The sequence below is a fragment of the Lissotriton vulgaris genome, chromosome 7, assembly GCF_964263255.1.
Source record: "Lissotriton vulgaris chromosome 7, aLisVul1.2, whole genome shotgun sequence".
Taxonomy (NCBI): Eukaryota; Metazoa; Chordata; class Amphibia; order Caudata; family Salamandridae; genus Lissotriton; species Lissotriton vulgaris.
The window spans coordinates 970,267,239-970,339,327 of record NC_141695.1 but is presented as its reverse complement, the minus strand read 5'-3'; positions in this window follow the sequence as shown (position 1 = coordinate 970,339,327).

Here is a 72,089-nt window from a genome sequence, read left to right as displayed (position 1 = left end):
CTCTTTGACCCCAGAATTTCTATGTCTTTTTTCCAAACTCCTTCATTCCTCATTTGTTAATACAAATTCGTAACGACTCAATAGTGCTCATTCTGGTGGTCCCTTTCTAATCAAGGCACTTGTTGTTTTTCATGTGGGAGGCATTATCAACTCATTCAACTTGCACACTCACTCTTCTACCATCCCCATTCCAACTGCAGGACTCTATTGTCTCTAGGAGTCTGGGGCCTTATTTATGAAGGCCTTGCGTCAGTTTTGCGCCGCCGGTGCATCACTTTTTGTGACGCACCAGCGGTGTAAAAAATGTGCCTCGTTGCGCCATATTTAAAAAGTGACGCTTCTAATAGATGCGTCACTTTTTAAACCCCTGCGCCACATTATACCTGAGTCAGGTATAATGTATGCAGAGGGGGCATTCCCCCGCAAAAAGCCTCGTAACAGTGACGCAGTGAAATCTATGAGATTTCACTGCGTCACTTTTAGGACGCTGTTGCGTCAAAATCTTGCGCCTGCCTCACAGCAGGCGTAAGACTGACGCAAGCCCTTTCACATGGAGCTTTCCCCATGTGAAAGGACGCATTGCTGGAGTTGCGTCACTTTTGTGACACACTCCAGCAATGCGTCACTTTTGCGCTTACAGATACGTCAGAAATACTGACGTATCTGTAACTCCTTGCGACATGATGCGTCATACATTAAATATGACGCATCAGGAATGTCGCAAAGAGTGCGCAGTGAAAAGTGACGCATCGCTGTTTTCACGCAACGATGAGTCATTTTTCATAAATGAGACACCTGGTCTTTTTGGTCTAGAGTTTGAGAATGTGGAGTTTCAGTGAACCGTAGGATTCACCTGTTTGCCCAATTTAACCCCTTTCTACTATGATCTGGAAATTCCTCATTATGAAGTTGTCTTTTTGGTTGCTCAACTCATTGGTTAATTGGGTACTCTTTATTGTAGGATGCTGATTCTGTCTATTGTTTTTGAAAAAGTGATACTTCTCGCGGATCTTTCCTTTCTTACAAATGTTTGTGCTAATTGTCACTACTTGTAGAAGATGGTTCTTGTCCTTTCTCGGAGGAAGAGGTTGCTGGGCACTTCACTGATGTACCTAGGCCATTGCTGACCTATTTCGAACCTTCTGAGTCTTTAAAGCAATCTAATCAGTTGTTTTTAACCTTTGGAATGTTGGCGCTTGAGCACAAGACTTCGGCAATTTCGATTAGTAGAGGGATCCTGTGCACCTTTGCTTTGGCTTATTCCATTGTGGATGTTCCTCTTTCGGTGGACATGGTGGCTCAACCAAGATTGTACAGCTGCTTCAAAGGTGAAAGGGAAGGCTTCCCTTTCTAAGATTTGTCTGCTGCCTCTTGAGTGTCACATCACACCTTTATTTACCATTACTATCAGTAGGGTCTGAGGAATTGTTGGGGGGGGGGGGGATTTTGGTGTTGTGGTCCATTAGTTAATGATTTCCTGATTCATTTAAAATTTGAATATTTTTGATTTGCAGTAAAGACGGTGGGCGTTGGCTGATGCGTTATCAGGGTATTTTGGGGGTGTATGTTATTTCCTGCAGTTGCTGGTGGGCTTCTTTGCTTTGAAATTCCTCATAGTGTTTTAAATGGGATGAGGAAGATGGATGTGGAAGTAATGCCTGATTACTTACCAGTAATCTCCATTACTCCTAGCCCTAGTCCTACTCTTCAACATCCCATTGATATACCCCACCCAACCTCCCTGGAATGGATAGCCATTGATGAACTTCAGTAAATTATGATGAATGCTGGGAGTCCTATCCTCCACATGCACCGTGAAGGTGGGTGGGACCAGCACTCACAACAGCCCCTGGAAGTATTGTCATGGAGGAGGGATCTACCTATCATTGCTAACACTGGAACGAGGAAGAATATGAGTTAGAGTAATGACGACTACTGGTAAGTAGCCCAGGCATCAACGTAGCACTCATCATTCACCCCTGCTTAAAACCCATTTGAAAATAAATGCTAATACTTTTGAAGGGATGCAATAAAACCTGAGCCAGATGTGCAGCTCCCTGGCTCCGCGCTAATTCTCATAATGACCCCGGCCATTACCCTAATAGGTCCATTTCTTTATCCTTCAATGTCATTCTCCTTCTTTAGAATTAAACCTGAATGGGTCTCCCCCTGTATCGACTGACATAAAGTGCTCAAATATTTTTGATTTCATCCAATGATATAATACATATTTTGATTCAGTAATGAATGCCATGAGATCTTATGTTATGTTAGTTTATGATAAATATTGCTGTTAAGGGCAGCATTCTCAATAAATGTGGCCTCTTGGAACTGGAAGGCAGAGATCACCAGATTACCAGGAACACCAGGGGGCTGCTGGAAAGAGTAGAGTTCTTATGGTCCTTCTAAAGTTAAGATACTCCTGATACGAACAGGAATTAAAAAGCCTTCAAACTGTGAGCGGAACGTACTGCTAAGGCATCTGTGAAGCATTAATAAGACATTGTTTGCACCAGGAAGGACTGAGGAAGGGTGATTACACTGGTGGATTCTGGGCAACAGAAGTGCTCTTGAACTTTTCCAACAGCACAGTGAAATGAATCCAGACGTTTATTCAAGGAAGGGTAGCGTGAAAAGGTGCAGAGATTTCCACTACCTGGCTGGCAGTGGCACCTACTCTTGCTATAGCTGTTGAGACTTTAACTCAAACAATTGGCCTCTACACAAGTCCTCAAGAAAGGCGGGCAAGTGGTACCTCGTGTAAAATCTTTCTTTGCTGAAGTACATGAATGAGCATCAGGACTTAGATTAAGGAAGCATTGTCATCAACAATACTATTACTGTCAGAATGTGCATCTGATCTGAGGGAAGAGAGCAACCTCCAGGGAAAGCCTTTCTCAGACCTAGCAGAATCGTCCTGACTCTGAGATGTTCATTGCCAGTGACAGCCAGCAGCAAGCACATGAGAGGTTTCACAAGTATAACCAGGCAGATCATTGGTGCACACTGTCGTAAGTAAATCATGGCATCGTTTGCCACACAACTGACCTTTCTCATCCAAAATACAAGACTAAGCAGACCTTTATGAATAAAGTCCTGAGGAAAGTCCACAGAGTAAAGTGAGGAGAAGTGAGGTCAATACCTTGGAAAAGCCAACACAGGCTAGATATACATCTGCTGTTGCTGAATCCAGACAGCACTCTTTAGGAGAAAATCCCCCATTGCCGCAAATGGACCGGGGCACCTGATTTCTACTTGAACATGTGATCTAAATAAAAATTGGGAAGAAACTGCTGGCAAAAGCAAATATTTGCTTACCTGAAATATCAACACACATCAGCTGGTAAACATGGAAACTGTTGCCGAGTACACATGTGTACTAAATTGGAATCAGGGAGTTATCGGAACCCCAAATGAGCATCACTTTCGCTAAAATATTTTCGAAATACCCTAAGATTAGCCACAAACATCAAGTTCTTCTTCACCAATAGATAGTCACATTTTCTTCACAAATTACATTTTTTAACTGTTGGTAAATGGGCAGATATTAAAACCAAATTCTGGAATGTAATTTTCAAAACACAAACGCATTTCTTATCTAAATATCAGATATCCATATTTAGGTTTCGCCTGAGATAGCACATGAGCTGTCAGCGAAATCTTTAGTAAACAAAAAATAAAACCTAAAAACAGACTCGGAGACCACCTATTACTTACCATTGATTGGCTTCGATGTCACTTTTGGTTTTTTTCTTCCTATTGGTCTGCACTGCTTGCTTGCCTCCTGCGTCCTCCTGGGATTTTGAGCATGGAACAAGTACAGCTCACTCTCTGCACCCAGAGTCCTTCCAATAGCCGCGAACTCCTGCTGGTACTTTATTTCCTATTTGTCATACGATCTATAAGAGTGCCTGTGTCTGCAGTCCCTCCCACTTTCACAGCTCTTGCACTTACCTCCCTCCCTCACCTTGTGTGCCCCCCTTTCTCCTCCCGTTGTCTGTTGTGTTGCTGCTCCTTCCCCCCTCCCCTGCACATCCCTTGTGTCACTTGCCCTATCATCCTCCTCCCACTCTATCCATTATGTTGCAGATCCCGCTGCCCGCTCCAACACTCTCGTCCGCCATCAAAAATCTTAAAGAAAAATAGCTCTTGCAGGGGCGGCTGGTGACATTTGAAAGTGGTGAGGCGCAAAGTGATTTGCATACTGCACCGTAGCGGGCGAGCGCAGCGAGCGAGCCCGAACCCCATAAGAGGGATTTGAGGCAGTTACCCCCCCCCCAAGAAAATTTTGAAAAAAAAGAAGCAAAATCGTGCATTTTCAAGCAAATTTGAGAAAGCAGGAAGGTTAATAAAGCAATTGTGAAAGTGCAGTTATTACATTAATAGATGGCATAACATAGGTAGCTGCTTATTCAGTATAACCACAGAGCTTCATACATTCCGTCCTATTACGCTCAGGTGCTGAATTAAGACTATAAGACTTTCATGAAAATATCAGCATGCTGGAATAACTTTGGGGCATATTATCAAGGGGGTTTATCTCTGCTTTTTTGGCTTTAAAAGCCAAGAAAGCGGAGATAAAATGATCTCCCTATTAACACCAGTTAGCGACAGCTAGTAGGAGATAGCGACCATCTTGGGCCCCACTTTGCATGTCAGTGATATTTATCACTAATGACATGCAAAGTGGGCGTGCCAAGATGTTAGCGACTGAAAACAGTCGCTAACATCGCTATCTCCTATTACCAACTTTTGGAGGTATTCGCGCTAAGCGCGAATATCTCCAAAAGCTAACACCTGCCCTGAGCAGTTCTTAGCCATGTTATCCAATGGGAGGTGGATAACATGGCTAAGAGTATTAGCTCGGTAATGCATGAATATCGCTGACTTTTCAATGGTATTCATGCATTGCGGCGATTTTTATCGCATTTGCGATAAACCTTGATAATACCAAGGTTTATTTGCGGTAAAAATCGCCGCAGCTCAGCTGTAAATTTTTGTCTCTAACAAAGCAATAGCGATAATTATCGCTATTGCTTCGTAATATGCCCCTTTATTCTCATTGAATTTGGGCTCAATTTAAAACTCACTTTTAGGCTACTTAGAACCATGCGCACTGAATGTGTGTGAACTTAAAAAAACACACCCATCGAAAGACCGCTCTAAATCAGGTGACTACCGGTTCTCATGGCGAAGAGTGGCATTGTAACATATGCAAATAATGTTGTTTCCTCCTGCAGTTGTACATGCTATCTCATAAAGCCTCCACAATATTCCTAAAAGCCCATAACGAAAACGGACATTGACGCAGAACTTTTGATTGTCAACTCCCGTCTTTAGAACAAATCTCTCCTTTTCCATCCTCTGCATGCCTCGTCTCTCTGAGCACGGCCTATTCTAAGCCACATGTACGTTTTGCCTTTACCCGTACTACTGTATTGGTGCAGATTACCTACACCTCACTTTCAATCCACACCTCTTTTTCAAGATCACAACCTCTCCTTTCGACTTCTGCTTGGTAAATTTCGTTTTTAAAGATGCTACGCTTTGCAACGCCCTTATGACTGCTTCAGAGCACTATAATACATGTGCATAGACTCATTCATAGCCTAACCACTATGGAATATCAGCACAAGACAACAAAGGCGGGCTGCTACGTTAGAAATCTAGACATCCCACAAGAGGCTGATGCCTTTGAAAGGCAGGTGGGGCTGGGTAGAGACACTTGTGTCTGACATGGGGCTGACTCAAACTTTCACCTGCTCAAAATCTCTTTCAATCTGTCTATGCGAGACATTTCCTAAATGTAACGCACGTTAATTTTCAGGAAACCTATTCACAGCACAGCAGCAACATTTACACAGAATCAATGTTACTTGCCCTCAAACTGAAGAAAACCTCACACACACCTCTCAGTGCAGCAGAAAGTTTTACGGCGAGTATAAATACATGTAACAAGGCATTGCTTAACCGTGTTATCAGCTTGTTCTGAAACAATGTACAGGCGTGCATAAAACGCCTACAAGCCAACAGTTTAACTACTCCAGTCACAGGTTGTTAGACCTGTCAGCCTTAGGGTGGTCTCCCCTACATTTTTGCCCTTTTTGCCTCCCATTTTGACCTTACATTTTGTTGGACCTAGGACTCTGGGCGCCTCACCACTACTAAACAGTGCTGGGGTGCGGGTGCTCTCCCCTAAAAACCTTGTGAGGCTGGCATATCTGCCACAAGCCACTGCTACTGCAGTAAGGCTAATCCTCCATAGGCTAATATTGGGAACCTCTCCTTATGGGATAACTTCTGACAGGGACCTAATAAGTCAGTCATGTTTGGTCTTGTTGGACTCGGGGCGGGGAACCCTTTCCAATGATATATAGGGTTTGGGCATTACTACGCTAGGGATCCCACTTTTCTAAAGTAGACCTTTTCCTGCCTACACTTAGATTAGGCTGCAGACTCCCCCCTCCCCTCTGCATACTGATAGCCTGCCTGGGTTGGGAGGTGGGAGTGGTGATTCACACCTTCTTCCCTGGGATGAGCTGTGATGGGCTGCCCACTGTAGCCTTAACGGCCTGTCTCTCGTCACTGTGACAGCTAGGTCAGGGAAGGCAGGGAACATACCAGAACTCCCTGGACTCTTCCAGAAGCCCCTGCCCCCAGACCCTTCCAGAGACTTCTACCACTTTCTAGCCCTTAGACTGAAAGATATATAAGGGAGGGTCCTGGCCTCACTTCTTTGTTACACTGCTGGACCTGGAAGAATCCCTGCTGGAGTGAGGACTGCTGCGCAAGAGGATTGCCACTGGGAAGGAGGCTGACTGCTCCAAGGAACTGCTGCCCCACAACCTGCTGAGCTGCCCTACTGTCTGCTGATCCTGCCCTGCATGGGAGACTGCAACATCACCACCAGAGTGTCTCCACAACATCCCAAAGGAACTACTTTTCTTTGAACCACATTTTAAGGAGTCTTCAACCTTTTAAAGATTGCCTTTTTGGGACTGCACCCTTTTTAAGCTAAAGGAAACTAAGCGTTTTAAAGACTGTCCTTTGGAACATCAACAACACTCTCAAGATTTGCCCTGCAACGCTGTGCCTGCCCTCAGCACTGCTTGCCCCGTGATCCTCCAGAGGGCTCTGTGATTGCCTCTGCTTCTGGCGCAAGCAGACTGAAACTGGCCCTGAGGTCACCGCCACTGGGACCGGAGCGTGCTGTGTGGCGCTGAGAAGCGAAGTGCTGTGTGGCAGGAGGTTCCGTCGTTGCCCCGGACTTGGAGGCACTGTAAGCGCTGGACTAAAGGAGCGCTGTGTGGCCGTGACCCCCACCTGTGCAGCGCCTGCTGAGCCCAAGGCCCCAGGGGGAGAGGAGCCTCGCACCCGCGCACGCAACCACCACCCCAGGTAACGCCTCAGTGCAACCAGGCTGCTGCGAGGGGGCGGGGTGCGGATTGGCCGGGTACCTGGAGTGTGAGCTTTGTGCTTGGCTGGGAACCGTCCTTCACTGACCGGCCTACGGGGGCATAATTACTTGATAATTGACACTGGGGCATTTTTTAGCATTACCAGCAGCGCCTGGGCAGCCGCACTTCATACACTGGGAGCATCATTTCTATGAGAGGCACACTTATTATGCTACAAGGGAACTTTGGCCTAAGAACCTTCCCCCAGTGAATTTTGACCATAAGGACCTACCTCAAGTGAACTTTTGCCATCCAAGGACACTGTGAGAAAGACATCGCCAGCAGGAGCCCTTGGCACACCTGAGCTTTTGGTGATTTGATCAGGCCTGGGAACTGGATTTATTCTTATTGATTATTGATCTTGCTTGGAAACTGGAATCCTTTTTATTATTGATCTTGCCTGGAGCTGGATTTACCTGCTTTTGGTTCTTGCATATCTTTTAGATAAAGAAATTCTTATTCTTATACAAAACTGGTGTGGTGTTCCTTTTGTGAGTGTTTTTACTGTGTCATCGCCGTTGTGTGTTGCACAAATACTTTACACATTGCCTCTGGAGTTACGCCTTTGCTGCTCTGCGCCAAGCTACCAGGTCGGAAGCGGTGGTCCCTACTTGGACTAGGGTGCATACCCCTGCCAACTAGAGACCCCGGTTCTAACATTGGTGATCGAGCGGTGGGATAGGACTTGTGCTTGTGTAACACCACGCAGTGACGCAGTGTACACCACAACCCTACACCTGACTCCACAGAATTTTTGGCTACCCTCTCCAATTGGCATTTTTATTTTTTACTTAAATTCTCCCTGACTGGCTGCTCTTTTTTTTAAAAGTCCTTTGGCCTAAGTCCCATTTGATTTTCTCTACGAACGTCTGAGGTCCTACCTGGCAAGATGGAATTTGAGCTGGTCAACCTGGAAACTTACACGGCAACGCAGCTCAAGGAATTCTGCGAGGAGAAAAGGGTGCCCTTTAAGCGAGGCGCTAAGAAGACAGAGCTTCAGAAAGCCTTGAGGGCATGGGTAACGGCCCACCCAGAAGGAGATGGAGAAGGGGACGGGCAGGGAGCGGAGCAAGGGGCCACAGGAGAACTTGACCTACTGCCCTTGGTGGAAAATGGCAACTTGTTACCAGGTACAAGGGTACCTTCCAGGGCAGGCAGTAGTGTGTCAGTAAGGACCCTGTCCTCAGAGGAATTGGAGGACAGGAGAGAGGAGAGACAGTTTAAATTGGAACTCGCCAAATTGGAAAGGGAGCGGGAGAAAGAAAGGTGGGCCATGGAGGAGAGGAAACTTACCCATGAGTTCAACCTGAAGGAACTGGAAATTCGAGCCCTACAAGCAGGGACGAACAGCATCAAGAGTGGTGGCAGCATACCTACGGAAGCTTCACGTGAGTCCAGGGTCTTTATGCCTAAAGATGTGATGGCCAGTTTTAAGGTGGGGGATAATATTGATAAGTGGTTAGCTGCCTATGAGGTGTCACTAAGAGCCCATGGGGTCCCAGAGAGTCACTGGGGGGGTGGTCAGTACAAGTACATACCTCCGGATGTTAGGGACACACTCCTTAGCCTAGAAAAGGAAGACCAGACCAGCTATTCTGTTATGAAAGAAGCATTGCTTAAGAGGTTCGGTCTTACCCCTGAGAGGTATAGGCAGAGGTTTAGGAATAGCCACAAACTTCCCACACAGAACTGGGTAGATTTCTTGGACTACACTAGTAAAGCTTTAGAGGGCTGGGTGCGGGGCAGCAATGTGCATGACTATGAAGGATTGTATAATTTGTTTTTAAGAGAGCACCTTCTAGAGAAATGTTTTCCAGAGCTGCGCCAATACCTGGTTGACCGCAAGTTGACCAATCCTAGGAAGCTTGCGGAGGAGGCGGACACCTGGGTCAGTACCAGAGTGTCCAACAAGGGTTCTGGGGGGGACTCCCAAAGGGGTGGTCAGGGTTCCCACCAGAAGAAAGAGGGGGGAGACAAAAAGAAAGAGTTCTCCAAAGGCCCCCAAAATAATTCACAAGGGAAAGGGTCTGGGTCCCAGCCCCAATCTGGCCACCAGAAGCCCACTTATCCTGACAAAGGTCAGCAGCCCAGAACTGTCCGGTGCTATGAGTGTGGTGAACTTGGACACTACAAGGGGGATCCCAAGTGTCGCAAGAGAGCACCACAGGCCACTGGAGATAAAAACCCCGGGGTGGCTAGTGTAGCGCTTGGGGAGGAGCTGTCCCTAGATGATGGGAGTGAGGGGGCAGGGCTTGTCCTAGTGTCTCTGGGAGACAGTGAGATGGTCCCTAAGGTCCATGTGCCCTCAAATACTACCAAGTATAGGCAGTGGGTCACCCTCAATGGTCGGGGGGTGGAGGGCCTGAGGGACACAGGTGCCAGCATGACTATGGTAAGGAGTCAGCTGGTGTCCCCTGAGCAAATAATTCCCGAGGCGTTTCACCCAGTTGTGATGGCTGACAACAGGGGGGGTCACTATCCCATAGCGCAGGTTCCATTTGAGTGGGGAGGGGTTTCAGGCCTTTTAAGAGTTGCTGTGAGCCCTGCCATGCCAGTGGACTGTCTGTTAGGGAATGACCTGGAGCATACTGCCTGGAAGAAGGTAGAGCTCAAGGCGCATGTTGAGATGCTGGGGTTACCGGAGTGGATTTGTGCTACCACACGGTCTATGGCTGCCCGGAAAGGGAGTCAACCAGGGCTGGAGCCTGGGAAAATGGCCCAGCCAGCTGCTAAGAAGGGAGGAGCCCGAGGGCGTGGGAAGCCCGCCCCGGGGCAGTCACCCCGTGAGAGGGATGGGGCACCTGAGGAGGTTGCGCCGGAGTCCACGGAGGGAGACGTTGCTCCCTTGGGGACTTACCTACCCCTGCAGAGTGGCAGGTGGAAGGAGGGCCCACCAGCGAGGAGTTTTGTCGGGCACAGAAGGAGTGTCCTACCCTTGAGGGCATGAGGCGACAGGCCGAGGCCCAAGCAGCAGGCAATGCCTCCGCAAAGTATCATATTTACTGGGAGGATGGGCTCCTTTACAGTGAGCCCAAGGCTCCTGTGCATGGGTCATCAAGGGCCTTGGTGGTCCCCCAGTGCTACAGGGCCTTTCTTTTGGGATTGGCCCATGAGATCCCATTGGCAGGACACTTGGGCCAAGACAAGACCTTTGCTAGGCTTGTCCCACATTTTTATTGGCCGCAGATGAGGATCTCCTCAGATACATTCTGCAGGACCTGTATGACCTGCCAAGCTAGTGGGAAAACAGGGGGTAAGCTGAAGGCTCCCCTGGAACCACTACCTGTCGTTAGCACCCCCTTTGAGAGGGTGGGCATCGACATTGTTGGGCCTATGGATCCACCGACTTCTTCTGGTCACAGGTTTATCCTGGTCCTGGTGGACCATGCCACCCGGTACCCGGAGGCTATTCCTCTGAGAACCATCACTGCACCTGCAGTGGCACGGGCCCTGATGGGGATTTTTACCAGAGTGGGTTTCCCCAAAGAGGTGGTGTCCGACAGGGGTACCAATTTTATGTCTGCCTACATGCAAGCCATGTGGAAGGAGTGTGGGGTTACTTATAAGTTCTCCACCCCTTACCACCCACAGACCAATGGTCTCGTGGAGAGATTTAACAAGACCCTAAAGGGCATGATCAGGAGTCTGCCTGAGGAAAAAGTGGGACATCCTCTTGCCCTGTTTGTTGTTTTCCTACAGGGAGGTACCGCAAAAGGGAGTGGGCTTCAGCCCCTTTGAGCTTTTGTACGGTCACCCTGTTAGGGGACCTCTCAGTTTAGTGAAGGATGGGTGGGAGAAGACTCCCAGGAGGCTTCCCCAAGATGTAGTGAGCTACATGCTGGCCTTCCGCAGCCAGATGGCTAAGTTGTGGAAGCAAGCTTCTGACAACTTAGAGGCCAGCCAGGCGGTGATGAAGGAATGGTACGACCAGAATTCTCATCCAGTTGGAGCTAGAACCTGGACAGAAGGTGTGGGTCATGGAGCCTGGAGAGCTTAGTGCCCTCCAGGATCGCTGGACTGGCCCTTATGAGATATTGGAAAAGAAGGGTAAGGCCACCTACCTAGTGGACCTTAAGACCCCCAGGCAGCCCCACAGGGTGCTACACGCCAACCGCCTCAAACCCCACCATGAGAGGTCCGAGCTTACCTTACTGATGGTGACTGATGGGGCCGAGGAAGAGGAAAGTGAACCTCTCCCGGACCTCTTCGCTTCCAAAGAGAAGGATGGATCGGTGGAGGGAGTGGTCCTCTCCCCATCCTTGACTCCTGAGCAACAGAGGGACTGTCGCCAGGTCCTGGGGCAGTTCGCCTCAGTGTTTTCCCTTATCCCTGGGATCACCCACCTGTGTACCCATGACGTGAACACGGGAGACAGCCCCCCTGTCAAGTCCAAGTCTTACAGGCTGTCAGATAAGGTAAAGGCCAGCATCCAGAGTGAGGTCACTAAGATGCTGGAGTTGGGAGTGATAGAGCCCTCCAACAGCCCTTGGTCCAGTCCGGTGGTTCTGGTACCAAAAGCTGCCCCACCGGGCACCACACCAGAACTTAGGTTCTGTGTGGATTACAGGGGTCTGAACTCTGTGACCAAGACTGACGCTCATCCTATCCCGAGGGCGGATGAGCTCATTGACCGGCTGGGGGCTGCCCGATACCTGAGTACCTTTGACCTCACGTCAGGGTACTGGCAGATCGCCCTAACAGATGAAGCTAAAGAAAGGTCCGCCTTTTCCACCCCAGAGGGCCACTACCACTTTAGAGTGATGCCCTTTGGATTGAAAAACGCTCCTGCCACCTTCCAGCGGCTGGTGAACCGGGTCCTCTCCGGTTTAGAGGCCTTCTCTGCTGCCTACCTGGACGACATAGCTGTCTTCAGTAGCAGCTGGGAGGACCATTTGGGTCACCTCCAGGAAGTGCTTCAGGCTCTGCAGCAGGCAGGCCTGACTATCAAAGCTAGCAAATGCCAGATAGGGCAGGGGTCGGTAGTCTACCTAGGACACTTGGTAGGCGGGGGCAAGGTGCAGCCCCTACAGGCCAAGATAGAAACCATCCTGGCCTGGGAGCCTCCCAAAACACAGACTGAGGTCAGGGCATTCCTGGGCCTCACAGGTTACTACCGCAGGTTTGTCAAGGGCTATGGCACCATTGTGGCCCCCTTGACAGAGCTAACCTCTAAGAAACAACCTAGAAAAGTGATCTGGACAGAGGCTTGCCAAAAAGCCTTTGACTTTCTAAAGCAGGCCATGTGCACCGCTCCTGTGCTCAGGGCCCCCGACTTCTCCAAAGAGTTCATTGTCCAAACGGACGCCTCAGAGCATGGCATAGGGGCAGTACTTTCGCAACTCAATGAGGAGGGACGGGACCAACCTGTAGCCTTCATCTCCAGGAGGCTGCTCCCCCGAGAACAGCGGTGGAGCGCGATAGAGAGGGAAGCCTTTGCAGTGGTCTGGGCTGTAAAGAAGCTGAGGCCATATTTGTTTGGCTCCCACTTTCTGATTCAGACTGACCACCGGCCCCTCAGGTGGCTCATGCAAATGAGGGGCGAGAATCCCAAATTGTTGAGGTGGTCCATTTCCCTACAGGGGATGGACTTCAGGGTGGAACACAGACCCGGAGTAGACCACGCCAATGCTGACGGTCTCTCTCGGTTTTTCCGCCTTAGTGATGATAACTCCCTGGAGGTTGGGTAGTTCTCCCCACTTTCAGCTGGGGGGGACACGTGTTAGACCTGTCAGCCTTAGGGTGGTCTCCCCTAAATTTTTGCCCTTTTTGCCTCCCATTTTGACCTTACATTTTGTTGGACCTAGGACTCTGGGCGCCTCACCACTGCTAAACAGTGCTGGGGTGCGGGTGCTCTCCCCTAAAAACCTTGTGAGGCTGGCATATCTGCCACAAGCCACTGCTACTGCAGTAAGGCTAATCCTCCATAGGCTAATATTGGGAACCTCTCCTTATGGGATAACTTCTGACAGGGACCTAATAAGTCAGTCATGTTTGGTCTTGTTGGACTCGGGGCGGGGAACCCTTTCCAATGATATATAGGGTTTGGGCATTACTACGCTAGGGATCCCACTTTTCTAAAGTAGACCTTTTCCTGCCTACACTTAGATTAGGCTGCAGACTCCCCCCTCCCCTCTGCATACTGATAGCCTGCCTGGGTTGGGAGGTGGGAGTGGTGATTCACACCTTCTTCCCTGGGATGAGCTGTGATGGGCTGCCCACTGTAGCCTTAACGGCCTGTCTCTCGTCACTGTGACAGCTAGGTTAGGGAAGGCAGGGAACATACCAGAACTCCCTGGACTCTTCCAGAAGCCCCTGCCCCCAGACCCTTCCAGAGACTTCTACCACTTTCTAGCCCTTAGACTGAAAGATATATAAGGGAGGGTCCTGGCCTCACTTCTTTGTTACACTGCTGGACCTGGAAGAATCCCTGCTGGAGTGAGGACTGATGCGCAAGAGGATTGCCACTGGGAAGGAGGCTGACTGCTCCAAGGAACTGCTGCCCCACAACCTGCTGGGCTGCCCTACTGTCTGCTGATCCTGCCCTGCATGGGAGACCGCAACATCACCACCAGAGTGTCTCCACAACATCCCAAAGGAACTACTTTTCTTTGAACCACATTTTAAGGAGTCTTCAACCTTTTAAAGATTGCCTTTTTGGGACTGCACCCTTTTTAAGCTAAAGGAAACTAAGCGTTTTAAAGACTGTCCTTTGGAACAGCAACAACACTCTCAAGATTTGCCCTGCAACGCTGTGCCTGCCCTCAGCACTGCTTGCCCCGTGATCCTCCCGAGGGCTCTGTGATTGCCTCTGCTTCTGGCGCAAGCAGACTGAAACTGGCCCTGAGGTCACCGCCATTGGGACCGGAGCGCGCTGTGTAGCGCTGAGAAGCGAAGTGCTGTGTGGCAGGAGGTTCCGTCTTGGAGGCACTGTAAGCGCTGGACTAAAGGAGCGCTGTGTGGCCGTGACCCCCACCTGTGCAGCGCCTGCTGAGCCCAAGGCCCCAGGGGGAGAGGAGCCTCGCACCCGCGCACGCAACCACCACCCCAGGTAACGCCTCAGTGCAACCAGGCTGCTGCGAGGGGGCGGGGTGCGGGTTGGCCGGGTACCTGGAGTGTGAGCTTTGTGCTTGGCTGGGAACCGTCCTTCACTGACCGGCCTACGGGGGCATAATTACTTGATAATTGACACTGGGGCATTTTTTAGCATTACCAGCAGCGCCTGGGCAGCCGCACTTCATACACTGGGAGCATCATTTCTATGAGAGGCACACTTATTATGCTACAAGGGAACTTTGGCCTAAGAACCTTCCCCCAGTGAATTTTGACCATAAGGACCTACCTCAAGTGAACTTTTGCCATCCAAGGACACTGTGAGAAAGACATCGCCAGCAGGAGCCCTTGGCACACCTGAGCTTTTGGTGATTTGATCAGGCCTGGGAACTGGATTCATTCTTATTGATTATTGATCTTGCTTGGAAACTGGAATCCTTTTTATTATTGATCTTGCCTGGAGCTGGATTTACCTGCTTTTGGTTCTTGCATATCTTTTAGATAAAGAAATTCTTATTCTTATACAAAACTGGTGTGGTGTTCCTTTTGTGAGTGTTTTTACTGTGTCATCGCCGTTGTGTGTTGCACAAATACTTTACACATTGCCTCTGGAGTTACGCCTTTGCTGCTCTGCGCCAAGCTACCAGGTCGGAAGCGGTGGTCCCTACTTGGACTAGGGTGCATACCCCTGCCAACTAGAGACCCCGGTTCTAACACAGGTGCTTTAATAGGTCAAATTAAAAATGTAAAAACTCATAACTGACAGCAAGAAGTTCAGGCGGCAGTAATCAACGGCTTTGCAGTTAAAATGAAAGTCTGCCACAAAGGTTAGTTTGGACACACTGGCAGACTGAAGGCTCGAGTTGTTTCCCTGGTCATCTGGGCATAGGGTCTGGAAGCCGACCCGCCAGGTATATTTACACTGGTTCTGATTTTTGCTGCAGGTGTCAGATAGAAGCGGGCCAATCTCTGCTAGAGAAGTGAACTGGCAGAGGGGTGATTTTGTAACTGAAAAATAATGGTAATATACAGCTCGGCTCCTCAAACAGTCTAGGCCTCTCTGGCTGTAGCACAAGGCCCAGTGTCGTCGTTCTAAATAAATCGAGATTATTAGATACAACAATTATTACTTATACTCTATATCAAGATACTCACTAAAAAAAGAGACTAGTGTTGAACTTAAGTTGAAGTAGTGGTCACTGTGATGACGACGGGTCGACTCGAGAGAGAACCCAGGGCACAGCACAGGCTGGCTGATGCGCACACACCACGAGTCGAGAGTGACAGAGAGAATATAGACAATATAGAGAACAGGATCCACAACGTCAGCAGCGCCGCGTGCCGCGAAATGGCCAATCACTGCATGACTCAATGAAGTCAGACACAGTGATTGGCCATTATGCAGGGAAGCTGAGCCACCCACGGGCGGCATCCAATAATGGATTGCCCTGCCCTGCTGCGCGGTAACCGGCCAATCCTGACACTGCATGCAGCGCCAGAATTGGCTAGGGAGGCACACTGAGTGCTCGCCCTGTCGCCCTTTCTATCGCCGGGGGCTGTCGCCTGGTTAAACCCAGCACCCCCCTGGCCCACTCGCTATCAGGGGAACTTCAATGCGCATGCTTGGGCTAGTTTCAGCCCCAAGCTTCACTTGCACGCTAGAGCCTTGGTACACCTCTGCTGCTGCAGCTGAGTGAGTGCGTGGACTGTCACTCAACTCAAGCTGCACAGCAGTCCAGACCCCCTGCGCGCAGAGCACTCTCCGACTCCCGGATACGCTGGGTGCTGCCCGGATTCCCGACGGCGTTCAGACATGAGGATTATATTTAACAGTGTGTGATTTGAATGAAAATGACAAATTAATTTCCTTGCAGCCACGGCAGCCACGGGTCCATGGGCTAGTGGGGCTACTCCCCTACTCCCCAATGGACGCACCGCGGCTGAGCTCTTGCAAGAGCTATTAGGATGTGTTCATTTTTTTAGTCCTATTGCTCAGCAGCATTGTGCAACATGGATAAAAGAAAAAAAGATCTTTGACGCGGTCAACGCTGGCTGCGTCATAGTGTATTTTTTCTTTACTTTAAGTCATGTTGCACAGCAGCCCACACTGCTTTGCAACATGTCTCAAACTACATTGACAAAGCCAATAGATTATGAATAGGTGAAACCTATTAACATTGCCAATGCTTGTTGGAAATAAACTCGTTTTGACCCCAGACCACAGTTCTCTGTTTCTCAAACAAAATCTCCTTTTGTCTTCAAATGCAAGTTTTTCATTTTGTTCAGTAATTAAACTCATGATGGTCTCAAGCATTAGGTTAGGTTGTTCTGTGAAATTAACTCCTTTAATATTTTACTTTATTTTGTCATTTTGCATAGTTGGTACAAGGTTCGAGACTCAAGAAATGTGCATATATCATCTCTATCAACAAGATATCAGGAGCAATCATGGGAATAGGGATCATATATACAAATATACTACTATATAGGGAAGTACAAGGGTGGTGGTCTAGTAGTCTAAGATGGAGGTCGCTTAGGTGACGACCTCGGGCCCGGGATTCTCATCCGGCATTTCTCCATGCACTGTATCCCCCTTGTGCATGTATTGGACCCATTTTAAGGCTTATGGAGTGCGGCTGTAGACCTACCGGCGTCCCGGAGCGGACCTTGAGCAATCGGCTGGCGCTGCATAGGCCGGGCCTAAGAGCACCGCTCTGTCCTGGTGATCAAAACTGTGTTGCGGCAGGATGTTCCACTGTGCGCGACCCCAGCCACTGACCTGGTTTGGAGCTGTATGGATGCAGAGTGGGGGTGTCTGGTGGGGTGTTGTTGGCCCCTGGTGGAAGTTAATTGGGCCTCCCCCGCCTGTACCCCTAATGCCAGTGGGGCTCTCCTTCACCGAGGTGCAATGAACTTTGGAAACGAGACGCAGTGAGTGCGCCGACCACTGCTGAGATAGAGCTTCCTACTGACAAGACCTGCGGTGTATAAAGGAAGGGTGGCTCCCTCCGGATCTGGTTTTGACTGGTGGGCTGTTGTCTGGGACGCCCCCCTGCACAAGTCCTACTGTATCAACGGACTCAGGGGAAACAGCGACACGGGCCCCCCTCCCTTCTCTGGTGTAGAGTGAATGAGCAATGCCTGACATCTTGGGCCCCCCAACCCATGGACTGGACAGGACCTTGTGGGGGCGAACCACATCTGAGGAAGGTCAGGCCTAGCGACACCGGCCTTTCCTGGTGCCTTTGGCTGGCGCAGAGATCAGTCATTGAGGTGAGGCATTGAGGCTTGCGGTCTGCTATGAGACTAGTGGACAGTGCCTGTAATGAGTGCTGTGGGGCATTGGTTGGCGTATTGGGGGCAGTTGTGTCTCCTCTTCTCCCCCTCCCCCACTCCTTCTACACTTGCTCCTCTCTGGACCGAAATACTCCACTTGCAGGGGCACCTTGAGTGATATCTAGATGCCGCAGTAAGGGTGCCTATCGACCCTGTGGAGAGAGATCATTCCCGGTAGGCCTCTGGTGCCGGAGGGGGCCGGTGGGGTATCGGAGGCCCAGCTCCTGACTGCTGGACCTAGCGGATGCCGCCTTTTGATTTTTAGCAGTTTTCCAAACTTCCCCCCACCTTCCTAATCAGTTATCCAACTGCAAACTCGAGGCCATGGTGCCTATATTCACGGGGGTACACCTCCTCTGACCCTGGTGAGATCAATTTGCAAAGGTTACTCAATGCAGTTGTGTCCATTACTGGGGCTGCACTGTAGATCACTGGATCCCGCAAGAAGCTGTTTCCAGCACCATACTCTTAGACACGCCCACACTGCTGACAGCGATGGGAAGAAATAAGACGAAAGAGGCAGTGGACTCGGGCCAGGCTCGCTCCCTGGCTTCTGAGGCCTCTTCAATAAAGTCACATCGAACTGATGATGGAACTGCACCTCTTCCTCCCATTGATAAGCTGGATTTGATACTTCAGCAAATCCTTGAATCGCGCTCCGCAATAGAGCAACAAATTAATGGGCACTATATCTAACGAACTGAACCTGCTCAAAGGCGACCATAAAAAGCTGGTGGATAAAGTAAAGGACTGTGACCACTCGCTTTTAACACTTCAACCACAAGTGAAAGAGTATAATGTGCACATTCATCTATTACAGTAACTGGTTGAAGCCTTACAGTCCCGAGCTGATGATGCTGAAGGTAGGGCCCAAGGCAACAACCTTTGTATTGTTGGTCTTCTGGAGGGAGTGGAGGGACATCACCCCACTACCTTTATTGCGGAATGGCTGAGGGCCAAGGTGGCCCTCGCTGGTCTGTTGGCACATTTCATGGTAGACCGGGCCCACCGAGTTCCTATCCAAAAAAAAACAGCGAGACCGTTGTTGGCCAGAATTCTAAACTACAGGGATCGTGACCACATTTTGTAAACATCGCAAGAAACTTGTTCGATTCTCTTAGACAATGCTAAAATCTCTATCTTCCCTGATTATGCATTGACAGTAAAAATCCTAGTTCCTCATTCATGGAGGTCAAGGACCGAGCCCGCGCTGCTGGATTGATATATGCCCTTTTATTCCCTGCCAAACTCAAGATCATGTACAACCAACAGGCCTGTTTCTTTGACACTCCTGAAAGCGCATGGGATTGGCTAGATAGGCACTTTCCTGGCACTGCACAGGCCTGTTTCTTTGACACGCCTGAAAGCTCATGGGTTTGGTTAGATAGCCACTTTCCTGGAACTGGGCATGACATTCGCCCCTCACAACTGCAGCCGAAGCCATGGCGCTCTCTGTGCCGGAGAAGGAGGGGACTCACTACACAGAGCACTGAGTCTAATCCTCAGTCACAGCAATCAGTATTGGAGGGTTGGCGTGTAGCCCTCCATTCAGCCTCAGCTCTATGGACTCCTCGGGCATCTATCAGCACTAGCCCATCAGTGGAGGTCTCATCTGACTCAGACTCTGGGGGCAGTATGGCGTTATTTCCCTCTGTATCCACATAATGAGTAATGTGAATGTATTATGGTCTGGGATATTGGTCTCGCTTTCTCAGATACTTGTCCTTTCCCGAGTGGGAACACTTAATTCTCATTCACACCATATCCCATCTGTTGAATTCTGAAACAAGTGTAGGCTGCTCCGTGGGAGGGTAAAGGGTAAGCTCATAGATTATAGTCCTGTGGCCTGGTCTGGCCTGGGTTATTCCACTACTCATAGTTCATACTTATGTATCTGAAGTAAGCAGCCTACCCTGTGGGCGAGAAGCCCCTTGTGTTATACAGTGTGTTTTGTGTTTTGCTTGCACACAGTTTGGTCCACCTTAGTTTACTTTTTTGACCCAGTACTGGGTTGTTGGTTTTTTGATTAAGCTACTGATCTCTTTCCCGATGTTCCTGGGAGTGTGGGGAGTGGGGTCCAGTGGGGTGGGGGGATTGGAGTACATGCATTAATATCATGTCTGTGACGAAGTCATACACTGTCACCTCCTGGAATATAAGGGGTATGGATTCGATACAGAAGTGGCAACGGATAGTTGCACAGTTGCACCGTCGCCGCGCACAGATAGTGTGTCTTCAAGAAATGCATTTGATATCTCCTGAGCTTACTTAGGTGTAGAGACGATGGAGGGGTCAGTTATATGATACTGTGTACTCTGCTTTTTCCCGAAGAGTAGCAATTTGGCTGCGAGCGGGTGTCCCTTTCTCACTGACTGATAGAGAATTGATGATCAGGCGAGATATGTACTCTTACAGAGGACACTGGATGGTACAAGAGTGGTCTTGGGGTTGATCTATGCACCCAACCCTGACCAAGACACCTTCCTTTCTCACCTTTCACAGGCCCTATCAAACTGGTCACACTGTCCGTGTATACTAGGGGGGATTTTAATGCTGTGTTCGATACTCGCATCGACTGTTCGCACGCTTCTTTGTCCATCGTGGCCGCTACTGTACAAGAGGCCAACTTGGCTAACTGGACAAAGGGCCTGGGTCTGTTGGACGTATGGAGGATGCAACACATTGGTATGCATGAATACTCATTCTATTCCTACCCAGACTCCTTGCAGACATGCCTAGATCACTTCCTTTGTTTCCCAGACTTGTTTCCTATGATTGTGCGCACCACATATTTGGGCAAGTCCATATTTGACTACAATCCCCTGGAGCTGGTGCTTAACTGGGGTCGGACCCCCACACCGTTTCCCACGTGGTGGCTATGACCGCTACAGCTAGAAGACCCGATTTATCGGGATAAATTAGCCACCACCATTGACACATACTTTACAGTTAACGAAGGTTCTGCAACATCTAGGATTGTTGAGTTGGAGGCATTTAAGGTGATAACCCGAGGTGTCTATATGAGGACAATGGTGGGGATTTTGGCACAAATCCATACAGGATCTTATGGACCAAGAGGATTTGTTACAAGCGCTAGAGGTAGCTGCTCAAACCGATGACAGGAAACACCGGACCTCCAGGAAGCCAGGGTTAAATATGCTGAGCTGTTGGAACACTTAAGGGTGATAGACCTACATGCATACACCCTGCGCACTCATTGGATTTAGGATAGTTCACGCACATTACTGGCTAAGCTGTTTAAACCACACACCTCCCCTACGCCTATTCTGGCTATACGTAATAACCACCAAGAGCTGCTCACCACACAGATAGACATTGATAAAACACAATTACTATGCAGCCCTATACACTGCCCCCTCACATGACATGACATTCTTGGGTTTGATAACGTTTCCCACTATCACAGCGTCTCAGGTGGAAAAACTGGTGGAAGACCTGGTGGCCTTCTTGACCGCTCCCGAAATTCGGGGCGCTATAAGAGGACTTGATCGTAACAAGATTCCAGTGTCCGCTGGGCTCCCCATTGAGTTTTATTCTACCTTTGCAACAACCATAGTTCCCAAATTGCTCCAACTGTATAATACTGCCTTGACGGAGGGTACTTTGCCCCCTACGACTAGGGAGGCGATAGTGACCTCCTTGTTGAAACCTGATAAGTCTCCAACAGACCTCACAGTGTATAGCCCCTTATCAATCCTCAATATGGAATACAAAATCCTTCGTAAGCTCTTGGCATCGAGACTGCACCCCTTACTTCACACTTTGATCCATACTGACCAATGCAGCTTTATACCTAATCACAGCACCTTCTTAAATATATGCTGCCTCTATACCATCTTGCACTCTGCCCGAGCTGATTCCCCACGCTCCGTCTGTCTCTCTTTAGATATGCATCAGGCTTTTGATTCTTTAGGTTGGTCATATAGGTATGCAACGTTTACAACGAAGTTTTTACAACGCACTACCACTACAACGCAGGCATTACCACGCATACCATTACAACGCATTGCGCTGGGGGGCGCTCTAGAATAGGGAATAAGTTTAATTTTCTATCCAACACCTTCCCTAGTGTCCACGGGGACTGGAGTTGAAATAGAAAATTATACTTACCACTATCCAGCACCTCTAAGCGCTATGCGTTGTAACGTATTCATTGTGAATACCGCGTTGTAAAGGTATGCGTGGTAAAAGTATGCGTTGTAACGTCATACATCCGTCATATATGCTGGCTGCACTGGTTAAGTATATAACGCTGCATGATCACTGTTAGATCTGGGGGTCTCTAGTTGGCAATGGTATTCACCTTTGTCCAAATAGACAAGTATCCAAGCTTCATATGGTAGCCAATTCGGATCCCGCAAGTCCGGAGAGATTTGGTGGTATTTTCTTTTGCCAGTTAAGAGCCTAGCAGTGGAATTGAGGGTAGCCCTGAGAGGAGCGGTCCTCACTCTAGGCAGGCTGGAAAGCGTTGCGCTACCATAGTCCAGCTTTGAGATTACTAGTGCTTGTACTGCCACCTTTAGGTCATGAGCAGGAAGAAAGGCTTTGAGTTTCCTAAGTAAGCTGAGTTGAAAGTTCGCTCCTTTGGTGAGGGAACTGATGTGCTTCTGCATGTTCAGGCTTTTATCTAGAATGACGCCCAGAGAGGATGCCGAGTCCACGAGGTGTGGTCTACAGTTAAGAGCAGTCAGCCGATTCAACTATTGTTCCATGACGAGGAATTGGTGTGGGGTGAGATCAGTAAGAATTCGGTTTTAAGAGTATTTAGCTTCAGGTGATTACATGTAAACCAGCTTTGAGTTTCCATTAGGACTGAGTTGAGGGACTGAGTGTCTTCGGGGAAGCTATCTTCAGGTATAGTTGGGCATCATCCACATACATATGATAATGAATGCTGGCTGATTTTAGATTTTCTGTCAGAGGCTCCATGAACAAGTTAAAGAGCATGGGGGACAATGCTGAACCTTGGGGGACCCCCAGAGTGACCGGTTCAGGATAGGACACGGATTAGTTCACCTTGAAGCTTTGAGATCTGTTCTGAAGGAACGCAGAGAACCAGTTTAATACAGGCCCAGACAGCCCCATCCTGTGTTACAGGAGATCAATTAGGTGATCATGTTTATAATAATAATCCACATTTGTAAAGCACACAATCACCCGTAAGGGTCTCCAGGCGCTGGGGGCCATCGGGAAGATTAAGCAAGCTATTGCCCAGAGTCACATGGTGCTGGGCTAATCTGCCACCGGTGCTGGGGATCAAACCGTGATCGCCAGATTCCAGAGTCAGTTGCCCTAGCCGCGGCGCCACACCTCATGTTTGACAGTATCAAATGCTGCTGAAAGGTCCAGGAGGATCAATAGGCACGACTCATTGTGATCCAATATTCTCAGCGCATCATCCATAATGTGCGTTAGCGTCAACTCTTTACTATGGCGTGGGCGGAAACCAAATTGGCATTGGTCCAGGAGTTGTAAATGGTCGATGTGATCAAACAGTTGGGCGAGCACACATTTCTGCAAACAAAAAGATTCTATCAATGTGTGATGGTGATATTTTTTATTTTTAATGTATGCAGTGTAATACTAAACTCTCTCTTAGAAGATGAAAAGATGAGAGCACTGTGCGCTTTTTAAAATACCCCTCACACACTAAAAAATCCTTTAGTGTCATGCTTCATCATAGGGGTCTTCCCGTCCCTCTACGGGGCGGGGCGTGCTACGACCTACGCGGGAGCACTAGTTGTTGTGACAAAGGCTATGTGATGGTGCAGTGTAAGTGATATCAGTGAAGTGTAGGGACCTAACTAGTGAGTGTAATAAAAAAGAAAAATTAAAAATTCCCTGGCTAGTAGAAAAAATACATTTTATTCACTTCTCTAGCTGGGAACATTAAGAAGGGGGTTTTGTGGTAGAGCAATTAGCTTGCTACCTGGTCAACATGTTTCGTAAGCAGTTCCCTACTGCTTACTAATCAGGACCTTCTAATGGTCCCTACTACGGAGTGCTCGGTTTGTAAAGTGGTAAGCCTACAGTCCTACAAACTGGCAGCAAAAATCGGCTGCTAGTTTGAGCTACAGGGCATGAGCTGGCCCTAATGAAAACGTGATTGATTTACAAATGGTAGTCAAAAATATTGACCTATTGCTGTCTTAGTTCGACAAATGTTGCATGCCCCATGAGCTGGCAGGCGAAGGGTGTTCTACTCGGTAAAATTTACCGCATGAGTACAATGCCTCGTTCCTACCCGTGTGCCGCTCCGTGGACTCTTCACTGATATCACTTACACTGCACCATCACATAGCCTTTGTCACAACAACTAGTGCTCCCGCGTAGCTCGTAGGTCGTAGCACGCCCCGCCCCGTAGAGGGACGGGAAGACCCCTATGATGAAGCATGACACTAAAGGATTTTTTTAGTGTGTGAGGGGTATGTTAAAAAGCACACAGTGCTCTCATCTTTTGATCTTCTAAGAGAGAGTTTAGTATTACACTGCATACATTAAAAATAAAACATATCACCATCACACATTGATAGAATCTTTTTGTTTGCATAAATCTGTTAGGAGGGTGATTCTATCATTACCTCTACGCTTCCTCTATTGTTTTGGAATTACGAGCACACATTTGTCCAGAAGTTTTGCCAGGGCGGGGATGTTAGTAATTGGGCGAAAGTTATGAAGGTCCAGGGGTCCGCATTTGGTTTCTTTAGGATCGGGGTAGCTTGACCTGATTTAAGGCAATCCGGGATAGCACCTTACGTAAGTGAAGCATTGATGATCATCGTCTAGAGTGTTCGTAAGGAGGATCTCACTTCCGGGAAAAGGTTTGATGGCAGAGGGTCATTGTAGTGATTGGAAGGTTTCAAAGTCAACAGCTTTTTGTGAATAGTCGATTCATCCAAGGTTTGGAACAAACTCCAGGATTCATTGCTTTTGGAGAGGAAAGGCTGTATAGGGGCAGTGATACTCGACTCTGAGGGGCGTAGGGTGTTCAACGGACCGTTTGAGAGGTGATCTCGGGCCGAATATAATTCAGTCTCGATCTTAGTAGTGTTCTCAGTGAAGAAAACAGCAAATGCTTCACAGTTCGGCAGTGTCCTTTGACACAGAGTCCAGAGGTTAGGATGATTGTTAGCTTGGGACTTGAGGAGTTCGAACAGTTTTTAGGACTTTTTTTGCTTGATCAAGTTGATTTCTGAAGAAGGTGGCCATAAAGCCTCTGATGCGTTTATTGCATATGGTTCACAAGGATCTCAAATGGGAAAGATGTTCAAGAAAGGGATACGATCGCCACTTCCTCTTAAATCTTAAGTCTTAAATTTCTTTTTTTGGCATTAAGACTATCATTGAACCACGGGTTGGACAGTTTAGAGGGCACTCTTCTTTTAAGCTGAAGTGGTGCCACTGAGTCAAGTACATTAAGCAGTACTTGTTTATAGTGGGCCGTAATGTCATGGACATCCGACATGTTCATAGGGGAGGATATTATGTTATAACAAAGTGCTGCTAGGTCTTGCGAGTTGATGTCCCGTAAACATCTATTCAACAGTTTTGGGTTCTTAGGTTGGGATCTGCTTGCTCTGACCGATTCAAAGACGAGGAAGGTGATGCAATAGTGGTCTGTCTGGTCCCATGGGAGGATCGACTCCAGGAGGAAAGAGTTGGGCTTACCAATGACAAGATCTAAAGTGGCTTCTTTGATATGCATAGGGCTGCCACATATTTGGATAAGGTTAAGGTCAAGGCTATTAACCACCACATCGTTTACATCATTCCAGTGGAGGTTGAAATCTCCCAGGAAGATCTGATTGCCCTGGAAATCCATGGTGGCCGAAATAATGTCCATGATCTGTTCTGTGAAGGGAAGGTTGTTGTGAAGGGGGGTGGTAAAACGTGTGCAGTTTGCATGAATGATTATTACCCCCAGCCACTTCAATGCATAGGTATTCACAAGACGGCAGGAGGTCGGCCTGAATGACTTTCACTGTTAAATCACTACGATGTAGGCATGCGATGCCTCCCCCTTGACCACTTGTCTGTCCAACCTAATGATATCAAAGTTAGGCGGCATTAAAAGGTGCAGGATGGGACCGGCTGAGTCATTTAAAGAGGTTTCCGTCAACATTACAAGGTCAAGATCCTGGACAAGGAGGAGATCGGCAATATCCGCAGCGTGTTTAACAGCCGATCTGCAGTTAAGGAGCACGCATTTAGTCATTCAAGAGTTGACTGTGCTTGGTGATTCAAATACACATCTAGGAGATTTACCAAAGAAAACATATTTATTTTCTTTTTGTGATCTACTCCCTGATTTTCCATCAAATGTTAAGGGTTTCAACTTATTGAATATCTTCTATGGAACTAGTCATCAACACAGTACTTTTCAACCTCTGGTTCTGGGCCTTTTAGATGATGGGTTCTTAATTAGAAAATGGGTCATCTGAGTCCTAAATGGTGGAAGTAGTATTTAATATACATATGAATACTGAGGTGAGAGAGTTGTCAATTTTACGTAGTGGAGAACTGAAGAAGCGCCACACCTACTGTGCATATAATTTGGCACTGTAGAAGAGGAAAGTTACTGTAGCAGAGTGTGTTTTGCCTGTAAAATTCCATGTGTTTTTGCTTTTGGACTCCGGTGTTTGGGCTGCCTATGTGACGAGAACCCCCCCTAATGGAGTTTCACACATTGCAATGCTGTTGTTAAAATGGTCTTGAGCTTTAACATTCAGGACCCACCTTTTAAAATGCCATCAACTGCTACGTACATCAGCTGTAAAGGACTATATGCGCAAAAAGCACATGACACATGCACACACTTCTGTTGTCTTCCTCAGACTAGTAAGCTGTGTACATGTTCTACACGTTCTTAATCAATAGCTGCATCCGCTCACTCTATATCTATTATGCTGGTCGGATGTATGACATAACAACGCATGCTTTAACATCGCATGCTTTTACATCGCAAGTTTTACAACGCATGCCTTTACAGCGCATAGTGTTGAGGGGTGCTGGATAGTGAATAGTTTAATTTACTATTCCAACTCCAATCCCCGTGGATAGTAGGGAAGGTGTTGGATAGTAAATTAAATCTATTCCCTATCCTAGAGCGCCCCCCAGCGCAATGCGTTGTAATGGTTTGTGTTGTAAAAGTTGCGATGTAAAAGCACTGCGTGGTAAAAGTTGCGTTGTAAAGGATGTTTCCCATGCTGGTCTGATCGGAATTCAGCGCGGGACACTCTGAACTGGAGTAACCATGTGCTTTACAAGCTGCAAAGAATAATAAAAAATAATAATAACAGAAGGGGGACAGTCTAAGTTGTTATGATTTATTTTAAAGCCGAGTGAAACTGTATCATCCTTCTTGGGTAATGTGTAACACTGTGTAATGTTTTACTATGCACTTTGTGTAAATTGTGTTTTTACTTCAGATTGAAACATGATACAAGGTTCACCGTTGCTTTCTTATATGAGTGATCATTGAGGTCATTTTTGACATATTTGGATTTCTTAGAGAGATTTGCCTTACTTTTGATTTGGGCTGTTATCTAAAATGCTCCACAGCACGGGGGCGGGTATTAAGCTGGCTCCTTTTAGCAACAGAAAGTAGTGAGTGGTTGATGTGGCACCTCTAGTTTGGGTGGTTGCCCTACTAATCATAGAAAAATCCACCTACCTTGTTAAGTCTCTGTTCAGGTATAAAAAGTTGAGAGGAAGCCTGGAAGATTAGGAGAAGGTCAGGCAGGAATGTCTTCCTACCTGAAGGGGGCAGCCCACCCCTGAGCTGTCCTCTGAACTGTGTGAGCCTCCTTCAAGGGTTGTGGCACCAGTTTCCTGACTCTCTCTCCCATACGGAATGGAAATTCGACTTGCTGAGGACTCTGAAGGAGGGGGTACCCTAGACTTTTGTTAGACTGGTCCTGCTGTGGTTCTTCAAGAGGGGGGAGCTGTAGGCTCTTGTGGCTGGTGATTGCCATTAAGGAGTAAGTCTTATGCAATGGACCTTGGGGATACTGCTGAAGAACAATCCATGTCTGGTGACCCCCTGGATATGGGCAGGGGGTCATGTCCCCTCTCCTTCAGCTTACTAACGAGAGGAAGCAGCAGTGCATAGTACTATCAAGAGGCTGAACAGATTAATGAACTCAAATTCTGAGGGTGATTAGGCTGCTGTAGGGTGATACTGGTGGCTGGAGCCCAGAACAAGGAACACAATACCACCAGTCTGAAGAAGAATGGTCCAGTCAAAACTCGGATATTTTAATTCTTAGCTGCCATTCAGGTATGATTTTTAAAACCCTACAGCAGGCGCTCTGGGCCTCTTGACACACACCACCTATACAAACCAAGTTAATCACTTGTTTTTTCAAATATGGCTTTTTTCTTGATGTTCTTCTAGAGGATTCTTGTGTGACTTAGCGCCCTTTTTTTAAATATAATGTATCCCACTTTTATAGTTGTGGCTGCTGAAAGACTGCTGCCACCCTGCTCCAGTGGAGCTACCAGATGTCAGAGGTGGGATCCCTGGAATGCCAACAGCATTGTCCACTTCCGTACAGCAGGCTGTGCTTCATCATCCTCTCTCTATGGAACCATCCATAGCCCTCATTTCCTAGTATCCCCATTTGGATAACCTGCTTTCTTACCAAACAAATCTACACCACGCTGTTGCTCTTGATTGCATCCTTTTTATGCATTCTCCATTCCCCTAGAGTACTGTTTGGAGCCGTTTGGACCCATTGCTCTCCACCACCAAAGAGTGTTTTCCACCATTCCACACAGGTACCGTCTGTTACTCTTCTATTCCAAATTGTGTACATACCCTACCGATGTAAAACCACTTCTGTACTCTAAATGCATACCTGCCTGCTCACCATCCACCTCAGAGCAAACCCGTCACAGTGTCATAGGGCTAGATGTAGGTAAATGTAATTTACCGATTCTAAAATACAGAGTCATACCGAATCGGTATTTCAGCATCGGAAAATGAGATGTAGATAAAAAATCGGTAAAAATTACCGATTCAGAATCACTCGGTATCTGAAATCGGAAATTTCCGAATCGGTATATACCGACTCTGTAAAATACGATTCGGTAAAACCCATACATTCCAACAGGCCCATGGCCCATAGGAATGAATGGGTATTACCGAATCGGTAAATACCGAATCGGTAAATACCGATTCGGAAATTTGAAACTGACAAACATGTGAGCCTGTGAACCAATCAGGAACTCCAACCACACCCAATCCCAAAGGCACTGGGGAATCAACCAATCAGAATCAAGCACCCCTCCCCAGTACCTGGGAGTGGCCACGCCCATGCAGGTGCAGAAACCAACAGTCAGGAGAGCAGGAGGACAGACTGAGGAGCAGGCTTCCCTGAGCTAACCAGCACAGCACCATGGAGAGTCAGGATGCACAGAGGTATGCTGCTGAGCGCAAAAGGAAGATGAAGTTTAGCCCTGAAGAACTGCAGGTGCTTGTTGCAGAGGTCGTCAGACATTACAGCAAGATCTTTGGGAAGCAATCACTGCATGTAGCTGAGTCCAGAGGCGCAACTAGAGCCGAATTTCGGGGGGGGGGGCTAAGAAAAAATTTCGGGGGGGCTGAACCTTTAATCAGTAGGCAGAGTGGAGCTGCAGGGGCTCTTAGAAGGGGGCGAAACAACTGCAAGGCCTCATTAACATTCAAATGGCCTTTTAAAGACCTGTGAAACGTTCAGGTGCGGCTTTGTGTGTGCCCGGGATCTGTCTCATCTCGGGCTGCCACACACGACGAAGGGGCTGAAGCCCGGTGAGTCCAATGGGTGTTGCGCGCCTGGCTGAGTCCATCAAGCGCACCACCTGGATTGACATACAAGGCAAGGTAAATGCCATTGGTGTCACCTACCGTGAAATTGACGATTTGAAAAAACGGTGGTATGATATCCGCATCATCACCAAGAAGAAACTAGCTGCCCACCGCAAGGAATGTGCTGCAACAAGGAGAGGAAGAAACCGAGCCCCACGACTCACCGACATAGAGGAGCTGGTGGAATCCACCCTTGAATCTGAATCCATCCACGGCATCGGTGACGCTGACAGCTCTGCAAGAGCTGCAAAGAAACAAGGTAAGATACAAGTACATTGTCATTAACCCATTTACCTATTCCCCTCACACACTCTGTGTGCCTACATCATACTCCAGAACAGGTTTTACCAATGTCCTGCAATGCATCATGGGAAATGTAGTCATGGGTAGATACCTCTAAGCAGTCAGCATGCCATGCAGCAAGGGAAGCAACAGACTACTAGCATAGGCAAATGAGAGACAGGAAAATGTGCTATAGTAGTGTGTTTAATCAGGAGACACAGGTTAACCACTCCACTGACACAATTTTTGGCTCTAACCAAGCAATAGCGATAAATATCGCTATTGCTTGGTAATATGCCCCCTTGAACCTTGTGAAGTTTTGGTGGGCAAATGATGGGGCATATTACCAAGCAATATCGATAATTATCGCTATTGCTTGGTTAGAGACAAAAATTTACCGCTGAGCTGCGGCGATTTTTATCACAGATAAACCTTGGTATTACCAAGGTTTATCGCAAATGCGATAAAAATCGTCCCAATGCATGAATATCGCTGAAAAGTCAGCGATATTCATGCATTGCCGAGCTAATGCTCTTAGCCATGTTATCCACCTCCCATTGGATAACATGGCTAAGAACTGCTCAGGGCAGGTGTTAGCTTTTGGAGATATTTGCGCTTAGCGCGAATATCTCCAAAAGTTGGCAATAGGAGATAGTGATGTTAGCGACTGTTTCGAGTTGCTAACATCTCGGCACGCCCACTTTGCATGTCATTAGTGATAAATATCATTGACATGCAAAGTGGGGCCCAAGATGGTCGCTATCTCCTACTAGCTGTCACTAACTGATGTTAGCGACAGCTAGGTAATAGGGAGATAATTTTATCTCCGCGTTCTTGGTTTTTAAAGCCAAAAAAGCGGAGATAAACCCCCTTGATAATATGCCCCATGATTTTTATAGATACGAATCATTGTTTTTCCAAAGAACAGCACAGATTCCATACTCGGAGTCTTTCGTTCAATCCTTTTTGCAGTGCTTAATTTGTAAAAGAAAAAGGGAAAACTATGCCGGTGTTATCGAATGTCGGGGTGCTGAATACCAAGGCAGCATAGTCCAGATTCCACCTCATGCCTCTCATCCACCAATACACAGTCTACTTCTCTATCGTAATCTTTCATGTTCATTTTCATCCCTGCTGTCTTTCTTTCTTTGTCGTTTTCCAGTCATTATTGTCCCCCTTCTTCCCTCCTTTTGCTTTTGTGCCTCTCTTGCTGTGGGTTAAAATCTGATGAGGAAAGAAAAGTGCTGGTCCCCCAAAAAAGAGTGCTGGTGGGTCCCACCTGCAACCACCAGCTCAGATTAAGCACTGCCTCTTCATCAATAGTCCCATTCAAGTGTTGCTTCCACCCACCACAGCATACATGTGGTACTGGCTCAGAGTAATTCAGCAACTGGGCCTGTCTCTTCACCGTGAGTGTGGGTCTTTTGCTTGTGCACATTTGCTAATGTTCCTGCAAGTAGCCTAATTCAGAGGAATGTCAAACCCTGCTTTCATTTACTGGGGTATTTACTTATTTTTCTTGCAATCATGTGCACCTCATTTTTAGGTCTCGTGACCTACAATGCACGCAAGTGCATTGAGGGAGCGAGAATTCAAGTAGCCAAAATCCTCGTCAAACCAAGGGCTTTCTGCTGCGGTTTTCTTGAAGTTCACGTGAATCACGTGAGCAAACAAGCACGCGCATTCACGGCCTACTTTCAGTTTCCCAGCAAGGGCTTCTCCTCCCCTAATTATTCATGGCCGGCCACAGGCCGGCCGTACTTTCAGTTTCCCAGCACATCAAAGGGCTTCGCCCAGCGTGCGCTCTGCGGCTTCTCCTCCCTTATGCATTTTCTTTCACACACAGCCTCCTCTCGCCCCCTGCAACGCTCCTGCCTCCCCCCTCACCCACTGTCTTCCTAGTGACCCTTTGTAAAAGCGAACGCTTTCTCTGCCGCTGACTTCTTGTTAAAACTTGAGGCATGCTTCAGGATAGAGTATGGCGGCTGCGCATTTCTTTTGTAATGCCTGGTTCACCGAAATCTATCAAAGCATGTGAACAATGGAGCCCGTTGGTTGCAGCCCCTCATCCCTATCCCACCCCGAGCGCCACGCTTTACACTTGAGCACGGTGCCCGCTTTCAGATTAACAACAGTGGTGCCGCTTTCAGATTAAGAACACGGGCGCCCGCTTTCAAAATTAACAACACCACCAGGCCGTGTTCCCTCCCACCTTTCCTCCTTCGCAAACTTGATTAACAGGAGGCCATGCTAATCACTGCCTTCTCCCAATGACCTGCAGTTTCCACCCCCTCCCCAATCACCCACAGCAATGCCTATATGCTCGGCTAGTTGGTGACTCTGCTTTCATGTTTAGCGAGCGTCATGTGAAGATCCTGACTATGCAGTTGCCGAACATTTCCTGTTCTTCTAAACAGCGTTAGACTGCGGTTAGACAACAGAGCCGCTTCAGAGTCCATCCTTGTTTAGGTTTAGCAGAGTGATGCGTGTTACATTTCGGTTACGCCACTGGCACATAACGCATCTCATTCAGCATAGCGCCGATCGCGGTTTGAACACCACTTCGATGCGCTACAACTAATACAACAGGAAGAAGCACTGTATACTGAAGAGCAGATACTATTAAGATTATTCAGTTTTTTGAAAGGCAGCGAGTGAGGCAGGGTCGAGTCGATTCGCCGTAGATGAACCACCTGCTGTTACAATTAGCATTTTGCAACAGGCGCTGAACCTAAGGAGCTATACTAAGTAACTGACTTGGTGCGTGCTGAGTGTTGGAGATCCAGCGGGGGCTCTGCACCTTTGCTGCCTCAGCTCCTGCACCGACCCTGGACCAGAAGTGCCCCCTGCACCCTCGCTACGAGGATGAGGGTCCACAGGCACTCGGCCAGCGTCTGCCTCATCAGCCGCCCTGGGCCAGAGGCGCCCCCTGCACACTCACCCCGAGGATGAGGGTCCCCAGGCACTCGGCCAGCGCCTGCCTCATCAGCCGCCCTGGGCCAGAGGCGCCCCCTGCACCACCACCACTGCATCCACCACCACCACCATATCCACCATCACCACATCCACCGCATCCACCACCACCACATCCACCGCATCCACCACCACATCCACCACCACCTCCAAATTCACCTCCGCATGCACTGCCACATCCACCGCCACATCCACCACCACATCCACAGCCACATCCACCACCACATCCACCACACCCACCACCACCACATCCACCACCATCACCACCACATCCACCACCACATCCACCACCACCATATCCCCCAGATCAACCACCACCACATCTATATGTGTGTGTGTGTGTGTGTGTGACCACACCCACCACCACTACATCCATCACCCCATCCACCACCACCACCCCATCCACCACCAGCACCCCATCCACCACCACATCCACCATCACCACCACATCCACCATCACCTCCACATCCACCACATCCACATCCACCGCATCTACCACCGCCAATAGGTCTCGCAGTAGGAAAGTTGGAGCTATTGATTTTGTAAATGACAAAGCCCTTTATGTATTTAAAATGAAAACAAAAATAAAAGGCATTGTTATTTGCAATTGTAATAGCTCCAACTTTCCTACTGCGAGACCTATTGGCAACGCCAGTGCTTGTTAGTCTTAGTATTTTCACTTATTATTAGTATTAAAATGCGAATTATTATTGTATTATTTGTTATGGGTTTAAAGCTGTAGAGTAATTAATATAAGTAGCAGCTGCTTAGAATCGAAAGGGATTCACAAGGGCCATGTTCAAGGCAGTTTGGGAATTCACCACAGTTTCATTGGTCTACGGCAAGCAGAGTGGAGAGGGAAAGAAGATTTACTTGTAACCCCTTGTTTTACATTTTGTGTACACATTCGTCTCCCACCCCATGCCCACTTGGCATCTCTTCCTCACTTCCCCACTGAAGTTTGCTTTTTGGCACTGATGATGCCAGCCTGATCAGTTTTTCTACCTCCACATGGGGATGAGGAGTGGAGGAGGCAGTACATCACTTGTCCTTCCAGGTCAAGTAGCAGCTAGTAGTGGTAGAGGTGCTCACGCGTAACATGCGACTAAAAACATCACTGGCCTGTAGCCTGGCATGCTTCTGTTATTAAGCCGGTGGGTCCACGGATGCTAACAACTCTCACTTTCCAGCCTCGACCACCCCCGGCAGCCCACTGACATCCTTCCGCCACACACTGGGATATTCACACTTCCTATTATTGTATCATTTATGTAATCTTTGTTGACGTTTTATATCGCAAGAACCTGGCTCAAAAAGACAATAGAACGCTTTGCATGAGCACCTGATCACACTAAGCATTTTAGGGCGAGGGAAGACTTGGTGATTTGCCCAGATTGCAGGGTGTTGAGCCCAGAGGCAGGGACTCGAACCTGGGCGACAACTCTGGCCGTTAGGCTCCCAACTCAACTTCCTTCCTTTTAGCTGACTATGGGAGGGCGGGTTGGACTACTACGAATTGTATTCAGGCGCGCAGGCTACATGCAGCTCTCAGCAGCAACCCCTTCTCCGTCTAGACGCTCGTCTATTGTGCTGTGCTAAGTCTAACCCGTCTTCAGCAGTGAGTGCGCGGACAAAGTCATTTCTACTTAGGCGAAGAATACTACAGGCTTTTGTCAAACTTGTAATTGACACGCAAGTTCTTCCATGAGGCAGTATCGGTGTCAGCCCTGCGGATCCGGTGCGAGGTGCTCAACCGCTGTCCGCCTCTGTCCCTTGGGGACCTTAGTGTCTTTCTACCCCGCCCTGGGCTCACAGCTTCCTACATCACCCTTGCGCCATCGTGAGACGGCATGGAGGGCATCGAGCATCCCTAATCCAGCCAGCGCTCAATCAAACATCTATAGCCCCAAGGAAGACCGAATGTGATCTAATTGCCAGTAATTACCAGCCTCTTAGCCTAAATTATTTACAGTGCCAAGGGCAGCCACGTGCGCGACACGTATATTTCTGTCCTCAACCGTGGCTGCAATAGAATTATCTAATTGTGCTCAACAGCAGCGGAATCGTCATTAAATATTTACAAGCCAGCGCGTGCGCGTTGAAGACTGCTGGGACTGTGAGCGGCCAGCTGCGCGCGCGTCCGTCGCGCTTGGGCCTCCGGCTCCATAGATGCCAATTGGCACATTGCTTGGATTCACGAGTATTGATTACCACCCAATTAAACGAGTAATCAAAATCAGTGCAGGAGCAAAGGGCTTTCGAAAACCCAGTAACAAAGATATTTGGAGTAAAAACATAATATCTTGTTTCTTCTGCTGAGGAAAAGATCCCGTGTGGTGCTGAATGGGTAGGTTAAATATTTGTTCTATAAGGAGTTTACGGATTTTGGCATGGGATGGGCTGAATCAAATTGCTAAGATTGATAATGTCTTCGATAATAAAAGTGATGGTTGAAATTGTTCCATATGAAGATAGCCGAGGTTGTAAAACTCTCTGGTGTTAAATGAAGGGCGGTAATGGGCGCCATCAAGGTGTGGTATAGGCTTGGAAAGGAAAATGCATTGGTTACTGTGGACCACAGGTATTTCAGACATAGAAACTAATAAGGAAACCATATATTAGTAATGGAAGAAAAAGAAAGAGACAAAAGGAATGATGGCAGGATGGTACGAAATAATGAAGGACTAAGAGGAATCGACAACGTTAAGAAATGCATGACGATTAAAAAGATGATATGAAGTAAGGGAAGGAGGGAGAAAGGATAGAAACAGAGAAAGAGGCATGTAAGGAGGGCATATGGAGAAGAAGAGGAAAATAAGGAAGGAAAAGACATGAAGAAGAAAGGGGGAGAAAAAAGCAAGAAACAAAGAAGAAAGATGTAACAAAGGAAGAACGATAGATTCATCATTGCTGTTCTTCGCCAAGCTGAAATACTATGGGGCTTATTTACAAGCCTCTTGCGCCAATTTTGCGTCATTTTTAACATGGGAAAAGTACGGTGGGACAAGAGGCTTGTAAATAAGCCCCTGTATTGGTAGATGTGTTCCACACTCGCATTGTCTATAGAGTTTAACTATTGCTTCTTTACCTGTGATAGAGCTCCGACTACTCTACTATTTCCATAATGATCCATTCCCACATATCATACTCTGTCCCTCCTAATACCAAGAGCCTGTTTGGTTTATTATAGGAAACCTCTCATTATAAAACCTCTACTGCTCAAGACAATCCTTCTCCTGTGCGCCCTTGTAGCGTGGAGCTGCCTCCCTGCAGGCCTCAGAACTTTAACTCCAGTCACTATATTCCAGAAACAACTCAGGGCCCGCTTCCCTAGACAATACTTGCTCGGACTGTATTGCATTGTGTAGTGACGTGGAAGTCAGCAGTCTAGTGCCCCAGTGGTTGTAATACACCATACACCCACCCACCACATACGTCACTGGTCAGGTGACGCTATTCTAATAAAAGTGGCCGAGCGCACGTGCTCTGGGCCAGTTCACCCACTATCAATCCAGTGTCCGTGTCACACTCCTTCCGCTATGCGGGCCTAGCGCCCATCAACACCACATGGGCGACGAGGGCGGATGCTAGCCACGCGTGCCGCAGCTGAAAAACCCAGGAAAAGAAGGAGGGAACTGCCCATGCGAAGGGCACCCCCGGGGAAGCGGCGCCGGCCGCCGAGAGGCCTGCGGGGCGTGTGCCGTGCACCAGGCCTAAACATCCATGAAGAGGTGACCGGGAGCCTACCCCGCACCTCGCGTGCCAGCGGCGAACTGCCTGGTGTGAAGAGGACCTCCACCGTGAATGCGGACCGACCGGAGCCCACCTGTGTCGGCCGTGACTGTGCCCCACAGTGAAGAGCCAATCCGGATCCCACCCGCGTGGCAAAAGAGGCCCGTAGGCCGGAGGTGAGCCCGGGCACTGAAGAATGCCTGGGGGGCCGCGCAAGCCAGAAGCGATCCCCCGTCTAACTATAGAGCAAGCGGAGCCCACCCGCATTGTCAGGTGCCCCGCCGGGCGAGATGCAGCCGGAAAAAACGTTATGGAAGCAAAGCCAGCGGAGCCCACTTGGGCCTGCTAGTAGCAACTCCTGCCCGCCGAGCAGCGTGTGACCGTGGCTGCTGCGGCGTCAGAGTAAATGAACCCGCAGCGTGGGGAGAGCTGCCGGGTACTGGCTGCAGGAATGCTGAGCCACCCACATGATCAGGGCGCCCTGACGACCATAAACATTATAAAGTGGAACAAGGCCAGCGGAGCCCACCCGCAGCTTGCCTGCAGCTTCCCTGTCCCCCGCCGCGCAGCGTGTGTGAGGCGAGGCTGCGGCGGCGGGGTGAGAGAACTTCAGAAGGGACCGCCCGCAGCATGTGAAGAGCTGCCGGGCACCATGAAGTAAAGCAGAGCCCACCCGCTGTAGACGTTGCCCCGCCTGTACCAGCGAGCACTGGTGCCAGCTACTACCCCCTCCAATAAAGCAAAGCAGATGCGGAGCCCACCCGCGGCTGTCTGCACAGCCCCAACACTGTCCCCAAGGCGGGTGCCTACCCCGCACGTCGGAACATGGCCCCCAGTCCCCCCCCCCCCCCCCTGCCAGCACGCGAAGGGAATGAGACTGCAACGGGCATGGAGTGGGAAAAGAAAGAAGAAATGCAGCGGAATTATTAAGGAGCCAGCGGGTGCCTACCCCGCATGAGTAAATATGGCCCATAGCCCCCCCTGCCCGTGCAAGGACTATGTGAGGCTGGCGGGCAGAGAGGGCGAAGTAAGTGCAGAAAATTGCCGCCGCCAGCGAAAAGCAAAATGCCCTCACCTCAGGGTCCCCAGCAGAAGTACGAAATGCCTGCCAGCGCCTGAGAAAAGAAACTGAGGGAAAATTGACAATGCAGGGATGCAAGCTGCCTCAATGCGCCCAGCAGGAACCCTGAAGTGTCCCGGACACGCTGCAAGAGACCAGAGTCTTTTTTTCCCCTTTGCGCCATGGACACTGAAAGGCTCCACCCTCCATCGGCCAGCTTGTCTGTGCCCTACTGCCCCAAGTTTCAAAAGAAAAAAAAGATGACTTACCTGAAGGTGACGTCCTGCTCATGATGTCTGGGGTCAGCAGTGGCTCCAGCCCCCTTCATGCACACTCCATGGAAAGCTGGTCCTACAAGCTGCAACAACAAGAGAAACAACACGAAAGAAAGTCAAGCTGAAAAGGAGGCTGCTGCTGAAAGAAAACCCAATCCTACACTGCCATCTAGTGGACACTGGGTGGTGCTGCACCAAAAGAACCAAACAAGCCCAAGACAAGCCAAGGAGAGGATTAATAGAGGAAAGCAAGCCTGCAGCGACGCAGACAGAGACTGCGACCCACACTCACTTTGGAAGAGAAGTGTGGTGACGCCTGGTGGCCACAGGTGCTCACCGCAACCGCAGTGACGACAACAGGACCACGCTGGACAGCAGTAGTATTTCAAGACCGTCCACCGCAAGCAGCAAGGTTCAAGGGCAACCGATGGAAGCGCGCAAAGGCGTACCCCAGACAGCGCTGAGAGCGAGGAAGTCGCATCCAAGGAACCAGAAGCGTAAGTGCGAAGAGTTGCACGCCACGTGGCGACAAGGCGCCACCGCAACAAGAGAAAGGAAAAGGAAGCAACTCACAGAGTCAATGACAGACATGTGCCATCGCAAGCAGACAGAGAAGGCGCGCAAACAGGTGACATTGCGCCGAAGATATACCACGCATGGTACCGACCGGAGCAGAGAATCAGAACCCTGCAAGAATGAATGCCAAGGTAGTTGCATGACGCGACTTACCCAATCCAACTGACCTGCGCAAAGGTTGCGGAGAAGCCGGCTCAGCAGAGAGCCGCAAAGAAGATGACTTGCCCGGAGGTCGCGTAGAAGCCGACCAGCCAGATGGTCGCCCACAGAAGTAGAAGCCGACCAGCCAGAGGTCGCACGTACCCAGACGGTCACTGGAAGTGACGCATCCCTGAAGCCGATCAACACAAAGGTCGCGTAGAAGCCATCCCGACAGAGAGCCGCGAAGAAGATGACCTGCCAAGAGGTTGACCCGCAGACAGTTGCAGACAAGAAGCCAATTCGCCAGAGAATTGCAGAACAACTGAAGAAGGAACTCTAGAGTCAAAGGAACCCGACAAAGAAGGAGAGTCATGACGAGAATTACCAAGGAAGGGTTTTCCTGATTAAAAGCAAAAGGAGTGATCAAGTAAAAGGAAGATACGACGACAGGTCTAGTCACCAAATCAAGTGAAGACAGTGTCCCACCGCATGGACAAGACCAGGGGGAAACATGTAGAGGGCCCGCTACATGGAGAAGCCTGGTTAGAGTGAGCAACGAAGAGAGACGACTGGACCGCGTTGAGAGAGAGCACGAAGAGAAAGGAGTAACACAACATCACTCCACAAAGGAACGAAGAGAAAGAAGGAGTAACACAACATCACTCCACAAATGAAGCTAAAGAACCACGTTCAGCATACAGGAACATCGATGATGTCAGAGGAGCTTTGCATCAACCGTGTGGATCCCAGCAATCCAGACAACCTGCATTTGAGGAGGCTGACCACCGAAGAACTGTCTGGGTGACCCGTGAACCTGAAGCATGCCGAAGCAGAGCATACCCGAGCACTAGACAATCCACCCTTGGGGACTACACAAGACTCGACTGTGGCCCTGTCCGAAGTTCCACAGCGACCCGCACAGCCCACACGGTCACGTGGCAGTCCAGGGGACAAGGGCCTCGGCGGAATTCCTGCGAAAGAGGAATCCGTATGGGAGAGGTGCAGCAGTGGCAGCTCCACGACAAGCAACAGGAAGCACAAAGGCCCCAGGTGAACAACTGCCACCGAGAAACGGTCTGAAGAAAGCATGGAACGTAAGTCCTAATGGCGAGACCATCCAGGCTGATAACTCCAAACCCCCCTCCCGGGGCAACATAAGCGACTAGGCGGTGAGTCTGTTGGCAGTTCCTCAGCGACACCTCTGAGCGGCTCATGCGAAGCCCGCACGGTCCACCCGGTCCCATCATGTCCAGCAAGAGGGTCCTCATAGAGAATCCAGTGAGAGAGGAGTTCACACAGGAGAGGCCAGTCTTCGAGGCTCCAGTGAGAAAGGAGTCAGGCAAGAAAGGCAAGTCGGAAGGTACTTGGCCGGCAGGAGTCTTGGAAGCATCAATTACAAGGAAAGACCTCTCGTGCCGCAGTCGTCTCCAACAACCAACAAGCGTTGTCATCCACCGGACTCAGAACACCAGGGAGACCCTTCAACAAAAACTCCTACTCTGCTCCTGATACGCCGAATGCTGAACATTGTACATAAAGCCAACACACGCAGCGAGACCAGGATGATCTGAACTACACCGCTGAGGTGAATCTCATGACTGACCTTGCGGTCCCGAACTCTAACATCTCCCAGCCGTCGCCTGAAGAGACTCCGTTGGGGTTGTAAAGTTTGGGTTGTTGTTTCTTTTGCAGGTTGGACATTTGTTTTCCTTTATTAAATTTTGGGAGGGATGTAGTGACGTGGAAGTCAGTAGTCTCGTGCCCCAGTGCATGTAATACACTATACACCCACCCACCACAGACGTCACTGGTCAGGTGACGCTGTTCTAATAAAAGTCGCCGAGCGCACGTGCTCTGGGCCAGTTCACCCACTATCAATCCAGTGTCCGTGTCACACTCCTTCCGCTATGCGGGCCTAGCGCCCATCAACACCACACATTGCTCTGACAAATTCTATCTTCAATGCTTGGCCTTCAATGCTCAGTGTATTTGTTAGTGGTGATAAAGTTCTGCCTCCTCCCACGTGAGTGAATGTTACTTTAAAATCTTTCATTGGAAAGCACCCTAACATCAACGAGGGCCAGGTGCGCTAAATACATTCTAAATTAAAAGAAAGCACCTCGGCCTGTCCAAATGCTGGTCCCTTTGTACAATGTAATTCCCATTCTCCCACACTGAATCTTTCATATCCATATTCCTTACAATTCCCCTCTGGAAGCCAATGTTTCACTTTGAGACCTGACCAGTTTGAATTAGAGGGGGTTGAAATTGTTCATCAGACTGACACTTACTGTATTAGGCTACTAACCTTTAATGGCCCCAGTAGCAGCGGATTCTCTTTGGGTGCAGCTTGGCTAACTTTAATACTCCACACATGTAGACAGTCTACGATAGTGGCTTATATTGTTTAATACATGCCACCACAAGTTGAAAACAAGCAGTGGCAATGCCAATTGGCCTGGCTTATTGCTCAAAGTGCCTCTTTAGTCACTGATGACTTTAGGCACTCATAAGTCATCGCACTCTGTTACTCATCCTTGCACTCATTTATCCATTCGCCCACTGACCCATTCTCCCATTCACCCACCCTTCCACAATAAACACATGCACAGTCTCAACAAGCATATGGAGGATAAATTAAAAGACTCAAAGTAGATAAAAGAAAACATGTTGCCACCTCAACGTGGCTAGCAGTGGCGGCTGGTGACATTTGAAAGTGGAGGGGCGTAAAATGCTAGCCATACTGCTACCTAGAGGGGGATTCTGGGAGTTCTCCCCCGAGAAAATTTTGAAAAAAAGAGTGGCCAAATGATGCATTTTCAAGCAAATGTAAGAAAGCAGGAAGGGTAATAAAGCAATTGTGAAAGTGTTTTGCTTTATACTTTTATAATCTACTGCACTTTACATGCATTTTAACAAGACCACACATTATCACATTTTATAACCAGAGCCCCTTATTAATGCTGCAGAGGAGTGATTAGCATTTTGAGGCAAACAAAGTGGGACATGACCCCGCTGTCATTAAATTATATCCATGATTAATGAACTTCTGTAGCACCAAGCTAAAACTTTGAGTGATAATGAATAGATTGTAAACTAGATGGATACAAAATGATGAGAAGCACAGCTGGTGCTCAAAGTTTATTTTAAATTACAGCACGCATCTCTGCCATGGAGCTATCAGGGAGGTTTTGTACTCAACCAGACTTCAGAGAATAGAGCACGAAATTTCTCGCTCTTAAAGCAACAGTACAAACGAGGACATCCCTATATTCAAAAACACGCAGACACAACATGTTTTCATGTCAGAGTTGACGCTGTTTGTGGCGAACATTAAAGGTGGTAACATTTCTCGGTGTGTTTGAGCGCCCGATGTTGGCCATCTGCTTGTAATCTGCACCAGTGGGCTGGTAGGCCTGGCAGGGCTGTCATCCCGACCTTTATCCTACAATTCCCAGCTGGCACGCGCAGCAACAATGCACTCCAGACATACAGCGAGATGATATGCACGCCTACAGTGACTCATTCATGCCGCCATAGCATAGATAGCCCTCCACAAAGACACTGAACTTAAGACAACACCGACTCTGTGGGGAACCCGCTTTCTACAGTGACTCATGCCAACATAGGCCTTTTGCACGATTAGGCCCACCAAGACACTGAAGTCAATCTTACACACCGACTCTCGGGGAATCTTTCTACTGGCTGCCATAATTTCTCAAGGTTGAAATGGTTATGCAAATGTTTACTGAAGGCGCCATTCATGTCACCCCCGCACCGTAGATTTTGGAGGCCCGGCGGCGGCACAGATTTTTATCCTGCAAAGGCAGAGGGCATGCCCAGGGGAGCCCTCACCTGCCAACCAGCCAGCCAGCCACCAAGATGCGCTTGTTGTTAATCGTGTGTCTTTTCTGTTTATTATCTCGACGCAGTAACACCGTAGCGGCATAATTTCACAAGCATCCTGGCGAGGGCACAACGCCTGATTTATGCTTTTATGGTGAACGTCTGAGGAATAAAATAAGTAAGTAACACATCCAGAGAACGTCTGAGGAATAAAATAACACATCCAGTAGAACGTGCGCAGCGAAATGTGGGCTGTGACAGCAAGCGTGACATTTAGAAACTAAAGGAGGGAATTAAGAAGACCAGGATGTGAAAACAAGACTGAGAAAAAAGTGAAAAGAAAAACAGCCTGTAGAAAACCTGCGAGTGGACAAAAAAAATGAGGCGAGAAGAGAAGTGAAAGCTGAGGAATCAGGAGGGCACAGGAAAGCTCTCCAGGGAAGGGAGACTGGTATACAAACGAAGGGAAAGACACCGTGACGTCGACGATAATAAATAATAAAATATTATAAAACTTACCTTGGCTTCAGTTCCCGCTTTTCTCCCGAGACTGCAGACTCCTGAATCCCGCGTCCTGGATTTTGAAAACGTCAGGGCTCTCGTCAACAGGAAGGCTGCAGGCAGCCTCCCTCCCCTCCACAGCAGCCAGCGCTGTGATTGGATCGGCCGGCTGCCCTACATACGTCATTTCTCTCTGTATGCTGCAGCATACAGAGAGCAGGGAGAGTGGGAGGGGTTACTCGAGGGCAGGGGGGAGCGGCTTGCCCATTGTTCTTAATACTGTCTGTTTGGCAGCCTCTCAGGCTTCCCAAACAGACAGTATTATCAACAGTGGGCAAGCCACTCCCATCTGCCCTCGAGTAACACCGCCCACTCTAACTTCTGCTTTCTCGCCGTGCGAGAAGGCAGAAACATATGGTAGTTATTACGGTAATAACTACCATGTGTTTCTGCCTTCTTGCACGGAGAGAAAGCAGTGGGGCGGCGCCCAAACGCCCCCATGGACCAGCCGCCACTGGTGGCTAGGAATTTGTTTGACTAACAATTTAAAAATAAAATGAACAGAGCATCAGGCAGCCATCTTGCAATGACATTGTACATAGTCTATTTTAAAGTTCTAGCATGGCTACCACATTTAGAAGCAATGTGATGGCCACCTTTTGGCCTGTTAAAATAATGATACTTTATGCACAATTCCATTGCAAATTGACTGTACGTTAAACATTACAAAGGGTCCCATCTTCTAATGCTAAATTATGTCGTTTACCAATGGTGTACTGGTCCACGGTGGCCAACATAATTCGGATAAACATGGTTGCCATCTTGGAACAGAAACAATGATAGCCTAAGGGCAAAACACATGCCAGAATTTCTGCACAGTTTAGAACGTGTTGCTGTACAGGTAGCAGCAAACATGTAGATGAATTGAGCACTGTCTAGGGAGCTGCAGGACACTCCAAAGAGCACAATAGGAAATAAAATGAAAGGTGACCTATCAAAGGGAAAAATGGAAAAGTAGCCACCAATCTAGAGCCTGAAGTGCACTGATTTTCAGAGAAGTCTGCACGTGATCAGGCAAAATGCTGCTACCCCACAGGGCAGAAATTGGTTAACCCTTTGCTCTAAGCAGAGTGCTATAATACAGAGAAACAGGATACGAACAACTCTGTAACATTCAACACCCTCTCTGATGTATCCGTATGTTGAGTTTTTTATTTTTTAAATTTTCACAAAGACCTAACAGTCACCTACACCTAGGAGACCATCCCAAGAGGCCCAGTAAGGATTCTCGAAGTGCAAATCACCTAGCCACAGGGTTTGTCAAAGGAGGTAGCCAACACCTGTCTCTTTGCTCACTTCAGTTGCTTATGCAATTTATGCAACAATTTACCTGTCTACAGACATTAACACAGTGCAATGAGAACCCACGCTTACAGGCCTATTGGTTTTGAAATATGCTTTTCAAGATAAATAAGCCAGGCACTCTATATTTTACCAGTTCATGCCACTATATTGAGCATGAGCTTTCAGTCAAGACAGCCACCAGGCAAAGTCAGCAACATTACGAATACAGTATAACATTAACTGTTGGCAAAACAATATACAATCACTCTTAAGAATGTCTAACGAGGATTATCACAGTTCAAATTTTCTACCTCAAAATATTATCTGAGGTGGTAATCAAAAACATGTTTACAAGCTTTACTAGCTTTATCTACAAGATTCAATGTAATGAAATACCAGGCTGCAGCTTTCAAAACAGGGTAATAGCAAACAACCCTCAAAAACCTACTGACTTTAATAAATGTGGTTCACAATAAGTAAGTCTGGCCTACTACCTTTGAGCTACATTTTTGATTGATTGATTGAAAAGCTTTATTCGAGTTGTACACTCATAAAAGCACACACATATAAATTACATACATTTCTTAAAAACATCAAACAATCTATAACAGTTAGTTTATAGTTAAAAATACATAATACACAGACATAAAAGATTATTTGTCAATTGGGATTAATATAAGCTTTTTCATACAAAGCAGAAACTACATGCATGTTACAGTATAGAAACCTCCGCGTTACGGACCATTCCCGGATTTATACAATAAAACTCATAGCATACATGTTATCCGCATTTTAAATTTAAAATTCATATATATCTCCCAGTTGCTATCTACAAATCAAAACCGTACACAGGAAATTGGGAGGATGTAGAATTCAGAAGGTACTGGTAGCTAGAGCCCTCCTCCTTAAGGACCACGCCCACCCCAAATATTTGGCAGTTCCGACTACAATGAACATTTCAGTGGAAGAACAAATAATTCTTAGCCCCTCAACACCACTTAGGACACCGAGATTCCTACAAACTGGGGCCAGCCAAGATTTCCTTGGATTTACATAAGCCACACATGAGAATAGAAAATGTGCGATGCTTTCATTGGGGGCCCCGCATGACGGGCAACACGCACTACCTCCAGTCTTCCAACTGGACGTCATACACCTCAAGGGGAGAGAGCCTGCCCTTAACTGGAAAAATAATTTCCTGTCTGTTGGGAGAGTTATAGTATCCCAATATTTTTCTAAGGATGGCTGATGTTTAATTTCCATGAATCTACCCCCCAAGGATTCCGAGGTTACGCTTCTCCAAAGTTTTTGATCAATGTGGTTCCAATATAGTTCTTTAATACTGGATTTACTGGGGAATACTTCCCCTAAGGGGTTTTCCCACAGTTTGGAGAGCCCAAGCTCAAAAAGTGCATCTCTTAACGTTTTTAGCCATGCGATTTTATGAAAAACATCAAGTTTGGCTAATGCTAAGAACCCCTCGGCGTAGTGTCTTATTTCCACGGTTGACCATAAACGTCTCCAATAAAGGATAGGCCTCAATCGGGCACGGTCAGTAAGCGATCTTCTACCTAAGTCTAAACCAAGCGGTATAAGTGGGGTGCTTTGAGGGAGACTAGTTATCCCTCTCAGGAACCTGTTCTCAGATCTCTGAAGGGTGGTGAGACTCTCAAAGCCCCAGACTTCAGCCCCATAAAGGGCTGCGCCCAGGGCCTTTGCGTCATAAACCATGAGAACAGGTTTTATGGGCCTGGTTTTAGATTTTATTTGCTCAACCCTGAGTACACCAGAAATCTGCTGATGTTTCAACACCGCCTTCTCTATGTGTCGTGACCAACCCGGTTTACTTGATATCTCTACCCCGAGATACGTGAAAACATCTACCGACTCAAGCTTGATATTGTTCAAAGAAACATTGGGTCGAGAATGGCACTTTTGCCCAAAGGCCATCAACTTCGTCTTATTTACATTAACCTCTAGGCCCCGTTCCTTGCAAAATGAGTCGAAAATGTTCAAAGCTCTCTGGAGGCCCGACGGGGTTTTAGACACGATCAGGGTGTCGTCAGCGAACATCAGAATGGGGACTCTGATGCCCGCTAACGAAGGTGCATCGACCATTGCGTCCAAAATCCTGTCCACAATGCCATTAATGAACAGGGAGAACAGCAGGGGTGCCATAGCACATCCCTGCCGGACCCCCCGCTCAACTGGGAAGTTAGCAGTGGATTCCCCATTCCTCCCCCACTGGACCTTTGCGTAGTTACTTTCATGCAGACGCATTATCAGCGTGAGCAAATCAGGTGGGACCCCTAATTTAAACAAAACCTCCCACAGCGTGCGCCTGGGCACCAGATCAAAGGCGGCCCTGAGATCTACAAATGCTACATAGAGCCTTCCTTTGCCCAGGAGTACAGTCCCCCACCGCAACATGGTGAAGCGAAAAATTTGGTCGACCGTACTGGTTGCACGTCTGAATCCTGCCTGAAAGGGGGATAACGCATTATTATCATCTACCCAGGCCATAAGTTTGTCGACCAGCATCTTCCCCACCACTTTTTGCATGGTGGCCAACAAACTTATTGGTCTATAATTTGCTGGTAGTGACCGATCGCCTTTCTTAAAGATCGGTATTATTATTGCCCCCTTCCATATATTTGGGATTTTAGCCCCTTTCGCTAGGCCATTTCCCAACAAGGTCGCGTATTTTGCCCACTGGGCCTTGTCGTGTTTAAAGATATCTGAGGGGATTCCATCCAGCCCAGGGGCTTTCCCCCCCTGCAAACTTGCTATTACGTGTTCCGCATCCTTGCATGAAAATAAATCACCCTTACAGAATATCATGGGGATTGGTTCTATGGCCATTAGATCCCTGCTCTCAGCATACTGGGGTTTAAAATACTCGACCCACAATGCCTCATCGACATTGTTGTCGGGTTGATTAGAGACGCCCCCTCTTCCCCATTTCACGGTTTTCCAGAAAAGCCTGGAATCCTTCTGCCCTGAAGCAGCGAGTAACTCCTCCCAATACTCCTCATCCCACAACTTCTTGGCCAGGCGGATACTATCATTATAATGTTTCCTACTGGCGCTAATCGTAGCCCTAACCCTGCTTTTAAGTGCTCTGCCCAACTCCAGTCTGGCTACCCTGCACTGCTTGTTGAACCAGGACGCCATAGTGATTGGCGCTTTTCTGTTATACTTTGCTGGCTTGGTAAAGTGCGGTTTTATCACAGAAAAGAAGGTGTCATGTATATCAGTTAATTCAACCGAGTCTGGTATTACAGGGTCTGCTTTTGTCATGGCAGCAATAGCATTGACTGTCTCCAATTTAATGGACTCCAAAGTGGACAAATTGGCCAGGACATACGGCCATCTCACCCGTCTTAAGTCATTAGTCATGACAGGTACATTCCCATTACCTGAAACTAAATTAGTTCGTGCGGACCTCCACCATGAGTGGGAGACACAAAGGGGGTTATGATCACTTTCAACTCTCCCCACAATTTCCATGTCACCCACACCACACCATAACTCAAAACTACAGATGACGTAGTCGATCCTACTTTTGTTATACCCATTATCGAATGTGCAATTGCCACCTTGGTCGCTTTTTGTCCTGCCATTAAGAGCCCTCAAACCATACTCTAGACATAGCGCGTTCAACAAAAGAATGTCTTTTGACCACCGCTTCACAGGTACGAGGTTTAGATTTGGGACGCCCCAGAGGGCATCCTCCTCCATTCCTATTGGGTGTGCAGTATTTTCTAAAGGCTCAAATGTCCTATTCAAATCACCAGCCAAAATTACTCTGTTTCCAAGTGACTGGGAATCTAGGGAGGCGGATAAGACCTCTAAGGTGGCAGAATTCCCAAGACTCGTGCCCCTGGCATATATATTGTAAATATCTATCACGCCACCCTTTCCTACAGATAACCTTAATAATTGTATGTCCTTGCACCCTAGATCAATCACTTTTATTTTAACCTTTGAATTTTGCTTGATCCAAATTGCGAGGCCACCCATGGGTCTGCCCCTGGGGCCTCTCGTGGCTGGTATACAAAAATTTAAGTAACCTGGGAAATATATTGGGTCACAAGCCCACGTCTCTTGGAATAGGCACATTTCGAATCCACTTACAAAGTCGATCCATTGCTGTGACAATAATCTAGCCCCCAGCCCCGCTATGTTCCACGACAAAAAGTTCTCCAGGGTGTTTTCTATACAAGTCCCCTTTTCAATAGATACCATGGGCAACAAATCAACTCGCGTCCTACAATCACAATTCTCTCCCACGATAATATCTGTACAATTAGCAACTATTCCCTCCTTGATGCTAATAGAAGTTGGGATAGCTAGTTCACCCACATAGCCCACAGGACTTGCAATATTACTCCCATCACACATATTCTCTATTTCCGAGGTTAAACTCGTTTCATCTTCATTATTTGACATTTTTCCGCCAGTGTTACTTCCCCCAACCCATTCCCCCACCGGAGGCGATTGGGCATCTGGGCTCTGTCAATATCCCCACCTCATCTGTCCCTGCCCATTCTGTGGGATACATGCCGGTAAATAATACATGTTTGTACTTGCGGTGGGCACAGCCATGGGACCAGCCTCTACCCCAATCGGAATAACAGATCTCGGGTACTCCCAACAACCCCCTGACTGGGTGACAGGTCTCGGGTAGAAGAAAGTTAGGTCCACAACCCCAATCCCTCCAATACTAATATTCCATCCTGGTCCCGTTATCAGCCCCACAACCCTAGGATCCTGAAAATTAATTATGATACACTCACCCCCCTGCTTTTTTAGGGTGTTCCCTATCCAGTTGACTCTTCTTGCCCCAATTATCAGGCCGTCCACTCCCCCTGGCAGAGGTCTATTGACACGAAGCCAGTGCATGGCTTTGTTTTTTAGCATGTCAAAGGTTTCTTTTTGACCCTCCATTAGGGGTGGGACATTAGTGAGTATGGCCACATATGGGTAGGAGTCCGGGGTGAGCTGTACTGGAGGAGTCTTAGCCAGGAATTTAGTTATATGGGGTTTTATGGGTGCTTGCTCCGGGGGAACACGGCAATGTATAAGGGTGTTTTCCACTGCCGCAACAGTATTGGTCCTATTCCCAATGCTAGGGGCCTCCCTCATGGGACCACTACCCACTCCTGTAATAGTCGTAGGCCCCACCTTATTCCCAGTGCCATTACTGGAGGGCGATTTACCATTTCCTGGCCTTTTGGCCATGGTTTTCCCCTGCCCAATCGGCAAAGACGTGGTATTTTTTCTAGTAGTGGTGGGTGGGGTTTTTACAGCAACATTACAACTCCCATTAACCTTGTTAGAGGATTTAGTGTTCCCACTGTTAGTGCTAATTTTAGAGGGAATTGTATTGGATACAGTCTTACTGTTCACCCCTTTGGTTTCCTGGACAGGGGTGACACTTACAGGCGGGGATTGCAAGTCCACCAACACCACTTCCTGGTCTTTGATAGCTAACTGTGAGGGTTTCCCATTCTCCCGCAATCTATTTCCAGACTTGATTAAAGATTTAATGGAAAAGAAATTATCCAAGCTAGCTTGCTCTAGATGGTCAAGTTGGTCGGCTAGCTTTTGGAGTCTAAGCTCAACAGGGTGTAAAAGGGAACGCATTATTTTCCCCACATCTACCAGGAAATCATGATTAGGAGAGGGTAACCCCGGGGGTTCTGAAAAAATTGGATCATTGGCTGGGGCTGCCAAATTTGCAGGAGGCACCAAAATTATTGAGTCCACTTCTAGTTGGACTGCTATTTCCTCCCCCCTCGGCATTACTACTTCATTCTTTGCAGGGGCATGGCTAAAGGATGATTTAGAACCCAGCTTCCTATGCTTTCTCACAGGTTTTTGTGCTTGTGCTTTTTTGACAGTAACTCCCCATTTCCTTTTAACACCAGGCTTGGGTTTAAGCATATCCACATGCAAACAAGATTTTTCTAGAACTACATTTTCTTTCGATGAATGACTGGGTGCATCAAAGTGCTCAACAGACAAACCAGTTCCTGCAGTGACTGCTGGAAGGGTATCAACTAGCTCAATCAGGGGGGGTATGTCAAATAGTAAGTCCTGGGTGACTGGTAAAACAATAGATGACAATGGTGTAACCAGGGCAGGAAAGTTTAAACCTTGGTTTTTTTCAGGCGGGTTTTTCAAAAGCTCTATCGAGAGCCTACGCCCAGCTCGTCTTTCCGCCAGGGCAATCTCTTTGTCAATATCCTGTGGCAAGCGTTTGAAATAAGAGTCAAGCGGGCCCATAGCAGCCGGTTCTAAGTCTGACTTTGATAGCAATAATGTGGAAGTACTTGTTGTGCCAGCCATAGTATAAAGAGCTCCCCTGCAAAAGTATCTCCAAGTCACGTATCGACTAGTATATCAAACGGTGAAACAATACCTTGGAATCTAGATGTTATAGGGGTGGCCCAGCCCGTCCTCCTGCGGCCCCGGACGGCCACAGACGGTCCCGCCCTTGTCCCGGGCTTCTCCCGGCGCGCTCCCGTGCGCTCCCGCGCAGCGGGGACAATAGTTCAAGGTATAGTCTATGGGCACTTACTGGTTGGTTGGCGTACAGGGGGGTGTGGCCAGCGGGGAGAGCAGCCCAGGTGTGTCAAATGGGCGCGCAGGGGCTCCTGGTCATCGGAGTCCCTGCCTGCGTGCTCGCAGCCCCGCCGGCTAGCTCACCTGCCCGCGCCTCCTGTCCTCAGCTGGTTACAGTTCCAGGGTCTGCTGGCTCCTATGCGCAAGGCGCTGCGGGACCCGCGAAGTGAGGAGTAACGAGGGGGAGAAAGAAAGTCTCAGGAATCCTCTGCTGTCACGAAGTGCAGGCTCTCCCTTCCTGCCAGTATCCACGGGCGGGCAGCAACAAAGTTAGAGTTCCCTTTACATTTTTATGATAAACAGATCCGACCAATGGCATTTGACATAACATGTCCCAACGAAGCAATCAAGCATGTAGCCTTTATCATTGACTTTTGCAAAAATTAACTAGAGCTGCCAGTACTAAACACAAACTGACAGCCATCAGGTGTGATGTCATAAAATAAAAAATATATGCAAACTTACAGTTCACAAAGCAATGTACAACCCCTCTTGAAAGGTCACAGATTATCACATTGCAAATCTTCAACTACTCTTGCTTGACAGAGGGGGTAACCAATACCAGTAGCCTTGCCTTCTTCTCCAACCTGTGAGATTTCATGTAATAAAAAATCTATCTATAGGCTTTAACACATTGTAATGGAAATCCTGCCTTAAAGTTCTAGTGGATTTACCAAAAGCCTTTCACAGTAGAGTTACAGCTTTTATCAAAGATTTTAATAATAAACAAATCAAATCTCTGGCATATGATACACATTTTCCCAAAGAACCAATCAGGCTGCAGCCTTTTACCATAAGCTTCTCACCATAAACAACTAATTTCAGCTGAATTCTGCATAAACTTTCCTACGAGGCAGCCCTTAGTCATAGATTCAGATACTTATGAATATACACAAAATTACAATTGGCAAAATAATTGTCAATGCCTTCTATAAGGGTCCTCAAAATTGAAATCTTCTACCCACAGGGTTTGTTAGAAGATAAAACTACAGGGGAGAAACTAACATCAAAACCCTTGCCTACTTCACTAATCTGTAAGAATCCATGTAACACAAAATGTGCCTACAGGCTTTAACACAGTGTAATACTCTTAAAAACATACTGGCTTTAACATATGCTTTCTACAATAAATAAGTCATCTCTACTATGTATGTTGTAAATTTTCAGAAATGAGATGAAATCTATGACTTCCGACAGAACTTTTTTCTAGTGTACCTATCAAGCTCACGTAAAACATGTGCAATGGGACCCCCTCAAGGAAGTAATTTATGGCCCTGGAACCGAGGGGAGCAAGAAAACACAAAACTAGAAGAGTGTTCCTACAGTGGCCGTATAATTCAATAACGTGTATACATCTCTAAGTAATCATATGAGGCAGTGACAGAGGTTAGAGTGCAAACAAAGTTCATTTAGAAAAATATTTATTTATTCTTTTTTTCCAAAAAAGTTTTTTTCTTTAGGTATAAATTCATATAAATATTATTATTCAACAGAAGAAACCTTTTTTAAATTAATAGGTAATACATAGATTAATTGAGAGATTTCATAAAGAGCACAAGACATTCATAAAAACAACAACAAATTTAACAGGTCCCCTGAAAAGCAATCATGCACCACACCTCACTCACGTGCTAACAATCATTCTACATTCATACCACATACAAGAATGGAGAAGGAACTGGATTCCAAATAGCAAGATGACTGTGCTACTGTGGTCCAAGGGCACCAAGGTGTAATTGTTGGCCCTTGTAGCGGGTCTACGCGCGTTTCGGTGGGCAAGCCACCTTCATCAGGACCTTCTTGACCAAAAGGTGAAAATATCAGGGGATCAAACAAGAGGGGTTTTAGCCTAAAAAAGAAGAGATAAATACACATATATAAATCTCTGTCACTAGCACATACACCAAAAAAAACTATGTACAAAAGAACATTAATTCACTGTTGGGTTATAACCCAGGGCTCATCACTGTGGTTAGAGAATACATCTACGATATGGAACAGCAAGTAAAAGAGCCAAGTCATACATGTGCAAGAAATGCTGACACTGGATAACTAATAAATACGGGAAATATGGAAGGTTCCCATATTATATAAGTTGTTATTACATTTAAAGGAATGTCCAGTCAGATAACAGTACTTACGAGTGAAAGAGATCAGCTATCACAAGATCGAGTTTTCTTTTAAAAGTTAGAGGTTAAGGTCACATAAGTTGCATCATTTCTGTGGGGGAGTCAAGGTAGGAAGTTAGGGTAGATGGTAGTAGGAAAGAGAGACTGGTTTGCATGTGTGCGTAGTCCTTGTTTCATAGGCTTACCCATAATGTCAGGTCCGACGTGCTAGGTGACCCTCAAAACTTCATCTTAATGTTATGGAAACCAAGTACTGGTTTGAAGGCTACAAGAGAAATATGTAATAGCCCATGTCATAGTCATTCTAGGTGAGGTAAACCTAAATAATGTGGGACGGCTAGGTCCCTGATAAAAATTGTTTAGTAGAACATACCGAAATGGACAAGATGTTGACGTATCGGTGGGGATTCTAGGAGGATACTCTTATCTCATAAAAACAAGGAGAGGGTTCCAGTTCACGCAGAGGGTAAACTTATTGCGTAGATTCAAACTCTGATAACAGGAAAAAGGATATCAGTACAACTGTAAAAGAGGGTCCTCAACATTGTCGATATATTAGAGAAGTGGAGGGACCAGAAGGGTTACATAGCTATCAAGCTCACGGCCTTTATCACTGGCTTTTAACCATGACCAACTCAGGCCTATGCCACATAATCTTTCACACAAGGCTACAATGAGTATATAGTAATAAAATACCAAACATGTACAAAATTCCAGCTGGCGAAACAATATACAACCCTTCCTAAAAAGGCAGAACAAGTATTCTCAGTCTGCAAACATTCTACCTCGAGGGGTTTGTCACAGAGGACAACCGCCATCAAAACCCTTCCCTACATTTGTAGTCTAAGAGAGCCTGGAACAAAATACCTGTCTACAAGCTCTAACACAGCATAATGAAAATCCACACTTAAAGGCCTATTGACTTTCAAATATGTTTTTCACAATAAATAAGTGACGTCTTAAAACTTTGTCATGCATTTTTATAATAAACAAATCAGGCCTGTAGCCCTGTTCAATGGCTTGTCACCATAACCAAATTTACTGAGCTGTATTGAGCATTAGCTTTTCCATAAGCCAAAAAGTGCAATCCTTGAACAATTTTTCATCGAAAGCATACAACTTCTATCCAATCAGAATCTGTGCACAAAGGAAGCAACTTCTTGGCACATCACTGTGTCGTGTAGTTCGTATATAACGTATACAGAATCTGCGCATTTTGGAAAACATAAACTGTGGGAATGGTGGCAGACTGATTCCGTTCACCCCCACCAGATATGTTAGCCTGTCTGTATCAGCTAGCTCCAAGTGCCACTATAATCACCTCTTACCAAGCAGAGAATAGATTCTGGCAACCTCAGAACATGGCAACCCTGATCCCTCAGAATAGTGGAAACAATATACTACTTTTCGCTTAGTCACTCGTGCTTACTTAGTTTGTCTCAGAGATACACAGAATAAACAGGCTGGGCGTTTTCAATAAGAATTTATTGAACAGTTGTTTTTCTAGTGTAGAACAGATGAGCTGCAACAACCGTTAGACAGTAGCAGAGATATATGATTAGGAGTACTAATGAAAGTAAAAGGATGATACAGTTCTACCATCTTGCAGTAATCATGAATATATACAAGTACACAAAATACATGATAAAAAGTGCATACTCCTACAATGCCTCCCTAACTAGATGTACCTAAGTGTAGCTGGCATCTGTGTAGGTGTTATGCCAAGAAACTCTCTAAGGTCTAGTCAACCCTATTACCTGAGAATGAGAGAATATGGGACCCCGTCCTGGTCTTGAGTTGGATACCCCATGAAGGATGTTAGACCACTGCAAGCTGGAGCGTCTGCATGCAGGAACCTCAGCGTCTCTGGTCAGTGTGTCATCTGGGAAGTCTTGGTCTCCTCTCCCCTTCTAAGCAAGATGTGATGCATATATACCCATAGGTCTCCCCAGGGGTCTTACCTTGCTGTGTTACTGTGTTGGCCTAAAGGATGATGTCGGGCCTGAACTTTATAGAGAGATATTATACAAGAGATGGTAGTCCTGCTGTGCTTCCAAGAAACCTCATGCATATTGTAGGAGATTCGAACTAGGGAAAAACCTGCGTTCTGAATGCAGTGTCGTATCTAGGTAAGAGGTCAGTCCCTAAGAACCGTTATGTATGTAATGTAGGGAAGAATATAGGAGAAAGGTTTCAATGTTACCTGCCCCTATATTGGGTACCTATATGAAATATAACAACTGCTCCTCTCTTCAATAGAGCTTTTAAAGCTCTTTTTCTATGAATCACATTTGGTATGGCAACAAGTATGTTGTCAAGCCAGAACTTTAAACAAAGAACCTCATTCATAAAGCTTTTCCATGTTTAAGTTTATTTAACCCCTTCACTGCTGGCAGGTTTCCGCCCCTGTGCGGTAAACAAATGAACAGGGGCGGGCCATGACGAACCCCAGCCGTCATCAGCACACAAGCACTTTAGTGCATGACGGCTGGGGTTCGTCACCAGCATGGAAGGGGTTAAGCCCAGAAAAGCAAAACCGTATGCATGTGTAATGGTCTTCACAATGCCATTCACAAAGATACATTACACACATGAAGGTGTTATCTATGTATACATTATGTATTGCAGAAGATAAATATATTTTGCACTTGTACGTTTCACAAGAATATGTGAATCCAGGAAACTTAAGAAATGTAAGTATATGGCTTATTTCATAATAAGCCCCTAATCCACCAATGACTTAATCATTGTTCAATGCAGATCTCGAAGGATCACACACAGAAAGTTCCATATGACGTGTATCACACTCTAAATTCTATTACATAACATCAGTGACTTAGGGTCATATGTATGAGGCATTATTGCATTCGCAAACGCCGAAATTCACCGAATTTCGACGTTTGCGAATGCAATTTGGCAAAAAGGTATGTATCAAGGCAAAATAAGGAATCGCAAAATTTGCCATTCCTTATTTTGCGATTGCACTTAAGGAATCGCAAATTTAGCGATTCCTTAAATGCAATGTATCAAATAAAAAAGAATGCTAAAATGCCCCTAAGGAATCGCAAATTACCACCAACTTCTAGTTGGTGGTAAGTTGCGAATTCTTTTGAAAAAGCAATTTATTTAAAATCCAAAGGTGGCATATGACGCTCATACATGCCCTTAGGGCATGTATGTGCGCCATATGCCCACACATGTCATTTTCAGGGGTGCAGCAGGGTGTTCTTGTGACACCCCTGCACCCTTGAAAATATTCCTAAATTGCGATTAGCAAATTGCTAATCGCAAATTTACCCTTCATTCCTATGGGCCTCCTGGCCCATAGAAATTAATGGGAAATTTGCGATTAGCAAATTGCTAATCGCAATTTAGGAATGTTAAGGAATCGCTAAAAAGAAGCGATTTCCTACATACATACCATTTTGCGATTTCTAAATAGCAAATTCTTAAAATATCGCTATTTAGAAATCGCGAATTGGCATGATGATACAAATGGCCCTTAGTCACCACACACCTACCTCTTTATAGAAACAAAAAACATCAATGAGAACTACCAAAAATATTTTCAAACTATTTACATTACAATCCCCTAAATGTAAAAGATACTACATGCGTAGCTTACTAAAATACCATAAAAGTTTAAAAAATTGTGTTTTTTTACATATACTCTTTCATTGTCTCTTTCGCTCACGCCTCCATCATTTCTTCTTGTCTTTTCTTGTGCCACCCTCTTCTCTTATTCTTTGATGCATCTCTCTTCTTTTCTATTGCTGTGCCGTGCTTCACTCTGACACTACTCTTACTACTTTTACTGAGAACTAAAATGTAGTTACCTTACATTTTGAGAATGATTGATTAATATTTTTTAATAGCTGTCACTGGTCCAATAGATCACTGCCTATTGAGAAGAGGGGGTGCTGTACAGACACTGACCACTTTTGTTTGTGAAAAAGGCAGCTTTATTGAAACAGGTGCTCATCACCACAATTCCTGACCAACCGCTTTACAAAACGAAACCTCGCTATATACCCAGTAAGCTAGCCCCTATCCTACCCCCTCCACTATGATCCCCCAAACATACCCGCCCTGCAGCTTACTCATTAACTGTATTGCATTTCAACATTTCCAACTTTCAATTCCCCCTACATCCTATGAGTACCTATATGCACCTGTAAGTAACCAAGGGGCATATTTACAAGAACATAACACCGCCGTAGCTTACATTTTTGGGTGCTACAGTGGCTTTTTTTTATTGCTGTATTTACAAGTTGCCGCAAACTGCAGTTAGCAGCACTTTTCCATCATGAACGGGAATTTTCGTGATTGCCTCTTCTGTTAGCGGGACTTAACGAAAATGAGATGCAAGGTAGGCGTTCCCGTGATCAAACTGCCGCTAACCACACTTCATGATATTTACAATGAAATTCCTGTAGGTTGATAACCACCCAAAACCGCAGCTAAGTACAGTTAGAGGTAGTATTTTAAGACAAAGAAATAGCTGATCTTAAAATTGGTGCAAACACTTGGGTCCAAATATTAGATGTTTGGGTGCTGGACAGCGCTGCGAGGAATATTGCTCTGCTGCCTTACGCCAGAACAAAAGGTCAGGGATGTGCCTAATCAATAAGATAGGGCACGTTCTTGGACCATATTCATGAAAAGTGTTGCAATGCTGCAACAAAACAGTGGTGCAACTTTCACTGCGCCCTTCTTGCGACATCATGGATGTACCGTATTCAATGTACAGGGCTCCATGTCCCAATCAATGACAGATATGTCTGGAATTCTGACGTATCTGTCAGTAATAAAGTCACGCATTGCTGCAGTTGTGTCGCAAGCATGATGCACCTCCAGCAATGCATGGGGCCAGCCTATCCCTATGGCACTGCATCACTCTTACGCCTGCCATGAAGCAGGCTTTTGGTTTTGACACAGTGGCATCCTAGAATTGTTGTAGGCTTTGTTGCATGGAAACGCCCACCCTGCATACATCATACCTGATGCAGGTATAATGTGACACAGGGCTTCACAAGGTCACACATATGCCTAGATGCGTCACTTTGTAAATACAGAGCAACGTGGTGCAAGATTCATGCTACAAGTACGTCAACAAAAATGATGCACTGTCAGACTTAAACTGTCAGAAAGGGCTCAGGAATTGGCCCCCCCTGTCTTTTTCCCCTACGATGGCACACAATGACTGCCATGCGCCAACCCAGGCAAGTTGCGCCATTTTGCAAGGGTGACTGGGTTGCAGAGTTGATTGATCATGTGGCTCCTTCTCTTCTCAAGACGTCTGCAGGTGCGTCTGGACTAGTGGAGGGCGGGAGTGAACCAGTTGGCCTTCTTGGAGTGGTGTTTGCCCGGTTTTTCCTTGAGGGGTACCAGGGTGTCGGTGCAGTTAGAGATCCATCGTTGGAGGTTGCGCCTGCGGTGTTGGTGTTGGTAAGCGTTGGTGGAGTGGTGGTGCTGAGGGAGTTGATGAGAAGTTCTTCTGTGGCCTTGATTGATCTGTGACGGGGATGGGGCAAAAATAGCGGTGGTGTACGGTTGGTCCCGGAGAGTTTGGTGGTGTGGCTGTAGTTGAATTTTCCCGCTTGGGGAGAAGACGGGGTCGAGTGTGTGGCTGGCTATGTGGGTAGCTGCTTGAGTTCGATATTTGTGAGGTTCTCAAGGAGGGTGGTGGTGTTCTGGTCACTGGGGATGTCCAGGTAGAAGTTAAGATCTACGAATAGGATGCAGACCGTGGTTTGGGAGAGCCTGGGGTGTGATGAGATCTACAATGGCTTCGGTAAATAGGTGGCCTGTATACCAGTTTGGCTGGTGAGGGTGTTATTGGGCTTGGTCCTGATCTGGAAGTGGATGTGTTACATTGTCGCTGTTGGGTAAATAGAGTGCGTGGTCAGTTGGTGTGTGCTTTTGTAGACAAAGGCAATGTCTCCTTCTGGGCAGTTGGCGTGGTCCTTTACATGGATGTTGTAGCCATCGGAGATGGCGATGTCAGGTCTGGAGCATATGTTGGTGCAGGTTTACATGAAGAAGGGGAAATCTGAAGAGTTGGCATCGAGGAGGCCCCAGTTTTCTGTGGTGTGTTTGTGTAAGGACCACACGTTGAGGAGGATGCAGTTATGACTGTCGGGTGCACTGTTGCCGGGCTGGGCGGTAAGAGGCGCTGGTGTTTTGGTGTGGTAGAAGGAGTGTTTTTCAGTTTTGGCAGACGAACGGTGCAAGGTTATCCTTTGGTGATGCTAGATGGCAGGCAGAGTGGCATATAAGGTTCTGGGTGAGGAGGGTGCTGGCGTCATAGCTGTGGAGTGTCCAGGAGGCAGGGTCCCTTGCACTGGACTCGGTCCATGGACAGACAACACAGACAAACTTGCCTTTGGCTTGCATTCGGCACACCAGTGGCACATCCACTGTGCATGGCCCACAGTAGTGCTGAGGGGGAGCTGGACAGCAGGAAGGTGGGAAATGCCAGAAAGGACACTGGAGGGGGTAGGGCTGTGGGGGGTGGCAGCGCCAACAAGGAAGAGGACAAGGAAGAAGGTGCTGTACAAAAGAACAGGAAAGACAAAACTAAACAAAGCAAAGACAAATTACAAAGTCAAAGGTACAAAGCAATGGAGAAGAGCAGAAAGAGGTACAGGAGGGCAGTCGAGCAGCAGAGCAGTGACACTCTACCACTGGTTCACCAATGATGAGGCTCAGGCTGGAACCTGCGGGTGAGGAGGGCCTCAAACACCTGACCTCCTGGTCAGAGGAACCAGCAGCAGCAAATGGGGACAGAAGCAGCAGATACCTGACTGGGCTGCACTGTGGAAAAAGCAAGTCGACCAAGGGATATTCCCCACAAACACCCAAGAGCACACTACCAGGGGGCGAGGAAAGACAGCACCACCAGGTTGCCTCCTCCGATCTAACAGTGGTGACCAGATTCTGTGTTCCCCGTTCCTTAGTGAGGAACTGCAGATCAAGCTACATACCCAAGGGCCTGGGCCCAAACTGGCCCCGTGCCCCTGGCACCTGCTGACAACAATGGCGATCTCAGCAACTTGAACCAGCGAGTGAAGTCCCCCACCACTCTTGTGCCTCGGCAATGTGAAGGCAGGACCCGGATTGGTCAGGGAACAGTGTGCACCACCTACCAGTGCTAGGCCTAGGCCCAACACGTCCCAGCTTCTCCTCACCTGGACATTGACAGGGGGGCTCTATCTGCCGCCCTCTCTCCAAATCAGTGACTCAGCCTACAGGAGCCTCAGCAAGGTGGGATTTCACAAGCCTGGGAACAGCAATCTTTGCCAAGTCCGCTGGAGAACCTCCCAATGCAGGTGATGCAACAGGGCCCTCTTAGGTGTGAGGGTGCAGTGCTTCCACCACACAAGTTTCGCACAGCTCAGGGGCCTCACATCCACAGTGTCTGGGTAGCGCCTCATCCTCTGGCCTGTGGTGCAGAGGGGCTTGTCCCACCATTGGCAATCTCCTCCGTGCACCCCGGTGTAGTGGTGGTGCACATTATGTGATTCAGACCTCCCTACGTTGGTGCACAGGAGTACGTCTACCGATCACAGCTCCAAGGGGTGCTAGGCGGGCTTCTCACACAGGTCAGCAAAGTGGCTCCATACAACCTGCCATACTTCACCACCAGGTAAGGGTGATCACTGATGCCTCAATGTCCATCGCCCGATGCAGCCTGCTTCCACAGTCAGGCGGCAGCAACACCACAGCACCTCCGCCCCCCACTCCGGGTCTCAGGCGCAGGCCCAGTGAGGCCTCCGGGCCCCGAAGACTGTCCATGCTTACAGGCTTCAGCTGGAATGGTGTCTCAAGGGAAGCGCTATGAAAAGTGCTGCATCACTGGTTTTCCCCAGCGATGCGCTTCTTTACATATATGGAGCCCTGAACCTGCATTTCCTCTCCCCCCCCCCCCCCGGACTCTGGCTGGTCATCCTGGCAGTTGGGGGTTTTGGGGGGGGGGGTTGTTTTCCTGTACTGAACTTAGCCCTGGCTGCTCCATTCTTTATTCCATTGTTTTTATTTTATTTTTATAATTGGTGGTGTACTTATAGGCTATTTTTGCCATTAGAGGCAAAAAAGTGAACTTGGGCTTACCAACGTGAGTTTTTTGCCTCTAATTGGCCTTAGGTCACTTTTCTTTCGCTAGCAGCAAAGTTTTTATCGCTTTGACGCTAGTGTTATCGGAAACATTCCCCACTGTGAGCAGATCCTATCGCCATGTAGCGACGTATTGAAAATACGTCGGTACCAAGGCAATGGTTTTCAGCGACAAGCAGCGGTAAGAAAATTGCTGCTAATGCTAGTTAGTGGCAATTCGTGTAAATATACCCCAAAATGTCCTAAACTGAACCTTTAGCTGCCTGCCTACCCTGCCCTTGCACTTATTACCCAATTGGCAACACCAAGCACATTCTGAAAACTCCAGTCAAACTTTTCACGCACCTGTCCCAACAACAGCCTAACTAATAACCCCTAACATTTTTCACCCCCCACCCCTTTCCCCAAAGCCCTAATTAAAGAGATAGGAGGGACAACAAAGATTACCGCTAAGGTCAAACTACCAAACCACCAGGTCACCTGAACCTAAAATGGTGGATGGTAAGCCCAAAATAACCCCCTAAATATACGCTGGGCTACCTTTGGGCTATCAAAAAGGTAGTCATTGGACTGCACCACTCTCCCAATCTGCCCCAGGGGCAGGTTTCCCTTTGGTCAGCTAGCTACCAAACCCTTCCTCCTCTTAAAAATGAAAAGAAAACTTTTTATTTTTTGATTGAAATGCATCCCCTTTTCCAATTTAAAAAGGAATAATAATAGTAATAATAATTCTTTTTGTATAGTTAATAAAAACCCTTACAAAATATAAAATACCACAATGTTTAAAAAGCAGGGAGTTAACATTGCTATATGAAAAATAAAGTTTATAAAATGAAGATATCATTCGAACTTCAGGATAAACTTGTCAAGGACCATGTCTCAGCCACATAGATAAAGAGTTCATGTTGCAGGTTCAAGTCTTTGCCAATAGCCCTCGCTTTTAATCAAAACTGGCAATAAATTTGACTGCTCTGCAGATGAATTGAGGATCCGCTGAGCATAGGATTTGCATGATCGCAGACTGACAGGTGTGAATTCCATGTTCCTTGAACTTGGCCTTTAGTCAACTCTGACGTTCCTGATTCAGAACAGGACAAATGCAAATCAGATGGATGAGGTCTTGTCTTCCTGCGCCACATAAATCGCATTCCTTACTTTCTTGGGGCCTCCATTTCGGTTGATCAGCATTTATTGGGAGGTTGCCCAGCCTTAGATTTAGGTATTTACGTTTAATAAAAGGCGAGAAAGCGAGGTCTAGATAGGCTGCCGGTACAGGCTTTTTATATGATTAAATTGTCATCCATTTAAAAAGGAAATATTGATTTATTTAAAGCTATCACAGAAATGGGAGTCTGCTGATCCCAGCTGGTCACCGTCCCATTATTTTTTCAATTCTCAATGGGTTAATATTAATGAGGTAGGCCTATTTGTGACCTACTTGGAATCGCAAAAAGTGTAAAACAATATTTAGTACATTAGTGTTTGCAATACTGTTAGAAACGGGATCCTTGGCTGGCCAAGGCTCGCACCAAAGTCAGTCAGAGATCACCAATCCCAAGTCAGGGCAAGGGAGTTACACACCAAGATAACCCTTGCTCACCCTCTAGGTAACGTGACGCGAGCAGCAAGGCTAATCTCGGAGGCGATGTGTAAAGCGTTTGCGCGCGCACCCAGCAACAACACCCAAGGCCCACCACAAAGGAAACCGAACACAAGGTTATATAAAAAATAGCCTTTGTATTATAGCAAAAACACATTAGATAAACACACACTTTACAATGTGCCAACAGGCACGGGCAGAATTTACAGGGGATTATGTACAGGACAGGGCCACATGGACCACTGTCAGGGTTATGCACTTTTTAGAATTAGCACTTGTTGTAATTAGCACTTTGTAGGAGTAATACTTGTAGGTATAACACTTAGCACATAGACATATAATGACGGTAGCACCAAAATAGAAAATGTAGCACACAACCAGTAATCACAGGTAAAGGGTAAATACCTCCTACGCAACCCTAACCACCTTAGGAAAATCACGCAGGAAACTAGGACCTTATTATCAGGACCTATAGAAGGCAAAACAATCACCTAAGCAGGTCACATTTAGCAAAGGGAAAGAAGCATAAAACAATCACCTAAGCAGGTCACATTTAGCAAAGGGAAAGAACATAAAACAATCACCTAAGCAGGTCACATTTAGCAAAGGTAATAACAATTGCGCAAGGTGCACATAGGCACAACACTAGAACTGTCCCCCAGGCCAACTGGCCTCGCAAGGGCTGAAATGCCCTGAGTCCAAAATGTCACGGCGGGCCGCGCAGGCAGCCAAGAACAAAACATAAAAGTGGCAACCGCCCACTAAGTGCTGGGCAGCTGTAAAGCAATGATGGGCCAACGTTGGAGCCTCATGGGCTCAAGAACACAATGGTGAGGGGGCCAAACACAGCGTGGGAGCCTCGGGGCTCTGACCGACTAACTGGTGTCCCCCAAGAGCCTTACAGGCTCTACAAAGCAATGGCACCTCGAGCTTCTCTGGGCTCGTAAAACAAACATGGGCTGTGAGGCTCTCTGGCTCGGAAAACAAGGAAATGCCCCAGAGCCTATCGTGGCTCTAACCAAAGAAATGCAGCCTCACTGGGCGGTGGAGCCTCTCAGGGCTCTAAATCAACTGTGGGCTGGAGCCTCTCAGGGATCAAAGAACAACTGGGGCCCAAGAGCCTCTCAGGGCTCGAAGAACAATGAGGCCGGGTCTGAGCCTCGCAGGCTCATGAATCAAGTAGGTTGCCTGAGCCTCTGCGGCTCGTCATCTCGGAGGCGATGTGTAAAGTGTTTGCGCGCGCACCCAGCAACAACACCCAAGGCCCACCACAAAGGAAACTCCACACAAGGTTATATCAAAAAATAGCCTTTGTATTATAGCAAAAACACATTAGATAAACACACACTTTACAATGTGCCAACAGGCACGGGCAGAATTTACAGGGGATTATGTACAGGACAGGGCCACATGGACCACTGTCAGGGGTATGCACTTTTTAGAATTAGCACTTGTTGTAATTAGCACTTTGTAGGAGTAATACTTGCAGGTATAACACTTAGCACATAGACATATAATGACTGTAGCACCAAAATAGTAAATGTAGCACACAACCAGTAATCACTGGTAAAGGGAAAATACCTCCTACGCAACCCTAACATCCTTAGGAAAATCAAGCAGGGAACTAGGACCTTATTATCAGGACCTATAGAAGGCAAAAAATCACCTAAGCAGGTCACATTTAGCAAAGGGAAAGAAGCATAAAACAATCACCTAAGCAGGTCAAATTTAGCAAAGGGAAAGAAGCATAAAACAATCACCTAAGCAGGTCACATTTAGCAAAGGGAAAGAAGCATAAAAAATTCGCCTAAGCAGGTCCCATTTAGCAAAGGTAATAACAATTGCGCAATGTGCACATAGGCACAACACTAGAACTGTCCCCCAGGCCAACTGGCCTCGCAAGGGCTGAAATGCCCTGAGTCCAAAATGTCAGGGCAGGCCGCGCAGGCAGCCAAGAACAAAACCTAAACGTGGCAACTGCCCAAAACATCTCTGACCCAGCTGTCTAATCCAGCTGTCTTAAGACCGCTGGTTTAGAGCAAGTGCAGGCCTCCAGAGGGCTGTGGAGCACCGAGTGAGACCGCTCCCTCCAATCAGGGCGCTGCTCTCATGCTGCATGACAGCAGTGCCAGTATTGGTCAAGGGGGTTTCTACATCCAGTTGCTGTGAAAAGAAGAAGACCAGAGGACCTCATGTTCGGTAAGTTCTATGTATTTTAATCTTATTTTGCGCGCGCACCTGGCCCTCCCCGCAGATGCCAGCCGACACTGTAAATCATACACAATGTAAAGAGTTAGGAAAATAGGTATGAATCACCCATTTTCGTGAACACCATGCAATATACACTCAGATAAAGACATGCTTAACATACGCATTTGTCTAAAGGAAACCTGGGGTAATTTTTATGACCCGGTTTGCAACGCATTTGCACGACGCAAGGTGGTACAAGAGCAATGCAATCCTATAATCACATTTTTGAAGCCATGCCAAGCCACTTTGCCTGCTTTGATTGAATTCAGAAATATGGAGTAATGCAACGCAGCGCAAAACACTGCATTGCATTACACTGTGCAAGGGAGGCCCTGTGTGGGTGTCCCCACACAACTATCATGGTTTTTGACACATTTCCAGATTTCACAAACCTGTTAAACCTGGAAATGCACCACAAAGATACGCCTCCCCAAGTGAGGCATAACAGGCAGAAATACCCTTATTTCTCTTAGTTTTTTCCTATTTCTATGTGTGGAAAACGCATCTCAAGATTGTTTTGTGCAGGATGTGTCCCTTGGTGCAAGAGTGCCTCCTTTGGCAGTTCGGGCTGGACTGTTCCCATGAGGCACAGGGTCAGACTGATTTGCATATGGCCATGTCTGAACTGGGGTGGCAGAGTGGGCTAAAGAACGGTGATAGATTAAACCCAGATCTGTTGACTGGGTGTGAGTGTTTGATTGGTTCAGATGCTCCATCCATCGCCACCCCCTTTTGTACCGCTTTGTTCGCCATAAGTTGGCAGGGCATACTCAGACGTGAGTCCCTTGCTCACTTTGCCACTGGATTCAAGCAAGCCTGGCTGAGGACGGCTGAAATGCCAGAAACCGGTCCTAGGAAGCTTGTTTCCGGTCCCGGGAAGGCATGGCCTGGCAGTTCGGGCTGGACTGTTCCCATGAGGCACAGGGTCAGACTGATTTGCATATGGCCATGTCTGAACTGGGGTGGCAGAGTGGGATAAAGAACGGTGATGGATTAAACCCACATCTGTTGACTGGGTGTGAGTGTTTGATTGGTTCAGATGCTCCGTCCATCACCACCCCCTTTTGTACCGCTTTGTTCACCATAAGCTGGCAGGGTATGCTCAGACATGAGTCCCTTGCTCACTTTGCCACTGGATTCAAGCAAGCCTGGCTGAGGACGGCTGAAATGCCAGAAACCGGTCCTAGGAAGTAACCGTGGGCGGAAAATCCGTTTCGCTCGCGGATTTTGCGGATTTTCGGGAAATTTGCAATCCGCGAGATTCGCGAATCTCCCGCAAAATCCGCAAATCCGCGAGCAGCGGATTTTGCTCGCACTGCTCGCACTGTTCGCGTGAGTTCGCGGCTTCCCAGTACAACTTCGCGCCCCGCGAATAAGTGCTAAATTGCAGAAATACGATCTTAGCAAAACTGAAACTACTTACCAGGTTCAAAAGTTCAGGCTCATCATTAGTAGCCATTTCCTGTAGTGCTTCCTGAGGGGCCCCTCCAGAGTTCAGTTGCCAGTTGCAACTATTATGTGACCCTGCTCTGAACCTCAGAATAGTTACACATATGCCACAAAGGTCCTGAATTACAGCTAAGGGAGACAAGCAGGAGCCAGGCTGGAAGTTAAAATCCATTAATCAGCCCCTAATTCATTATTGTCAGTTGGGGCAGGGCAGGTGTTGTAACTAATTTTGCAACAATGAAAGCACTTAGCAAGTGCAAAAGATCACTAATCAGGGCGCACTAAGGAAGCAGGTGCCAGCTAAAAAAATATTCTGTGACACATTAATCAGCCCCAAATTAATTCAGGTCACTTGAGGCAGGGAAGGTGTGCTTTGCTTTGCCGAAAATAATGTACACTGGACAACCAGAGGGTGTGGTGATGAAACAGAGGGTGGCATGGGTGGGCCAGAGGGTGGCATGAGTAGTCAGAGAGTGGCAGTGGTGACAGAGAGTGGCAGTGATGAAGAAGAGTGTCCCAAACAGGCTGGACACGTAGAAACAACAAGTTCGCAAAACTTGCGACCCGACAGGTAAGTTCGCAAATTGCGAAATTGTAAAAACCCTCGCGAACTGGCAGAAACACGGGCGAACACAAAAAAAAAATCTGCAAATTCGCGGGAATTCGCGGATTTTGCGGATTGCGAGTTCGCAAATCCGCAAAATTCGCGAACGCGAGATCCGCAAAATTCGCCCATGCTTACTAGGAAGCTTGTTTCTGGTCCAGGGAAGGCATGCTTGGCAGTTCGGGCTGGACTGTTCCCATGAGGCACAGGGTCAGACTGATTTGCATATGGCCATGTCTGAACTGGGGTGGCAGAGTGGGCTAAAGAACGGTGATGGATTAAACCCAGATCTGTTGACTGGGTGTGAGTGCTTGATTTGGTTCAGATGCTCCGTCCTTCACCACCCCCTTTTGTACCGCTTTGTTTGCCATAAGTTGACAGGGTATGCTCAGACGTGAGTCCCTAACTCACTTTGCCACTGGATTCAAGCAAGCCTGGCTGAGAACGGCTGAAATGCCAGAAACGGGTCCTAGGAAGCTTGTTTCCGGTCCAGGGAAGGCATGGCTTGGCAGTTGGGGCTGGACTGTTCCCATGAGGCACAGGATCAGACTGATTTGCATATGGCCCTGTCTGAACTTGAGTGGCAGAGTGGGCTAAAGAACGGTGATGGATTAAACCCAGATCTGTTGACTGTGTGTGATAGTTTGATTGGTTCAGATGCTCCGTCCATCACCACACCCTTTTGTACCGCTTTGTTCGCCATAAGTTGGCAGGGTATGCTCAGACGTGAGTCCCTTGCTCACTTTGCCACTGGATTCAAGCAAGCCTGGCTGAGGACAGCTTAAATGCCAGAAATCGGTCCTAGGAAGCTTGTTTCTGGTCCGGGAAAGGCATGGCTTGGCAGTTCGGGCTGGACTGTTCCCATGAGGAACAGGGTCAGACTGATTTGCATATGACCATGTCTGAACTGGGGTGGCAGAGTGGGCTAAAGAACGGTGATGGATTAAACCCAGATCTTTTGACTGGGTGTGAGTGTTAGGTTGGTTCAGATGCTCCGTCCATCACCACCCCCTTTTGTACCGCTTTGTTTGCCATAAGTTGGCAGTGTATGCTCAGACGCGAGTCCCTTGCTCACTTTGCCACTGGATTCAAGCAAGCCTGGCTGAGGACGGCGAAATGCCAGAAACCAGTCCTAGGAAGCTTGTTTCTGGTCCAGGGAAGGCATGGCTTGGCAGTTCGGGCTGGACTGTTCCCATGAGGCACAGGGTCAGACTGATTTGCATATGACCATGTCTGAACTAGGGTGGCAGAGTGGGCTAAAGAACGGTGATGGATTAAACCCAGATCTGTTGACTGGGTGTGAGTGTTTGACTGGTTCAGATGCTCCGTCCATCACCACCCCCTTTTGTACCGCTTTGTTTGACATAAGTTGGCAGGGTATGCTCAGACGTGAGTCCCTTGCTCACTTTGCCACTGGATTCAAGCAAGCCTGGCTGAGGACAGCTGAAATGCCAGAAACCGGTCCTAGGAAGCTTGTTTCTGGTCCAGGGAAGGCATGGCTTGGCAGTTCGGGCTGGACTGTTCCCATGAGGAACAGGGTCAGACTGATTTGCATATGGCCATGTCTGAACTGGGGTGGCAGAGTGGGCTAAAGAACGGTGATGGATTAAACCCAGATCTGTTGACTGGGTGTGAGTGTTTGATTGGTTCTGATGCTCCGTCCATCACCACCTTCTTTCGTACCGTTTTGTTCGCCATACGTTTGCAGGGTATGCTCAGACGTGAGTCCCTTGCTCACTTTGCCACTGGGTACAAGCAAGCCTGGCTGAGGACGGCTGAAATGCCAGAAACCGGTCCTAGGAAGCTTGTTCCGTCCATCACCACCCCCTTTTGTACTGCGTTGGCACTAGGTTAACAAAAATCACAGCAGTTCAAGGGGAAAGGACAGGAATGTGCCATATTGGATAAATGCGGCACATTTCTCCCTTTCCCTATAACACAGGGCAGCGCAGCAAGGCGACCTTCTGCATTGCCATGCGCCAAAAGGGTCATACCTATGACCCTCATTTTTATGACCCTTGTACTTGAAGTGTGTGCATATGTGCGCACTACTATTATTTCATATCTATTACAATAGATATACAATAAAATTATTCATAGTGTCATTGTAGAAAGGCTTTTAAACCCTGGCATTGAATGCAGAACGCCCTGAAACAAAAAAACTAAAACAATGAGGGGCTAAAAGGTTAGAAATAAATAATGAAACATTAGAAATTGACCTATATAGTAAGTCTATATAATCCAGTCCATAGATCCCTTACAACAAATCAATTCCGGAGGAAATAAAGTGTATGTCATGAGATAATATAAATCAGTTCAGAAAACGTATCTAACTTGTGGTCAAATGCCAAAAAAAGTCAGTGAAAAATACTATATAATTCTTGGGGGTTAGGAGAACCAATTGAAAGGGAAATGCAAAACAATTGATGGAAAAAGCACTTCAAGTTGAAATATTTTCACGATTTTGAAGTTATAAAAACATGTTCCATGTGAATATGAGTTAAGGGGAATATGAACCCAAGGCGTGACGCAGTGTAAGCCAATGTTGGCCGAAATAATAAAGATATTTCAAACAAATTAATGGATAAAATGTAATCCAATTGATTCGCTGATATAATTCACTTCATTTGGTGATCTATAACTCCAGCAGCAGTGTAATCCTTTTCACATTTTACATCAAAAATATAAACCAAATCATTGGAAAAAAAATGGGTGGGTTGTATGCACTGCAACCCGAGCTGGATTTAGAATGTCGAAGGTAATATGAAATCCAGGATAAAGCAAGTGCACAGACCTATTCCTTACAGTTACTGGCGCTACAGTTAATCCACAAAAACAACATGTACAGAAAATAATTGTAAAAGTTAATTTTACAGATACATTCATACAATAAGCAAATTCCTAACATGATAGGCTCACTCAATAGGGCATTAGGGCATCACAGTACTTCCTATTTCCCTGTCACTCTGAGGGCCTGGAGGTGCAACATTACCTCTGAGGTGCAACATTTCCTTTGTAGCACAAATTTAGACCCTCCACAGCGCCAGGTGGTAGACCACAAAATGTGCATGTCTGGTGGGCCTGTGATTCATGCCCTTCAGACATGCAAAGTTTGTGTTAATTAGCGCTCTGATGTGCAATGCTCTGTTAGAGAAGTAGGGCCTAAAATTGCATCTCGAAGCTCACCAGCACAGCACTGAACATCAGTCCTTACAAACCGGTGCTAGGCCATGCATTACACTTACAGTTTGATTGGCAGAGCAGATCCTCTAATCAGGCTCTCTACTGTCATTCATGTTCCAAGCACACTGGAAATGGTAATTCAGGCATGGAGTAATGGGACATAAATGGATACTAGTGAAATTAGAGCAGTTGGAACAAAACCTTGATAAGTATTAAAAACCAAGGGGCAGATTTACAAGCCCCTTGCGCCGCTTTTACACTGCAGTTGCGTCACTTTTGTGACGCAGCGGCGGGGCAAAAGATGCGCCATGGTGCGGGGTACTTACAATGTGACACATCTGGGAGATGCGTCACGTTGTAAAGCACTGCACCAGAAGGCGGCGTTCCTGTGCAGGGAGGGGCGTTCCGGCGCAGGAACGACTACTGAAAGTGGCTGAGTGAAATTTACAAGATTTCACTCAGTCACTTTTGAGCCCATGCTGCATCAAAACCCTGCCTCTGCTTGAAGCAGCTGTAAGGATTGAAGCAGCATTCTAACAATAGGGCCCCCCAGAGCATTGCTGGAGCTGCGTTGTGCTTGCGACGCAACTTCAGCAATGCGCCGCTTTTACGGCACAGATGCGTGACGCATCTGTGCTGTTTTTGCCCCATGGTGCGCCGCATTGTAAATACGGCGCATCCATGGTGGGGGAGGCTTGGCGCACAATAACTGGCGCATCCCTGCTAATAAGCAGGGATGTGCCAGTTATTGTAAATCTGCCCCAATGTCTTGAATGTTGCTGTGTGTTTTTGTGTCACCATGGTGAGGCATAAGGCGCCGAATTGCCCAAGCAAGCCAATTTTTGTACAAGCAGCCGGAGTGGGTTATCTCCACATGAAATTTACAGTAAGCATGTTCACATAAATTTGAATTTAAAAAAAAGTTGCGCCTGATATGCTTTTGGCAGACGGAGTAAAGGCAGACAGGGTGGTGGAGGACTTTACATTATTAACCTGCCTATAACCGACCCGCAAAATTGAGAGATGTCCTTGGGCACCAGTCTCTCTGCCTTAGCAGCGGTTCCTGTCAATGAGGGAAACATTTGATGGACGGCACTGTCAAACATGACAGCCAGCCTACAAACTTTCCAAAGTTTTTGATTTTTCAAAAACAAACTCACAAAGTGGGAGTTTGTTTTCGTAAATTAAAAAACAAATGGCCCTCACACCTTGGAGGTTTTGTTTCCATGATGTGTGGGGGGGTCATATTTTTTTTTCAGTCCCTCATTGCCAGGTTTTACCTTGTGCTGATTGACAAGAACGAAAACACATAACGCCATACACCCTTAATCAGGCGGATGGTGTGTTCTGCTTCAACCAACGACTACCAATCTGTTGGGCAGGCTGAGGAAGGTTTTCGCTGACAGACTAAGGGGCATATTATCAAGAAACAGCCTTAAAATTATCGCCGATATTATAGCCCATATTCTGGTGTGAACATGAGCTTCTATGGGAATCCTCAAGGGCATATTATCAGGCCCATTATCGCCGCTTTAGCAGCAGTTTCCTGCCGCTAAAGCGGCGATAATTTTAACGCCCTTCTTGATAATATGCCCCTAAATTACTCCATTGGCAAAAACCTGGAAGTCCACCTGACACAAAATTGAATGGGCCGAATGACAGTGTGGTGGAGAGGGTCCTTCATCGA